This window comes from Lactuca sativa, chromosome 5, assembly GCF_002870075.4.
Source record: "Lactuca sativa cultivar Salinas chromosome 5, Lsat_Salinas_v11, whole genome shotgun sequence".
Taxonomy (NCBI): Eukaryota; Viridiplantae; Streptophyta; class Magnoliopsida; order Asterales; family Asteraceae; genus Lactuca; species Lactuca sativa.
Window position 1 is genome coordinate 348,258,973 of NC_056627.2, and position 72,089 is coordinate 348,331,061.

At 39.5% G+C, this 72,089-nt stretch overlaps 3 protein-coding genes across 3 annotated transcripts; 1 reads left to right on the forward strand and 2 right to left on the reverse strand.

The window, feature by feature from the left end:
* Positions 1-25,107: 25,107 nt before the first annotated feature.
* Positions 25,108-25,731, reverse strand: LOC128126149 (uncharacterized). The gene has a single exon (XM_052763906.1). The coding sequence runs from the start codon at positions 25,729-25,731 to the stop codon at positions 25,108-25,110; it is 624 nt and encodes a 207-aa protein (XP_052619866.1).
* A 23,383-nt stretch (positions 25,732-49,114) lies between these two features.
* LOC111898355 (exocyst complex component EXO70B1) lies at positions 49,115-51,336 on the forward strand. Its single transcript, XM_023894280.3, has one exon. It carries the CDS (start codon positions 49,290-49,292, stop codon positions 51,150-51,152), a length of 1,863 nt encoding a protein of 620 aa, XP_023750048.1. The 5' UTR covers positions 49,115-49,289; the 3' UTR covers positions 51,153-51,336.
* A 2,405-nt stretch (positions 51,337-53,741) lies between these two features.
* On the reverse strand, positions 53,742-56,677 carry LOC111898354 (GDSL esterase/lipase At1g58430). The gene is made up of 3 exons (XM_023894279.3): positions 56,005-56,677; positions 55,659-55,908; positions 53,742-54,137 (listed from the first exon to the last, which is right to left on the reverse strand). Exons 1-3 carry the CDS (start codon positions 56,608-56,610, stop codon positions 53,929-53,931), a joined length of 1,065 nt encoding a protein of 354 aa, XP_023750047.1. The 5' UTR covers positions 56,611-56,677; the 3' UTR covers positions 53,742-53,928.
* Positions 56,678-72,089: the final 15,412 nt, after the last annotated feature.

Sequence of the window (72,089 nt, forward strand, 5' to 3'; positions counted from 1 at the left end):
ATGGTGCATGGTCCTTTTGGGTTACCTTCACCAAAGCAACTTGATAGGATGAATTATGGAGAGAAAGGATTAAATATGATTTATTAATATATTATGAGAATAATATATTAAAGGAGAAATCATATTGGTTAATTAATATTAGTCAAGAATTAATTTGTAATTAGTTTTGTGACTAAAAGAGATTAATTAAACTTAAGGGATTGGAATTGTAATTATAAGATAATTGCAATTTGGGCTTTGGATTGCCTTATATTAAGGAGTGGACGAATTCTATGGGGAAACCCATGAGGAAATCGTCCAAGGCCTTAAAGAAAGGAGTCCACGGGTTGCTTAGGGCTTAAGCATCCAAATTAGGGTTTCCTTGTTAAGATAACCCTAATAGCCTCTTATATATATAGATCCCTTATGACCCAAAAACGTGGCTAAGCATCCTTCTAGGGTTTCACACGTTTTAGGGCAGCCTCCATCCTCTCTCCTCTTCATCCTCTTGCTCTTGGTGTTTGTGAACCATTAGAGGAGTGAAATTTGTGACTCTAAGCTTTCTAAAGTCAATACAAGGAGGAATTGGGATTGTTATTGCTATATAACAATCAAGGTATGATCTAAAGCCTAATTATATGTTATACTGGTTATCATATTCTAGATCAAGGGTTTATAGTCTTGGATAACTTGCATGTATAATAGAGAAACCTAGATCCAAGCATTAGCGTTTGTATGAGCACATAGGATGTTCTTATAGCCAAAACCCATCAAAAAGGACCATGCACAACCAGGTCAAGTATTTACCAAATATAGTTACGGGCTTAGACACTAATCCAACAGTACAAACATATATGCTACGCGTACAAGCCTCCCAAGTAGTACGTTGAGTGTACAGGCTGAGTACGCCCCGCGTACTTAGCAAACTTGGTCCTTTGGGTGTTTTTGACTTCAGTTTGGGTTGGGCTGTATTGGGGCATTTGGAATTCATTGTTGGGCTATTGTATTTTGTTGTGCCTTTTTGAGCAAAGACCCATGAAAGGGATTAGGCCCAATTTGGAAAATTGGGCCATATTTGGGCCTTATATGTTTATTTCGAATTTATGGGTCGTTTGGACTAAGGGGTCTATTTATACTTGTGCTGTTAGGGTTAGCCGATTTCTGAAGCCTAAGGGGTCTATTTATACTTGTGCTGCTAGGGTTTCAGTCAAAACCCTGATTGGATAGCTTAGGCCTTAAGCAGTCCAAAGAACCTTCTAGAATAAAGGCATTGGACGAAATTCAGATGGGCTCCCACTCTAATTTCGTCCACCCCTTAAAACCAAAAGGATTCTCAGCCCAAATCAACTATCACACAATTGACAGTTCCAATTCCCTTTATTTAATTAATCTCTTTTAGCCACATAATTAATTCTTAATTAATTATTGTCTAATATCAATTAAACTATATGATTTATCCTTTAATATATTATTCATATAACATATTAATAAATCATAATAACCTCTTTAATTCATAAATCATCCTATCTTGTTGCCTTGGTGAAGTCAACCCAAAATGACCATGCACAACCGGGTCAAGTATTTACCAGATATAGTTACAGGCTTATACGCTAATCTAACAGTCTCCCACTTGGATAATTTTAGTAACTACAAATGTAATTACAATCTGATTAGTAATCGTAGTTCTCAAAGACGTTGTCGAACTCTGATCTTATCAGTAACCTGTCCTTTAGATAAGGGATCGTATAGTTCTCTGTTCTAGATATCCTGCGGACAATTACATGGAACATAGTCATACTTATTGTCCAACAGTTTGTTTCTCGATCTCAGATTCATTTGACATAGAACTTAATTGAACACATAAATTTGGTCCTGAACGGGCCCGACACATAAGTCAAACTAAATCATCGAGGGGCCCTGATATCGCTTTTACCCTCTTAGGATAAAAGGAACAGATAAACTTCGACTTATATGCATTTACTATCCACTAATCAAATCATACACAACAATGCGTTTTATAACATCAAGTTACTGATGCGTTTACGCATTATCAAAGCACAACCAATTAGCAAACAATAAACCATATATCTAGGTTTTAAGACCATATGATATTATCGTCTTGCGATCACTCGTGATAAATTCCATGAAGTGATTCCAGAAAGCGTGGGTTTATTCCAATGCTCAAATCAAGTTCATAAGCACTCATGAACATTGAAACAAACTTTTGCCATGTCTAATACATTTTAGACAATCTGCACACCAATTCATGACAGTCTTTATTCATACCTATTTCCAACATATGAACGATTGTTCGAATAATCCTACTATTCAGGAAGTCAAAACATGCAAAGTGAAACAATAGGTAAACAAATAACATAAGACAGTAACTTTACTCATAAATAATACCCATTTAATTAACCATCGAATGTTAATTACAATTTATCTATTACACGTTTCTAAACTATCTAATCTAAACTAATATCGTCCTTCAGCCCGATGCTCCTAGCGTGCTGCAAGTGCTTAACCCTGCTCTGTCCCTTTGTAAGTGGATCTGCTGGGTTATCCTCCGATGATACCCTCTTCGCTACAAAGAGTCCTTCCTCCTCTCGATGTCCAATAAAGTAATATTTTTTGTCGATATGTCGAGATCTGCCATGATCCCTCGGTTCATTTCTCAAGGCAACCGCTCCTTCATTATCACAAAAATTTTCCATAGGCTCCTATATGGCCGACACAACTCCAAGGTCTCCAATGAAGTTCTTCAACCATATTGCCTCCTTTGACACTTCTCTCGTTGCAATGTACTCTGATTCGCATGTTGAATCAACTACGGTCTCCTGCTTGGAACTTTTCCAAGTCACTGTTCCTCCATTAAGGGTGAAGACCCAACCCGACTATGAACGGTAGTTGTCCTTGTCAGTTTGAAAACTGGCGTCACTGTACCCTCGCACCCTTAAGTCATCACTACCACCGAGGACTAGAAACCATTCCTTGGTCCTCCGAAGGTACTTAAGAATATTCTTGACTGCGGTCCAATGCGCTTTGACAAGGTTCCCTTGATATATGCTGACCATGCTCAAAGTGAATGCCACATTAGGGCGAGTACAAGTCATAGCATACATAATCGATCCAACTGCAGAAGCGTATGGTACTCGGCTCATTTCTGCTATCTCTACTTCGGTACTCGGACTTTGAGCCTTACTCAATTTGGCATTACTTTGGATTGGTAACTCTCCCTTCTTTGAATTCTCCATAATAAAACATTTTAGTACTTTGTCCAAGTAAGTATTTTGACTAAGTCCTATTAGTCTCTTACTTCTATTTCTCACTATCCTTATTCCCAGAATATAGGCAACCTCTCCGAGGTCCTTCATAGTGAAGCACTTCTCGAGCCAGGACTTGACTTCCTGTAACGTCAGGATGTCGTTTCCTATGAGTAGTATGTCATCGACATACAATACGAGGAAGCTTACTATACTTCCACTGGCTTTGACATATACACATGATTCATCCTCGCTTCGTAGAAAACCAAACTCTTTGACTTTGTCTTCAAAACAAAGATTCCATCTGCGAGACGCTTGTTTCAGTCCATAAATGGACTTCTCAAGCTTTCACACTCTATCGGGATGCTTCGCATTGACAGAACCCTCAGGCTGAGCCATGTAAACATCCTCAGCCAACTTACCATTAAGGAAAGCGGTTTTGACATCCATCTGCCATATTTCATAGTCATGAAATGCAACAATGGCCAACATTACCCTAATAGACTTTATCTTCGCAATTGGTTAGAAGGTTTCATCATAATCAACTCCAGGAGTTTGAGTGAAACCCATCGTGACCAATCGTGCCTTATAGGTGTGCACATTCCCATCTATGTCGGTCTTCTTCTTGAAGATCCATTTTCACCCAATCGTCTTATGACCCGGGACATTGTCAACCAAATTCCAAACTTGGTTGTCATACATAGATTGAATCTCGCTGTCCGTCGCCTCTTTCCACTTTGTAGACTCCAGGACTGCCATGGCTTCCTTATAGCTGTTAGGTTCGTCCAAATTCACTAGTGTACTATCACTAATGAACGCATCCCCTTATGTAGTAATATGAAAACCATAAAATTGGGTTTGGACCCTAACTCTTTTGGATCGTCTTAGAGGTAAGGACTCGTCAATTGGTTCAACCGGAGTTTCCTCCTCAGGTTGAGTGCCAGCGCTGGAGGTTCCTTCATCACTCGACTCATGAATCTCTTCAATATTGATTTGCCTCCCACTGTCCCCTTGGCTTATGAGTTCTCGCTCATGGAAAACCCCTCTCCTCGCGACGAATACAACATTGTCACCTGGTTTATAGAAGAGATATCCAAAGGACTTCTGTGGGTAGCCGATGAAAATACACCGCTCACTACGAGGTTTGAGCTTGTCGTGAGTCTCTTCTCTTATGAAAGCCTCGCAACCCCAAACCTTGATATGTGCTAACGAGGGAGCTTTCCCTGTCCACATATCATGAGGTGTTTTGGCAACCTTCTTTGTAGGGACTAAGTTAAGGATATGGGCGGCAGTCTCTAAGACATACCCCCATAATGAGATAGGTAGTGAAGCACGACTCATCATGGAACGAACCATGTCTAGCAAGGTTTGATTACGCCTCTCAGCCACACCATTCAACTGCGGTGTCCTAGGTGGCGTTAATTGCGAAACGATTCAGCATTCCTTGAGGTAGTCGTGGAATTCAAGACTTAGGTACTCTCCTCCTCGATCAGATTGAAGCCTCTTGATTTTCCTGCCCAACTTATTCTCTACTTCTTGTTTAAACTCTTTGAACTTTTCAAAGGTTTCTAACTTGTGCCTGATTAAGTATATATACCCATATCTGTTATAATCATCGGTAAAAGTCACATAGAAGCGACTCGCATCCCTTGTGGTGGATCTAAAGGGCCCACACACATCGGTGTGTATGAGATCCAATAAACCCTCACCCTCGCACACGTTCCAGTGAAGGGTGACTTGGTCATCTTTCCAAGTAAACAAGACTTGCACACGTCATCGTCCCTGAGGTCGAATGACTCCAACACTCCATCCTTTTGGAGTTGGGCTATGCGTTTATTGTTGACATGTCCAAGACGACAATGCCACAAGCATGCTTTATCCAAACCATTGGGTGAATCAATACATAACACATCATTTCCTGAGTTATCTATAACCATCAGAGTTTCATATATTCCATTACCAGGCAATGCTTCAAAATAAAATACACCATTAAGATAAGCATTAATAGAACCCTTTTCATTATCAAATGAATATCTAAAACCTTGTCTATATAAAGCATGAAATGAAATGATGTTTCTTGTCATACCTGGCAAATAGCAACAATTATTTAAATCTAATCCTAATCCACTACTGAGCATTAAAGAGTAAACTCCGATCTTGGTGATAGGTGATGATCTTCTGTTCTCCATGATCAAATTTATCTCCCCATGCTCCACATCCCTATCTCTTCTTAGGCCTTGCAAATAAGAACAAATGTGAAAACCACATCCTGTACCAAGTACCCAAGAAATGGCATGTGATGAATCATTAGATTTAATGGTGTAAATACCTACGTAGGATGGCTTGATCTTTCCATCCTTGATAGCTTACAGATATTTTGGGCAACTTCGTTTCCAATGTCGTATCTTGTGGCAGTGGTGGCACTCTGCCTCCTTAGGGTTTGAGTTGGGTTTAGCATAACCAACTTTGGTTCCACTAGAAGAGGTACCATCTTGGGACTTTCCCTTGTGGTGGCTCCTTGAATGAGCCTTCCTCTTATCTTTGAGATTGCTCTCAGCAGTCCTTAACAAACCTTGAAGCTTTCTCAAAGTGACCTCTTCCTTATTTATGTGGTAGGTAATGCAAAACTGGTTGTAGTAGGGAGGCAAGGAGTGAAGGATGATGTCAATTGCCAGCTCTTTATCAAAGTTAGCATTCAACTTTAGCAGGTGATCAGCATATCTCTGCATCTTTTACAGATGAGTGGTAAGGGACTCTCCATTACCCATTCTGGTAGTGATCATCGAAGTGATGATCTCGTACCTTTCTTGCCTAGCGCTCTGGTGGTACCAGTCCAACAATTCCTGATGTATTTCTTAGGGATACATGTCCTCATATGACTTTTGGAGTTCTGCAGTCATAGTCACCACCATGATGCAATGGACCTTCATAACATCATGCTCATGGGCCTCAAAGGCCGTGATCTCTTCAGTAGAGGCAGTGTTGACATTGATTTCCTTTAGTTTCTCATCGAGGACATACTCTTTGTCCTTGTAACGAGTGACCATTCGGATGTTGCGGATCCAATCATTGAAACTGGACCCGTCAAAGATCACTCTCCCATACAAGTTCATGAGTGAGAACGAGCCGGAGGAATTCGAGACGGAAACATTGTTGTTGACGTTCGACATCTGAAAGGAACAAGAACAAAGTTTGATTAGAAATGAATCCCCAATTAAATACCCAAATGAGAAATTAGGGATAGGATCCAAAAACATTATTTACAAATTAGAAGAGGGACGCCGTAATCTAACAAGAAAATAATTTGAAGTTAAGTGAATGACGATTCACTAATTTTCCACCATGAAAAACAAATTAAAGCTAAGTTTTAGATGTATTGAAAACTCCTAGATCTTTTGAGATTCATTGAACTTTTCAATGGCATGTTTAAATCTCGATATACCCCTCTAGTTTGTGACTGGGATGCCGAGGATCACAAAGCATGTGTGAATAACCATGCAAATATACATGGTGCCCTCATTGTTACAGTTACCTATTCGATGTGTCGGTTAACCACACACGCTCCATCAAACTATGACAAACAACGAGTCACCATTTGCCACCTTTGCTTAGAACCCAATTAGTGTAATGGTTAACCACACACGCTCCAATAACGTCTTAGCAAGGGTACAAAGTGTAATTTCATGGAATTGCATCAATTCACTTTTGCCTAAAGTAACTAAGATTGGGAATTTTGTAAAAACATTTAGTTACTTTATATTGATTCATTATACTTTTAATGAGGAAAGTTTGCCCTATCCTACCCGTTCGGCTAACGACCCTCCACCAATCAAGGAAGCGGTGTGTGAGAGTGGACACCCATTAAACGGCCATTTTATAGGCCATAACATTATACCCCCCTTATAGACCGGCTTCGTGAATGAGGCCTATTAACGGTAAGACTAGCATTTAAGTTATATATATATATATATATATATATATATATATATATATATATATATATACATAATAATCCTATAATATTATAAAGTATAAGGTTGAATATTAAACTTGTAGAATTCTAGGGTTTGAAATTTAAATAGTTTAAATTAAACTTTTAATCAAAAATTTAAATTTCAAAACTTGAGGGCAGGTTTTGAACTTTTCAAAATACATAGGATCAAATAGCAAATAATTTAAATTAAACATTTAATTTAATGATTATCTAAATTTGACCTAATCTATTTTATTTACAAGATAATTCAACAATTAATTTAAATAATCAAATATTGTCATATAAGGAATTTATTATTCAAACAATTGGCAATTATCTTTTGATTTGGTAAGGATAATCATAAAACAGTAATAAAATTCAGATTTTATTAATCAAAAATGATTTAGGTAATTATCCTTAAGCAAAACAGCAAGAAATCCCGAAAATCCCTTTGTCTAACGCTCTGAATCGCCGAGTTCCCTTATGGACTCGTCAAGTTCATCCTACTCGTCGAGCCCACATTGGGACTCGTCGAGTTCGTTAGGCAGAGGACACAAAAACTTGATTTTCAAGAGAGGATGAACATGCAAGGCATCAATACAAAAGAAACCAAACAAAGTTGTGATACCACTGATGGGTTTGAGCCAAAAGAACATCATATGTGCTCATGCAAACCCTAATGCTTGGATCTAGGTTTCTCTATTGTACATGCAATTCATACAAGACTTGCAAACCCTAGATCTAGTGTATATAATTCAAAATTGACACAACAAAATAGATCTACATGATTACCTCTTCTTCAAAGCTTGAATCTTCTTGTCCGTGGAGCATAGAATCACAAATGTCACTCCTCTAATGGCTTACAAGCACCACAAGCGAGAGGATGATCTTGGAGAGATGTTGGAGGCTCTAGAATTTGGCTCTGGTACTCTTAGGAATAGGTTTAGCCGATTTCTGGAGCCTAAGGGGTCTATTTATACTTGTGTTGCTAGGGTTTCAGTCAAAACCCCAATTAGATAACTTAGGCCTTAAGCAGTCCAAAGAACCTTCCAGAATAAAGGCCTTGGACAAAATTTATATGGGCTCCCACTCTAATTTCGTCCACCCCTTAAAACAAAACGGATTCTCAGCCCAAATCAACTATCACACAATTGACAGTTCCAGTTCCCTTTATTTAATTAATCTCTTTTAGCCACATCATTAATTCTTAATAAATTCTTGTCTAATATCAATTAAACTATATGATTTCTCCTTTAATATATTATTCATATAACATATTAATAAATCATAATAACCTTTTTAATTCATAAATCATCCAATCATGTTGCTTTGGTGAAGGCAACCCAAAAGGATCATGCACAACTGGGTCAAGTATTTACCAAATATAGTTACGGGCTTAGACACTAATCCAACAGTACAAACATATATGCTACACGTACAAGCCTCCCAATTAGTACGTTGAGTGTACAGGCTGAGTACGCCCCGCGTACTTAGCAAACTAGGGCCTTTGTGCGTTTGGGCTTCGGTTTGGGTTGGGATGTGTTAGGGCATCTGTAATTCATTGTTGGGCTATTGTATTTTGTTGGGCTTTTTGAGCAAAGACCCATGAAAGGAATTAGGCCCAATTTGGAAATTTGGGCCATATATGGGTCTTAGATGTTTATTTCGGATTTATGGGTCATTTGGACTAAGGGGTCTATTTATACTTGTGCTGCTAGGGATAGCTGATTTCTGAAGCCTAAGGGGTCTATTTATACTTGTGCTGCTAGGGTTTCAGTCAAAACCCTAATTGGATAGCTTAGGACTTAAGCAGTCCAAAGAACCTTCCAGAATAAAGGCATTGGACGAAATTCAGATGGGCTCCCACTCTAATTTCGTCCACCCCTTAAAACCAAAAGGATTCTCAGCCCAAATCAACTATCACACAATGACAGTTCCAATTCCCTTTATTTAATTAATCTCTTTTAGCCACATAATTAATTCTTAATTAATTATTGTCTAATATCAATTAAACTATATGATTTATCCTTTAATATATTATTCATATAACATATTAATAAATCATAATAACCTCTTTAATTCATAAATCATCCTATCTTGTTGCTTTGGTGAAGTCAACCCAAAATGACCATGCACAACCGGGTCAAGTATTTACCAAATATAGTTACGGGCTTAGACACTAATCCAACAGTACAAACATATATGATACGCGTACAAGCCTCCCAAGTAGTACGTTGAGTGTACAGGCTGAGTACGCCCCGCGTACTTAGCAAACTTTGGCCTTTGTGCGTTTTAGGCTTCGGTTTGGGTTGGGCTGTGTTGGGGCATTTGGAATTCATTGTTGGGCCTTTTTGAGAAAAGACCCATGAAAGGAATTAGGCCCAATTTGGAAAATAGGGCCATATTTGGGCCTTAGATGTTTGTTTCGGATTTATGGGTCGTTTGGATCAAATATTTGGACTTTGGCCTTGGCCCAGTTAGCAAAAGGGTAAAATGGATATTTACCCTAGGTATGGATCATTAGTCAAGCAAGGTAATCCAATTGTTAATTGGACGTTTGTTTTGTTGTGTTAGTTTGGGATTTTCGTGAACCAGCAGTCAGAGGTTTTCAGTGTGGTTCAACATTGTAAGGTGAGTTTTCCTGACTGTACTTGTGGGTCGAAGGCACCAATGCCGACCCTTTGGATTTTTATCCTGGTTTATCTTACGATTGAGTACTATTATGACTTGTTAGATCGGTATCCTGGTAGATAGGATGTTGTTATGTTGTTATGATCTGTTAAATCGGTATCCTGGTAGATAGGATGTTGCTATGCTTCGTGATATGTAGATCTATTTGACTGATAGTAGACTGTTGTATGATCATCTCTTATATGTTTAAATGTTTGGTCGGTGGCTGAGGCTTCACTGCTTTGTGTGTAAGCCAACAGGCCGGGGCATTTCAACCCGATGGTTGAGGGCCGAGGGTATTCCAACTCGATGGTTAATTGGACCCATAGTATGTTGGCATTCCAACCCGATGGTTGAGGGCATGGGGTATTCCTACCTGATGGTTGATTGGACCCATAGTATGTTGGCATTCGTACCCGATGGTTTAGAGCTTGGGGTATTCCAAACCTATGGTTGATTCGACCCATAGTATGTTGGCATTCCAACCCGACAGTTGAGGGCCTGGGGTATTCCAACGTGATGGTTGATTTGACCCATAGTATGTTGTTTTGTATATGTGCTATTGTTTGTGTGTTGGTATTTTTGGGGAACTCACTAAGCTTCGTGCTTATAGTTTTGGTTTATGGTTTCAGGTGCTTCAGTGGATCGTGTCAAGGTGAAGGTGCGACCATACACATCCTCACGTTTTTTTGACTTATGATTTATGGGAAACTCTAATAACGTAAATGTTTTGAAAACTATGTCGAAAGCGATTCTGTTTTTAAATAATGTTTTGGGAATAATGGTTTTTGTTAGCACTTCTTTAGAAAAAGGGTTGTTTGAAAAGTTTAAATTTTATGAATTTTTATGGATGTTACAGTAAAGTACTGGGAATTGATCATGTAGCGGGATCAGGCCAAGCTAATTATCTTTCCATAACAAAGTGTATCTCCTAGAATTAGTGTGTAACTGAAATATATCATTAGGTGAAAAACCTATATTTTCGATGCTGCAATAGATCATGGAAATGACCTGCCATACCCCTATCAGTTTTTTCTTGGCCACACATTTCAACGTCTTTCTCTCGAGATTGTACAGCCTTGTAATAACCTTGCACCACAACAATCTTGTTTATTTGCGAAGATGCTGCAACCACTTCAATACCAATGCAATATTTTGAGTTTTTAGTGACCCAACCCCATGGCCACCATCTTTTTTTGAAGCAAGCACCTTTTCCCATGAAATCCAGGGGATCTTTTTTCTTCTCACCGGCCGATTCACCCCAAAGGAAACTTCTTCTGAGTTTCTCGAGTTCTTCAATTATACAAGAGGTAGCCCTGAATAAAGAAAAATAGTAACTGGGTAAGCTTCCAAGTACATATTTTTAATACAATCACTCAACCTCCGAACGAAAGGGATCTAGCTTTCTAGCTCGATAACTTAGGGTCAAATCGATCAATGACGGACATCAAATGCTTCTTCTGTGTCATATTTGCTTCGACTGGTACCCCAAGGTATATAAATGGTAATGAATCAACCATAAATCTGTTGGAGAGTGCTCTTTTTTTTTATTTCATTCCCATCCACCTTGATTCCCAGGACTCTAGACTTGTGAAAATTGACTTTTAATCCCGAGGAAACATGGAAACATCTTAAGGTATGAGCTATATTCTTGATGTTGGATTGAGACCACTCACCCACAAAAATAGCATCGTTGGCGTGTAACAGATGAAAATAATGGGACCATTATTGTGCATTTTAACACCTTGGAAGATAGACTTACAACATGTCATTTTCATAGCTATATTTAATCCCTCCATTGCTATGATGAATAAGAAAAGTGAGAGTGGGTCGCCTTGCTGAACGCCCTTGGTAATCAGGAATTCAAGAGAAGGGAGCCGTTAACAAGAACTGATGCCCTGGTGTAATTTAGGCAAACCTAAATCCATGATATCTATCTATTTCCAAAACCCATATGCTCCATGACAAAAGTCAAGGTATCCCCAGTTAATTAACTCGAACGCTTTTTTCAAAATCTACTTTGAAAAGAAACACCTTATTTTTAACATTTTTTTCCCAATAATAGATTTCATTTATGATAAGAGGACCATCCAGTATGTTCCGACCATCAACGTATGTTGTTTTTACTTCATATATTACAAAACCAATCACCTTTTTCATCCTAGCTGCAAGTACATTGGCAATTATTTTATACATACATCCAATGATGATAATAGGTCTATAGCCGCCAATTTTAATTGGGTTAATGATCTCTGGGTTGAGCATGATGAAGGACGAGTGGCATCCTATAAAGATCCTCCCAAATTCCTCAAAGTACTTAACATAGCTCATTGCATCATACTTGATAAAGTCCCATTGAGATTTAAGCAGTTTAAAAGTAAACCCGTCTGGTCTAGGTGCTTTTTTGCTGCCACATTCAAAAACTGCGTTTTTGATTTCTTCACTGTTGAAGTTCATCTCCAGCAGTCTGTTTTCATTAGATGATAATCTCTTGAAAGATTCATTTATGAATTTGGGACGAATCAACCCGTTTTCATGGAATTTGGAACCAAAAAACGATGAACTTCTTTCTTGATAACAGGTGTATCAGTGGTCCAAACTCCATTAATTTGTAATCCGTGTAATCTATTTTCCTGATATTTGTTTTTCAACATCCCGTGGAAGAATCAAGTATTTTCATCCCCGTCTACAATCCATTTGACCCATGATTTTTTCCTGAGATCCATTTTTTTAATCTCCAACATTTTATGTTTTTTGTTTTTAAGAATCATTCTCTCATGCTCCAATAGTGTGTGAAATTCAGCCTCAAGATCCAACCTATTAATTTCATTTTTCAAGCTGTTTAGCTCCAAAATCTCCATAGTAACACATGAATTCCTCCTAGATTCTAAAGAATTTTTTAAATGTTTCAGCTTGGTAGCGAGGTACATGTTTGGAAGGCCAAATCTAGAAAAGTTGGACCATGCATTCTTGATAATTGATTCAAAACCATCTGTGAATATCCATGAGTTGAAGAATATAAAAGGCAAGGGGCCAAAGTCACTGAGGTTACAAGCTAGAATAATCGGAGAGTGGTCAGAATACTCTCGCGGTAAGGCAGTAACAGAGGTTTGGGGTTGAATCTCCAGAAAGTTTGAACATAACAAAATTTTGTCTAACTTGCTTAGCTTCAATCCGTTGTCTCTCATGTACGTGAACCATCTGATGGGTTTTGAGCCTCATTAGATCCAACAAAATGGTAGCGAAAATGATAAAAAAATCTAATATAACACTCGAAACAAACATATATAAACTCAATTAATCTATGCAAGTTATTTAGAAATCAATAGTAACAAAAAACATGCCTTTGACTTCATCGTATAGTTCTTCTTTTAACAAGGAAGTTGATTGGACTAGAGATCCCAATAGAGAGTTCCTCTCTTGTAATCGCACCAAGACGCAAAACTCTAGCAGATATGAACAAACTACTAAGAACTAACACGAAACAAGCTAAAAATGATGACATTGTTCATCGCCACATCGTGGCAGAAGAGGTGCCACGTCGTGGTATCGAGCCTTTAGATTTTTCAAGGTTTTCTCATGGGTTCCGACTTTTGGAGTAAGAAGGCTGTGTTTTCATCCATCCAATACCGGATTTGACCCCATTATTTCTAGGGAGGATTTTTGAAACCCTAAAGATGATTATCAAATCTATTAGTAACTATCTAGGCTTTTGGTAATTATCCAAGAATCAAACCATTCTAGAATATTCCATATTCTCCATGTTATGAATTAATTAATCAATTAACAAAACAAGTCCCTAAAATAAATATCTTTTCGGTTATGCTTTATTTTGTTCTTGCATGTAACCCCAAAGGACACTGCTATCTATGACAATATTAACGGGCTTGTTATGGCTATGGAAATTATTCTCCATCACAGTCTCCCTCCCATGTTAAATTATATCAAACCTGTATCATGTATGAAATGATTGAAGCATGCAACACTATAGTGACAAAATTAGGAGTTTATCATTTAGAAGGCCTCCTAACAACATTAAAATCCCCAAAAAAAACCCTTGACCCCAGTTTGGAGCTTTTGAGTTCGAGAAGCTGATTCCACAATTTCTTATTTTCAAAGGGTGCTTATGGAGCGTAAACAATGACGATTATTGATGGGTTTTTAGTATAACATCATTCCTATGGTGTACATGCAACCCTAATGCTTTGGATCTAGTTTTTTCTCAAGTTATACATGCAAACAATCTTCCAAAGCACAAACCTTAAACTAACATGTCTAAGAACGAAATTTATATGTAAATAAGGGTTTGGAATCTTACCTTACTTGTTATGTATCAATAACAAGAACAATCCATAAAGTCCTTGACTCTTGAAAGCTTAGTGCCCCAAGTGTTGCACCTCTAATGGAGTCACAAACACCACTAGCAACAAGGAAGAAAGAGAGAGAGAGAGAGAGAGAGAGAGAGAGAGAGAGAGAGAGAGAGAAGGAAGAGGCTTCAAAAGCGTCTAGGGTTCTCTTAGAACTCTTGGTCATGTTTTTGGGAGCTAATGGGGTCCTTTTATAGTTGAGGCTTTTAGGGTTTTGAACATGGAAACCCTAATTCCCTTTGCTTAGGACCTAAGCAACATATGAGCTTCCATTGAACAAGCCTTGGACGAAATCTTTATGGACTCTCATAGAGATTTCGTCCACCCTATACCAATGGGGTCCATGAACCCCAAATACAACTATTACTCATTTACATAATCAGTCCCTATTAATTTAATCAGTCTCTTTTGATCACTAAATTAATTCTTGATCAATACTAATTAAATAATATGATTTCTCAATTAATATATTATTCTTATAATACATTAATAAATCATAATAAATCCTCTTTCTCCATAATACATCCTATTAGTTGCTATGTTGAAGGCAACCCAAAAGGATCATGCTTATAATCGGGTCAAGTACATACCAAAATATTTATGGGCTTAGACACATAATCCAAAAATTATTACATCACCAACAATGCCTTTCCAAGTACCTCCAATGGCTAAAAAGAATTTGGATTTAGTAGAAAAAGATTTGGAGAATAGTTGTTGGTCCCAAATACACAACAGACCACTAAATCTTCCTATTGAGTCTACCAGTTCAAATTCAAAAATGGGGCCACCCCAACAACCTTCAATTTCTATTGAATCTCGACTATTGACTTGAGTTTCTTGCACCCCAATATAACTAATATTGTGTTGAATTTTGAGTTTTCTAATCCATTCTACCTTATACTCTTCACCGACCCCCTTATATTTGGTGAAAGAATATTCATTGAGTTGACACTTCATCACCCACACCTGCCATGGATTCTTCAAGGATCTCATTTCCATCGTCAATTAGGAACCCTAATTGATTCCCCAATTTTCCTATTTTGACTATCTTTGGAGTTACAGAGGAGAGAGAGCAAGAATCCGCACATCCAACGTTATTCACATCATCCACTAGAGGAATCGAGTTGTTTAAGTTGATAGAGGGTTCCAAATATTCACCGATCCTGTTATTCATCGTTTGATTCAATTACGTGGGGGCACTATACGGAAAAAACCTCGATGACCTCCTATCAATCCTTCTTCTCTTAACTAGAGATTCTATAGTTTTATATTCCTTTGTTTCATTCATTTTAGATTGGCAATGGCGTGGAGTTGTAAATGGGTATTCAGACTGGCTGATTAAAGGTCCAAGTCCAGAAAATTGGGCTATTAATAGGTTCAATAAGCCCACAAGTCGATGGATTGCAATTTACCCGTTGGGATACATTACTGGGAGGTTCCACAATACACACATTCTTATGTGATTAATTAATGATGTTGTTAGAATACCCAAGAAAGTCAACCATACATTTAGTGGATGACAATTTGAATGCCATAGTTTCTTTGACCGAATCACCGGTAACCGTCGACAACGATTTCACGAAGTTCTCCGATTTCTACTGTTCTTCCACTTCCACTTGTTCGATTCTACCTTGGTGTTCAGGGATATACTCACCATCCTCGATATCATCTGTGTCGTAATCCTCAGTTTGCCAGGTATCTGATATACCATCTTCCTCCACATCGGATCCCTCAAATTCTGAATTGCATTCATCACTACTGATCTTGAATGGATGCCAATCTTCTTCGTACTCTATTACACCCACATTGTAGGAATGACCATTGGTTTCCATAACGACTTCATCATTGGATTTCCTTATGGAGGCAGTTCGAATACAAATCTTCACGTTGGACCTATCTGCACTTTCCAAAATCTGTTTTGGTGTTACCATAGTTTTACCAAAGTGGTTACCAATGGTAGAGAAGTTTTATGTGTTCCAAAAGTGTAGGGGGTCCAATAATCTTGATCCAGACCAATCTCTCAAATTTGAATTCGTCAATCCCATATGTATTGATCCACTTGAACCACTTCTCCCATAACACTTTATCTCATAGGAATTCCTTTACTCTCTTGGATGATGCACAGTTTAGCATAACGACTAATCCTCCAAGATAGTAGATTTTCATTCGCGACACACCATCCGCTTTGAATGTAGATGGAAAGTTATGTAGGTGTTCAAAACTTTGAACTTCACCCACCAGAGCTTTCTTTGCAAATAACTCATCCTTATCAACAAGCTGTTTGAGATGAATAATAGTTTGACTAGCTTGTTGTCGCTAATAACCATCTCCGCCTTTGACAACTTCCACAAAGGATTTCTGTTTTTGACATAACCCAAACCCTCCATGAAGGTGGGTCTATTTGCATCTGTAACTAATATCCGACGAGGGAGAGAAGGATTTCCTCTCGACAAAGGCTTATGAACAGATATGGCTTCATTCATATTATGAATACAATTACGACACTTTACCTTATCGATTCTAACTTCAAACTCCTTAGTGTTCTCAACCCCTTTGAACCTAACGAATTCAAAGTGCGATCCACTTACATATTTTTTCTTTTCTAGATAGACGTCCACTACCTTTCCATACACCATCAAGATTTCCCATAGCTCATTATAAGTTACACCCTCTGGAATATGCGTGACATAGAATGATGAAACACCCCCTTTTGCTGGAAACGCCTTCTCCTCAGTTCCTACCACCTTCCTCGTTGTCAGGTCTTTTCAATTTCTCCATTAGAATCGTTCTTTTAAAAAGGTGTTACTAATGTACCAATATAAATAACTAGGGTCGGTCCATACATTTCCAATGCCTTGGTCGAAGAGACATAAATATGCCAGTATACGTAGGGAACTCAAATCACAAGATAAATTTATATAATTAAAATTGATCACTTTTATAATTTATAAAATATATAACCATATAACTAAACACACAATCATCACCTAAAACAATTTTTCTATGCATTTTTTGAAACATAATTATAAACTATCCTATCATACTTAACATTTACTCTAAATTGAACTTCAATACTCATTTTTTAAACTTATTCAATATTTCTTGATTCATTGTAGTCCACATAGATGACTTTGATTTCTCCATTATATGTTTCTCACAACAACATGCCCTATCAAATCTGTATCTTATTAAACAATATTCCAATTTCATTTCAAGTTGCTAATAAAATTATTTGAACTTTAGAAGCAAAATGATTTGAAAAATGAACAAACAAAATAGAAACTAGAATATAGTTGAAACTATAGTCAAAATTAATCACAAAGTTGCAAATTCACAAAATAAAAATGTAAAACAAAAGAAAACAAGAAAATCATAATTTGGAAAATGCTCATCAGTTTATCACCTTACATTAAGTCATTTTTATCTTCTTATATTAATATATATGAATATCTTTGAATTAATGTAAATCTAGTCCTCTTTTCTAGTTATGTACCACATGACAAAGACTCTGCATCAGCACTCTACAATTTTTCATTTTTCCTTTATATTTTCTAATTGAAATCTTGTCCCAATATATAAAGCTATCATTCCTTTAACAAATATTAGTTTCAAACAATAATCAATTTAGTATAGACATTACATAACTAAAAATATTTCCTTAATGTTATTATACTATAACTTACTAACCGAGCAAAACAAGAACTAGTTCACTAAGTGATTCATAAAATAAAAAATTAGTCAATATTCACTTAACATTTGATAAACAAGAATTACATAATGAATTGAAAAGAAATAATTTCAAAACACAAACCATACAAATTTAACAAAATAAAAATAAAAAATTACCTAAAATTTATGGAGAAAAAGCATAAATAGTAAGGTGGATTTGATTTTTCTACAAATCCAAATGACAAACCGACAAAGAATGATAATTTCCTAACCGTGAGAATTGAGGAGTGAGACGCATAGAGCTTAGATGCAAAATAACAAATTATAGAGATGAAGAGATGAGATTGACATTTTGATTTTGATTTATACTAAAAGCTAAAGAGACAAAGACGAAAAAGCAGATGTAGGCAAAGGCATATAGAAAGTTACCATTGCAATGACATCTTAGATTGGCAATCGATTCACTAAAGGTAAGAAGAAGGGCGTCGGTTTGGATCTTGATTATCGATGCAACGGATGAGAATTTTTGTCTCTTTGTCTTCTATTCTACCCGCCTATATTCCCTCTATTTTTTTTGCCGCCTTCATGTAACGCCGTAAATTTTCAAATAAATTTTTCATTTAAAATCGCATAATTCTCATAACACATTTCAAAAAATCTCCTTTATTCAAATTACAAATCGCAACTCCATAATTTTTTAATTTAAAATCCAGGATCTTCGATACATAACTCTTTCACTGGTGTGTACAATCAAGCCGGTGCCTTTCCGCGATCCTGAGAAAACCTGAAACACATAACACATAACACAATAAGCACGAAGCTTAGTGAGTTCCCCAAAATACCACATATAGCACATTAGCCACTTGAGGCTATAACTCTGTAATACCCTCCGATTTATGTGTCTTAGTGGGACCCTCCAGTCCCACGGCTCATTGGACCCTCTGGTCCGGTCTCATTGAGGACCCTCCGGTCTCACAGCTCGTTGGACCCTCCGGTCCGGTGTAAGTATCACATAATATATCATATAACACATATCACACAGAAATGCATAACTCAAATAAGCACATAAGACCCTATGGTCACACATAATTATCACTCTAGGTAAAGTATATTGAGAAGACTCGTCTCGCAAACAGGTGAGCAAATAACCTCGCGCTCGGATCTCAAACTAGCCTCCGCCTAACACAAAGGATGAATAGCTCTAATTAATACTCTTTTCGCGACTCAAATAACCGAAGGCTATTCTTTTTCCCTCTAACTCTTTTGAAGTGGATAAAAGACCATTTTACCCCTCCATGGTCTCTATTACTCATGTTGACCAAAACCCCAAAGTCAACAGAAGTCAAACTCGAATCAACAGTCCATGTTTGACCCGAATCGTCGAGTTCACTCTTGCGACTCGTCGAGTCCCCTCGTATCCTCAGAAGTCTCAAAAAGGACATCTCAAATCGTCGAGTTGACCCCCAACTTGCCGAGTTATCGTACAATCAACCCATTGTGACAAACCCTCACCAACTCGTCGAGTCAGGCCATGGACTCGACGAGTCCCTGCGATCAGATTCCTCATTCAGACGATTTAAGGCAGCTCCATCACTCTAAACACCAGATCTACCATCCTAAGGGTCGATTGATATGTAAAGCTGCAAGCTTTACATTTAATCATGACATATAAGACTTATAATGCCAAAACATGCTCCCACAAAGGGCTAGATGCAGAAAAGCTAGATTCTAACTCAATAAAGCTTGGATCTTTTGTCTCTCAAGTCCTTCTACAGTCTAGATCTGAGGTTTCAACCTCATGATATGCTCAAATAACTCATTCCCAAGAAATGATGGGAGAAAACCCTCAAAATCTCCCTAAACCAAGATCTCACAAAAGAAAGGTCAAGATAGGAGCTTTTTACCTTTGCACTGAAGCTAACCACTAGAGAACTTTGGATCTATAGCCCCTCCTTAATCAAACACACCAAGCTCTCCAAATATTCTTCAAAGGATACACAAAACCACTCAAATTAGCTCCTCACTCACTCTCTAGCTCAAATGGCGACCTTACTCATTAATGCACGTCACCCATCACGACCTTACTCGGCGATTTGAGGCACCAACTCATCAAGTCACCCATGCAAATTCATTATTATATATAGAAATGTTATACCTCAGAACCAGGATGTTACAATTCTCCCCCACTTAATTTTATTTCGCCCTCGAAATCGCTCCTTAGCATCACATAGATCTAAACCCAATAGCCCGAGAAACACCACCAAAAAGGATTTTGATAGCTCTGGTTTCTTACGTGAACTTCTCTCGATCGTCTGACTAACACTGCAAGATCACAAGAACAAAGGTCGTCAGCCGCTTTCCGGGAGGAGCTCCCGGAAGAACGCTCCGACGGTCAAGTTAGAGGGTATTTTAGGGTTTGTGTGTGTATTCTCCCTAGAAAGCTTGGAGAACTTACCTCGCAGGTCTGAGAGCACATCCTTTTATACCTAGCGCTCCTGCCTGAGCCGTACTAGACAGGATCGCTTTTGGGGAGACAGGATCAGAGGCGCTGATTGGAGGGTCATGCGCCTTCAACCGTTAGAGCGCTCTCATTGGCTCAGACGATAATGCTCTGATCCTACTACTTATCCCCTAACTGTATCTTTTGTCGTGGAGTCAAGAGCGCCTCTTGGCGGGCGCGAGCCTTTCGCCTGTGCGCTTCGCTCCCGGGGATGCCAGCGGGCGCTGAGCCTGCCGGGCTGAGCTTAGTTGGCGTGCCCAACTCTTGGGCTAGATGCGGTTCTGCTGTGCTGCCCTAGGCATGCCATCAAGTCCCCCAGTTCAGTAGCCGTAGCGTTGTAACGCTAGTTACGGCGTTCTGGGGATAACTAACTGACGCGTGTCGGTTTTTCTTAATCCGCTACTCTGCCTTTAATGGCGACGTGACTGCGAGATATGACCGGCAGTTACATCGTTGTGCCAGACATTTAAATGTCCCGCCTCTTCCACTTCCTTATTAAGGGTTTTTGCACAATTTCTCTTGCCTTATCTGTTCTTCTTTTCCATTTTTGCGTTCATCTTCCATTCTCGTTCATGGCGAACCTTCCCGGAATCGTTCCGTCCGCCGCCGAGTATCGTCAGTTGGCAATCACTTATGGTATGTATTCTTTGGAGGGTGTGGAGTTTCCCTCTCCTAGTTCTAGCATCTCTTCTCCTCCCCCTGGTAAGATTGGGGTTTATCTGAAAACCCTAGACACTGGTATACGCTTTCCACTAACGAATTTCCAGGAGGAGGTCCTCCAGAAAGATGGTTGCAGCCTTCAGATGTTGACTCCCAACGCAGTTAACAAAGTGGTTGCATTTGAAATGATCTGTCGGGCCAACGGGTACCTTCCGGATTACTTTGTCTTCAAGTTTTTCTTCCGGTTCTGTGTTGCCGGAAATAAATGCACTTTCTCGGTCTGGCGAGGGGGACACGTTTTAGTCCCCGACGGGCGTACCCCCAAAAATTGGCAGGATAAATGGTTGTGGGTGAATCAGGAGCTGGTTGGGAGTGGCCGCTATCATGCCAATGTTTACGCCGATACCGTCCCTAAACTCTTTCCCCACAACCAAGGTGTCGCCGACTACTTGAAGGGTGTGCAGGTATCCACTGAAGATTAATCCGAGGCGCTTCTTTCTGGGGTGGGGATGAGTCCCTCTTGGAGGCGACGTGGAAAAATGGCGGTGTTCTTCTCTGTCATTGACGGTGAGTGCTGTATCCCTTGGTTCCTTTTTGTTTCCCTATTACTCCTCTATTATTTATTTATGTTCTATTTTCCTTAGGTGCTGAGTCTTCTCTATCTATGGATGAGGTGCTGCGAAAACGTTACCAGGGCAAACTAGAGTTTCGCAAGGTGGATTTGCTCGATCGGCTTCCCCCGCCTCGCCGGATGGATCAGCTTGCCCTGACCATTGCCCCTCCCATTCCTTCGGCAAGTTCATCGACGTCTGAGGAGAATCTGCTGCATGCTCGCCCCATATCTATTGTCATGCCCCTAGGTGGCATTCCCTCTTCCTCCATGGATGATAGTGAAGACAGCAAAGAAGGGATCACCGCTGATGTACAACGGATGCGGGCAAAACGAAAAGCTGTACAGGCCATGGGTGAGCCAGTTGCTGGTGTGCCCACTGTTGCCAAACGGATTCATACCAGGCGCAAATTTTCTTGCCTGTTGAGTTCTATGAGTTCCACACCAACCGGTGTGGTGGTGATCCCTGATGACGATGCGCAACAGTCCGAAGGGGTCGACAGGGTGACTGAACAGCCCGTGATTTCAGACTTCTCTTATATTCCCTCTCCAAATGTTTCGTTTGCTCCTTCAAAGCTTTTCCCTGCACAAGGCTCTGGTGTCCCTGGACAAGCTGTAGTCTCCAAGGGTGGTGGTCCTGGAGATGGTGTCTCCGAATCTACCATTTTCATTCCGCCCTGGGATCTTCGTAATGACTTTCGACTTTTTGTGCGAGCCAATGCTCTGGAATTTTCACAACACGCCTTTCCTCCGGCTGCAGTTGGAGAGATGGAGGCGATGGGTAATCCCGCCCTTGCTCATAATATGGCCTATGTTGCCGCGCATGCCATGTTTTATCTTGTTGCAGGTTCTAGGCGCATCCATTCCCTTGGCGAGATGGAGACTGTACACGCCGCCTGTGGATCGAGTGTAGCGGGTCTGGAGCGCCGTCTGGTCGAGCTTGGTGATGATCTCCGTGTTTCTGAGAAGAAGTGCGAGTTGTTAGCTTCTAAGAAAAACGTCCTTGATGAAGCCAGAGCCGCGTTGGAGGCCAAGGTTGATTCCCTCACGCAGATGAATGAGGGTTTGTTGATTTAGGTGGAGAGTCTCGAGCGTGATGTCACTGATCGTGACAAGCTTGTATCGTCGCTTCAGTCGGATGTGGATGCTTTTCGTCGGGACCTGGATTGGCTAGTGCGTGTTGGTGTTGTGCGTATTGTAGATAAGCTGATTGAGCATCCCGATTTTACCAATGCCATAAGCCTTATCCGTCACGCTGCATTTGTGGCTGGAGCTGAATCTCTTTAGAAGGCTTCTGTTGGTGGTGAGGGTGTGCCTGCTGGTGCTTCCTTGGTTGGTCCTGTGGTTAGTGTAAATGATTCTCTCTTGTCTTTTGCCAGTATGGATTATGCATCTTTGTTGGGTTTGGGGGAGTTAGGTATCGAGGGTCTTCGAGAGTTTTGTTCTTTTGGCAGTTCTGAGAGTACCCCAGAAAGTGTGCTGGGTCAGGAGATTGTGCCGGTAGTTGGGGTTGGTGCGGGGGAACATGCTAAAGATAACGATGCTGGTGGTGAAGGTGATCGCGGGATTGGCGCAGGCATTGGTGGTGACAGTGTTGGTGAAGTGGATGTGGTCGATGGGAAGGATGTTGGTGAAGGTGCTCAAGCATCGTGTGTTACCCCTCCTGGGGTGTGAAAAAATTTCTTTGCTTTGTCAGTTTTAATGTTTTGGCTTTCGCAATGTTTACACAAAAAATGTTTTATTTCTTGGGTATGTATTTTGTATGCTCTAAGCATTATCTCAACGTTGTTTTTTTGCTTTGTTTATTGTTTGGCCTGCCTGTTTATTATTCATTGTCTGTAAGACGTGGTACTCTGATGTGCTAGGCGTTTCGTTTTGCCCATGTTTTCGTTGACACACTGAGTGTCAGTATTGGGCACTCTTGACACCCAACAATTTGAGCTTTGCATGTGAAAACTCGGTCGTTATATATTAATACACTAAGTATCAAAGATCAGCAATTGCATTATCATTCTACATTGACCGCGGAAAAAATACACTAAGTATTAAACTCATGTCACTAAGCATGAATACATGTACTCTAAGTACTTTGGGATGTGCTACACTAAGCAACACATTGGCCGGCTGGGGCCGCGACCCTTCCTTCTTTGTTTAAAAGAAATACTTCTTTAAGTTCCTAGCATTCCACGTTCTTGGAATCTGCTTTCTTTCCATTGTTTCTAACACGTATGCGCCATTCCTGCTTGCCTCTGTGACTCTATAAGGGCCCTCCCAAGTTGGGCCTAACTTGCCTTGGGGTTGGGCTCGACTTGCCTTGTTTTTTCTTAGAACATATTCACCAACTCTAAGCGCTTTTTCCTTTACTCTTTGGTCGTAATACCTTTATGTCGCGTGCTTGTATGCGGCTTGGCGCATTCCAGATTTTTCACGCTTTTCCTCTAGGACGTCCAAACTTATCCTTAGGTTTTGAGCGTTGCTTTCCTCATCCTTGTTGGTCACCCTTAGTGTGCTCACTGCCACCTCCATGGGAAGCATAGCCTCTGTCCCGTACGTCAGACTGAAGGATGTTTCCTTCGTACTTGTTCGTGGTGTAGTTCTGTACGACCATAGTACCGGTTGTATCTCCTCCGCCCAATTCCCTTTTGCCTTGCCCAGCCTCTTCTTGATTCCATTCACAATGGTTCGATTGGACACCTCTGTTTGTCCGTTCGCTTGCGGGTGTGCTACCGATGTGAAACGTTGGTTTATTCCTTTTGTGGCGCACCACTCTCTGAATGGGTTCTCAGCGAACTGTAGGCCGTTATCACTGACAAGGACTTTAAGGGTGTTGAATCTTGTCATGATGTTCTTCCATACAAATTTTATCATGTGCCTCCCCGATATGCACGCCAGTGGCTCTGCTTCGATCCATTTTGTGAAGTAGTCTACGGCCACTACCATATACTTTAGCTTTCCTGGTGCTTTTGGGAATGGGCCCACTATATCTATGCCCCACTGGTAGAATGGCCATGGGCTGGATATGCTATGCAACGGTTCCGGGGGGCTCGCTTGGACTGGGGCGTAAGACTGGCACTCCCCACATTTCCTGGTCATTTCTATCGCATCTTGCTGTATCGTTGGCCAATACACCCCATGCGCAACACCTTGCCCGTTAAAGCTCGCGCCCCTTTGTGTGCGCTTACCTAGCCTGAGTGTGCTTCTTGTAACATCTCTTTTCCTTTGGCTAGATCCACACACTTTAGCCATGGGGCCGTAAACCCTTTATTGTACAGCTCCCCATTAACCATTGCATACGAAGGCGCTTTTATACGTATCTTCCTAGCCTCCCCATGGTCGTCTGGTAGCTCCCTTCTCTGTAAGTACTCCCGGAACGGTGTCATCCATGTGGGTCCAGCTGGGGCTAAGGCGTTCACCTGCTACTCATTTATACTTCTTTCGCGAAGTACCTCTACTAGGACCTTCTTCGACAGACGGTCGAAGCATGTGGATGCCAACTTACTTAAGGCGTCGGCCCTTTTGTTTTCACTCCTAGGTATCTGCTTGATTGTGAACCGCTCGAATAGTCCTACCAATTGCTTTACCATCTTTACATACTTTCCCATCCTTTGATCTCTCACCTCGAAGCTCCCATTGACTTGGTTTGCTGCTAGCCTCGAGTCAGTTAGGGCTGTTACAGCTTTCGCGCCCATCTGCTTGGCTAGACGCAATCCTGCGAGTAGCGCTTCGTACTCCGCTTCATTGTTTGACGTATGAAAATCGAAACGAAGGGCGTAGGTTACCTTTTCTCCTTCCGATCTGGTCAAAATCAGCCCCGCCCCTGAGCCTTCCCTGCTGGATGCCCCATCCATATACAAAGTCCATGAGTTGTTGTCAGCCGGGGCCTCCTCAACCACCCACACTTTCTCTTTGGTTGGGTCCCCTTCGTCCGGAATTTCTAGTAAGAAGTCACCTAGCGATTTCCCCTTGATACTAGTCCTTGGGCAGTAATTTATGTCGTGTTCTCCTAGTTCGATTGCCCACTTCGCCAGTCGGCCCGACATCTCCGGCTTGAATAGTATCTATTTAATGGGGTAACTCGTGAGCACCTCGATCTGGTGTGCCTGGAAGTATCATCTTAGTCGTCGTGTCGCGTAGATGAGCGTCAGTACTGAAGATATTGTTTTGCCTGATGTCGAGAGATACACCTGTAACGTCTCTCCAGGGATGGGGCTGGCCAGCGTGGGTAATTCATGTAGTGCTTCCTTGATTCTTTGGAGCCCCTTTTCTGCTTGATCCGTCCACTGGAAATTGCTTTTCTCAATACACCCCTTCAATGTGTGGAATAACGGCATGGCCTTGTCAGCGGATTTTGAAATGAACCTGCTTAGGGCTGTGAGTTTTCCATTCAGGCCCTGAGCATCTCTGAGGGAGCTCGGTGTCGGTGTCTCAATGAATTCATCGACCTTGGTCGGGCTGGGCAGGATTCCTTGTCTGGTGACGTAGTACCCCAAAAACTGCCCTTCTTCTACCCCAAACGTAGACTTCGCTGGGTTCAGCTTCATTTTTACCGCCTCTAGGGTTCGGAAGGTTTCCTCAATATCCTGTAACATTTTGTCTTCATGCGGACTCTTAATCACCATGTCGTCCACATATACTTCGATGTTTCTCCCGATTTGCTTGGAAAATATTGAGTCGACCAGGCGTTGATATGTGGCCCCTGCGTTCTTCAACCTGAAAGGCATCTTAGTGTAGCAAAAGGTTCTGTGGTCCGTCTAGAAGGCTGTCTTCTCCTCATCTTCTTTGTTCATCAGAATCTGGTGGTACCCCTTATATGCGTCCAAAAAGCACTTTAGCTTGAATCCTTGTAACGATTCCACTTTCTGATCAATCTCCGGGAGAGGGTAGCAATCTTTAGGGTACGCCTTATTTAAATCTGAAAAGTCTATGCACATACGCCACGACCCGTCTTGCTTGCGGACCATGACCGGGTTCGCAATCCATGTTGGAAATATTGCTTCTCGCACTATCCCGGCTCCCGCCAGTTTGGCTACTTCTGCATTGATTGCCCTGTTACGGTCTCCTCCCTGAACTCTCTTTTTTTGCTTAACCTCTTTTGCGCCTGGTTTAATTACGAGTTTATGCTCGATGACCATCCTTTCTACTCCCACCATATCCATAGGAGTCCATGCGAACACATGCTTGTACTGTTTAAGAAAGTTGACTAGCACTCTTCTTGTGTGGCTTGGGAGATCGCATCCAATGCTGACTAGCTGGTCAGGGTATCTTTCGTTGATCACTTCCTTCCCTTTTACGAGATCGTTTTTGGGCCTCTTGGTCTCCTTGGTTATTTCTGCCGGCTTCATAACTGTATAGCATTGCAATTCTTTAGGTGGAGTGGCCAACACCGTAGCCGTGCCCGTTGGGGTATCGAACTTCATGATCCCATACGTGGTTGATGGTACTGCCCCCAGCTTTAAAAGAGCTATTCTTCCCAGAAAGATGTTGTGTTCCGCTAAATGTCGAATAACCACGAAATCTATCAAGGCGGTTTTCTTCCGCTGCTTGTCGTGACTAGTAATGGTTAGGGGGAGGTGGATTGTGCCCAATGGCCATAGACTATGACCGGTGAACCCTACTAGCCTCCCGGATGTGGGTCGCAAGTTATCCTTCCAGCGGTCTGGGAGGAGCCGGAAGCAGTGCTCATATATGATATCCGCCGAACTCCTAGTGTCGACATAGACCCTATGTATAGTTACATCACTAATGGAGGCTTGTATCACCAGTGGATTGTCACCCCTCCATCCCTCCGGTCAAGGGTCTTGTATGGAGAAAGTGAGTGCACGTGCTAAGGGTTTGGAGGTCTCCTGCTCCCCCTATTGCTCTTCCCTGCTTCTCTTGCTTCGTATCATGAATATCTCCTTGGGCTGGGTTCCTTCACGAGGTGTGCCCTTGGCGTTTTCAGCGTCAAACTTGGCGCGTAGGCTTCGCGCTATCTCCACCAGATGTCCTTTGAGTTGCTTCTCCTCCATTTCTTTTTTTTAACACCGAGCAGTTGACCGTATCGCGAGTCTTACTTTTGTGATACTCGCAATATCAGTTCTTGGGTGATTTGGCCGGCTGCTGTTTTTCGGACACCGTGTATACTTCTGGGCGGCGACCCCGTCAGTCGTCCCTGACAAACGGCCGAAAGCGTGCCGACGGTCTTCTTCTTTGGCCATAGTGCCTATTTCCTCCTCGGAAATCCGTGTGACCCGGGTTGTGGTGTCTGGTCGCCATGGCATTCAGGTAGGCTTGCTTAGCTACCTTGTCGTCCTCCTGCGCAGATACCGCTCTACCCTTTCCTTTAATTCACCTCGTGTTAAGGGATTCTTTCCCATGAGTTTTTGTGACAAAGGGCCTAGCAAGAGCCCCCATGTAAAGGCGCCGGCTATGAGCCCTTCATCGTGCCCTGGCACGTCCAGTGTAGCATTTGTGAACCGTGTGAAATATTCTCGCACCGTTTCTCTCTCTTTCGGTTTACAACCTATGATTGAATGAGAATCTCCCTTGTACTTACGCAGCTGCATGAAGTTTGTAAGGAAAAGGTACTTGAGTTTAGCAAAGTTCGAGATGCTGCCCGGTTGTAACGTCTTGAACCACGTGCCAGCGTTGCCGTCGAGGGTCGTCGGGAAGTACGTGCACCAGAACTTCTCGTTAAGCTTCAACGACGTCATCGTTCACTCATACGTATCGATGTGGCTATCCGGTTTGGTGGTTCCGTTGTATGTTTTAAGCATCGGGAGCTTTGCCGTGTTTGGTATTTCATAATCCAACAACTCTTTGACAAACGGAGACGTCACACTACGGGGAAAACTTTCTTGGCCTGGAACTGTCGGCACTCCCTGTTGATACTGAGGGTTCATGCCATGTGATGGCGGTGTAAGACAGCCAGGACTTGGTCCGTAAAAGGGGTATGGATGGAATGGCAGCTGGAGAGGATACCTGGCGGAGAAAGTGTGTGTAGGGGTTATAGGGTTGACCATCACCGGCTGTTGTAGACCGCCGCTGACGGGGATCGTCGGTCCAGTCCATGCACCGGCCATCGGGTAGATTGGTGGCGAGTGATTTATCACGGTTTGTGCCAGTGGCGGTAATGAGGTTGTTGAACATTGTCCACTTGTCATCTGGAAGGACGACGATGTTGCAAACGATGGTGACATATTGAAAGTGTGGCTCAATGGAAACCTTGTTGGGTGGGCCTGTTGTGCCTGCTACAGTGGTGGTGCAAAGAATGGTGGCATCTGAAATGGTGTAGACGGGGGCAGCCCTACCGGAGTCGTTCCTTCCTGAGAGAGCGGTGGTTGTGGAACGTTTCCAGCGAATACTGTAGAACTTCCTTCGCCTAAAATGGTCTTGTTGACCGTGGTAGACGGTGGTGTTTCGTCCAACGTCGTCATGGGACGTATGGGACTGATCGGTCGTCCCTCGCTGCCGTTGGACGCCATTGATGTTTGCTCTCGTGCTTTTCGTTTGTGTTCTTTGTCTCACAAACGGATGGCGCCAAATGATGCGACCTTGCTCTGGTTTCTTCCATGAACTTCTCTCGATCGTCTGACTAACACAGCAAGATCACAAGAACAAAGGCCGTCAGCCGCTTTCCGGGAGGAGCTCCCGAAAGAACGCTCCGACGGTCAAGTTAGAGGGTATTTTAGGGTTTGTGTGTGTATTCTCCCTAGAAAGCTTGGAGAACTTACCTCGCAGGTCTGAGAGCACATCCTTTTATACCTAGCGCTCCTGCCTGAGCCGTACTAGACAGGATCGCTTTTGGGGAGACAGGATCAGAGGCACTGATTGGAGGGTCATGCGCCTTCAACCGTTAGAGCGCTCTCATTGGCTCAGACGATAATGCTCTGATCCTACTACTTATCCCCTGACCGTATCTTTTGTCGTGGAGTCAAGAGCGCCTCTTGGCGGGCGCGAGCCTTTCGCCTGTGCGCTTCGCTCCCGGGGATGCCAGCGGGCGCTGAGCCTGCCGGGCTAAGCTTAGTTGGCGTGCCCGACTCTTAGGCTAGACGCGGTTCTACTATGTTGCCCTAGGCACGCCATCAGATTTCATACCACACAACTATCTTCCTCCATTGACACCTAAATCCAAACTCCCAAACCCATAAAACGACAAACCCCTCTACCGCTACGATACCCCTTCTGGCTCTCTAGAATATGGAAACTCTAATGGCCTGTCTCACTGCCAGACCGCCCTTTTAAGATATCACCATGTTATTCGCTCCTCAAATAACAGACCCCAATAACTTACTACCCCTCTGATTCTCTCATTGCGACTGATAGAAACAAGTCAAAGCCCCAAAAATAGGCTTCCGATCACTTAAACCAGATATATTAAACAATCCAGGTCATGCTCCAAAATGAAAGGGTCACATCACACCAGGGACCCATCCACTAAACTACAATCAAAACCCATCTGAACAATGAATTCTCAGCACCCTGTCCTTGGACACAAGAAAATATCATGCTTGCTCAACAATATCCTCTGACATCTACAATCATGAACCTCCGCTCCCTCCCACGTATCCCTGTCATCACTGAGCACCCGATAAACTCCGACCCCACAGTTGAACCTCCAAAGGTTACCCATAACATGCCCCAAAATGTCTCACTTACTTCCTTCCCTCAACAACTATCTCGACCCATTGTGACAAACAAGTCATGAAGTTCTCTTTACCACAAGCGAATACTATAATCCCAACTGAAGTCGTGTCACCCTCGACCCCTGTTGTCAACTACTCATTAGTTCCAAGTGTTTCTCGGTCCTTCTCATACCAACGAACTGACCCAATCAAGTCTAAGACATCAGATGACACACAATACCCCTCAATATGAAACCCATCTCTGGATCTGGAATCTTATTCGCCTACTCAATACCCCACCAAAGGCAAACTCAAACTTGAGAGTATGGTCCGACAGAGAATTGGATCCACTCATCCCAATGAAGTACTCAAATCATGACCCATGACCTGCAACCCAAGCATACACCACTACTCCAATTCCTTTCAGTTGCGATAACCACAACTTAACTCAGAATATAACGATTCCCGAAAAATATGGAGACCCCAGTCTCGCCCCTGGTCCAACCACCAGGATCCTACAGAATCAAATGATGAGGCTACACAAGCCTAGGAACTCCCCTGAGTTACGCTCTGACTAACGAATAACACGGCTCCCCGCAGAACCACGATACTCTCTCACTGGTTAGTGAGTACTATGGCTCCCCGCAGTATCACAGCAACCTCTCGCTTACTAGTGAGTACTATGGCTCCCCATAGTATCACAACACCCTCACGCTGACTAGTGAGTACTACGGCTCCCTGTGGTATCACAACACCCTCTCACTGACTAGTGAGTACTACGGCTCCCCGCAATATCACAACACTCTCTCGCTGACTAGTGAGTACTACGGCTCCCCGCAGTATCACAACACCCTCTCGTTGACTAGTGAGTACTACGGCTCCCCGCAGTATCACAACACCCTCTCGCTTATCACACCACAATCTCATCCTCATGTCATTACCTCACTGCGTTCACTAAATCCCGCTTCGCGGCCCCAAATAGATAGGTACACACACCCACCCAGACTAAGCATCACTACTCCCGACGACCACCGTCGGGACAAAACACTTTTTCTAGCTGCAATTCACATTCTCATATAATCCCGTTTGATGTTAATTAGTTGAAAGGGCTCCTTCTGGAACCGTATACACCTGATACGCCACTCGCCATCTCATAACTCAAGTCTCAAAATAATTAGTAATTTAGAACATCATACTCGGATACCTCGGTACACCATCACAGAACCTCACGATGTCCTGCCTCAACCACTGATCTCCTACATACGATATCATACACAGTTACATCAATGCATTCCTTCAGAATCTCATAACTAATTTTCATTTCACACAACACAAAACTTCGGAATATTCCAACTCTCCATTAAAACATGGAAGAATCGTCAACGACTCAGAACAGGTTGACGAACATCCGAAACTCCCTCCTTTATTGCTCAACATCCCATGTAAGAATACCCATACCGAACCTGAAATTGGATGCCCAATCAACTTCTACCCTTCCCAAAGTGCATACAACAACCCATACATTGAACCAGAAACTTTCAACCTTCAAAATATCCTTACGAGCCACCACACGGTCTTCGACCGACGACCACCTGCCGTGGAGACACTCATCCTTTCCTTAACACATACAACATGCAGTATCTCGCTCTGCCCTCGCCTCGAACACAAATAACCCTGGCCTCATGTGCCCGTACCGTAGATCTATATAACCATTTCTCTAACCACACTTAAACGGATCGCTGATCCCCTCAATAGAATACCCAATTCTCCCCCACTCAGGGTTCGAACTGTAACGCCCGCAAATCTGGGCTAGTCAAATTAGAGGCAATAGGGGTCGAAAACGACTTTTCGACAAAAGATTATTTAGAATAAATAATCTTAACCAAGTTGTAGAGTATTTTAAAAGGTTTTCGTACATATAAAGAACGCCGAAAACCGAGTTATAACGAAGAAGTTATGACCCGTTGAAGTTTCGCGACGGAACTGGCACGATACCGGGAAGCGTAAATAGTGAATTTACGATAGAGCGAGATTTAGCCTTAGCGATCTAAACGAAAGTCGTAGAATATGTTAAACTAAGAACATCGATAAAAAGAACGCCCAAATCTGACTTCGTATGAGGAAGTTATGATTTTTCTAAGATTTAGCATAGCAGTGCACAGCCCGAAATCTGAATTTTAGATCGGTCGATTTTTAGCCGACGGGATCTAAATGAAAGTTGTAGTACTCATAAATACCAACGCGTGGATATAAAGAACGTCGATAATAGAGCTCGTATGCAAAAGTTATGGACGAAGCTTAGTCCCTACTTTTCGAGCGCGGCGAATTCGATACAGTTTTGTAAATCCGAGATAGAATGAGAATTAGCCAACGAGGTCTAAATGAGAGTTGAAGATCTCATTAATAGGAACTCAACGGTAAAAAGACAGACAAAAATGGAGCTCGTATGCGAAAGTTATGGACGAAGCTTAGTCCCTACTTTTCGAGCGCGGCGAATTTGATACAGTTTTGTAAATCCGAGATAGAATGAGAATTAGCCAACGAGGTCTAAATGAAAGTTGAAGATCTCATTAATAGGAACTCAACAGTAAAAAGACAGACAAAAACGGAGCTCGTATGCAAAAGTTACGGACGAAGCTTGGAGACTACTTTACTATACACTTCCTATAAATACAAGGGTGAACTCCTCATATTTTCTTCACACCATAAGCCTTTCTTTCTCTCTCTAACTTCTCTCTAACCTCCCTAAACCCCTCCCAAGTCTACGGAACCTCCCTAGCACGAGAAGAGAGCCCCGGAGCGCCCGACGGCTCCGAGAAGAAAAGCTTTCGGCTCGGAAACGCTGCTCCAGCGAAGCCCGGTTTTTAATAAAAACCCGCTGTAAGTAAGCTACGCCTATAGTATATTTAATATAGATTTTATTTAATTATAGTAACATTGTTAGGACCTTAAAATAATTATTTAGGCTATTATTATGAGTTATATTGAGTGTTATTTAACGCTTATATAATAGTAATAATAGCTAGACTATTAAATTAGTCTCGTCAAGCGTTAGACTAAACTCTAGTGGTAATGATACTAGGTTTCGTCAAGGGATAATTGTTTTAAGAGTAACGAAGTGCTGTCCGAGTGCCGACTCACCACCTTTCAAGTGAGTGCATGGTCCCTTTCATCTTACACATAGATATGAAGTATTTTACGTGTTATGTGTGCATATTATCTGAATACTTGTTGTCTATGTTGGATGAACGTTTTATACATGTTTTAAAGGATTTAAACTGTATACGTATTTTATATATACGAATATGTTGGGTATGAGATGGGTAGATGAATGATGAGAGATAGAAGATGACGTGAGTATATATTGGCAGCTATAGACTTAGTGCCTATGAGACGAACACCGGTAGCTATGGACTTAGTACCTTTTAGACGTTGGTAGCTATGGATTTAGTGCCTGTTGGGAATTGGTAGCTATGGACTTAGTACCTATTAGTTAGACGCTGGTAGCTAAGGATTTAGTACCTGTTGAACATTGGTAGCTATGGACTTAGTACCTATTAAATAAAGACTGGTAGCTATGGATTTAGTACCCGATGAATAGACTATAGCAGCTATGGAATTAGTGCTTTATGAACGAACATTGGCAGCTATGGATTTAGTGCCAGTCCTATAACCCTAGAAGTAAGGGACTTCGGAATAAACGAATGCAGGATAGACGACTCTTAGGTTAAATCCTTAAGAGTAAAGAAGATAACGGGGATGGGTAATGGGGTTAATTGTTTGATGATTAAACATAACAATTATATTATTGTGGGTTGAAAACCCTATGTACTCACCAGGTTTCCCAACCTGACCCACTCAGCTTATGTATATCACAGGTGACGAAGTGAAGTGACATTACACTGAGAGATTTAAAGAGATGTAGATCACTAGTGTAAATCATTGTAAGTTCTGTTTATGCTTATGTTTCGGTATTAACGATGACATCCCAAACGTTTTAAAATGAAATAAATACGTTTCCTCGAAAATGTTTTAATAACGTATTTACCATGTTTTTCTGGGAACACATTCCGCAACCTTTTTATAAAACGGAGTACTCTGATTTTCATAAAGCATAAACACAATCGGTCTTTTCTGGCCGTGATTTTGGGGATGTCACAGTTGGTATCAGAGCATTAGTTTAAGCGAACTAGGAATATGGATTTATTTCTAGACTTAAACTTAGAATGCTAAGCGATGATTGTGAGGTGTGAGCACTAGCTTATTTTAGGAATTGTGCCTAAAATGCTTTTATGTGCTAAATGCTTTGTGCATGATATGTTGTTAATTGTTCGGATCTATGGTCTGTTGCCGACCGGATCTGGAAACCTTATGTGTTTAGGATTCTAAACGTACGACTACGGTATTAGAACTAGCATGTAAACGTTTCGGAGTGATAAGGATGATTTAAACGTCAAGTAAAGGTCTAAATTCACCTTATTCGGTGTATAGATCGAGATGGTAAGGACCCGTAGCGGAAATGTAAACGCAAATGGGAACAGGAACCAACCCCCAGTGGTTCAGCAAATACCTGTTGTAGAAGAAGTTGTGCCTGAGCCAGTCACCATGGCTGGAGTTCAAGCTATGATTCGGGCTATGTTGGCTGAACAAAGGGAAGAAATGAGACGGATGTTGAATAGGGACGAACCTACTATGCTCATTGAGCAACCCGAACTGATTCCCGAGCAAACTGAGGAAGGGAACTACAGCCGCCAAGTGAGTCAAGTTGGGACTCAAGGTGAGCAACGGGATGGCCCAGAAGGGAGAAACAACAAGGATGGGCGGATGTACAAGAATTTCTTGGGTGCGAAACCACCAAGCCTCTCAGGAAGCCCAAAGCCGGCTGAGATTATGGATTGGATCTCTGAGATGGAGATGGTGTTTGAGAGCTGCAGCTGTAATGAGAAACAGAAGACTGTCTTTGCAGTAAGACAGCTGAAAACTGGAGTCTTGAGCTGGTGGAAGCTATTGGCAGATACGAAGCCACGAGGAGAAGCCTTAAGGATGTCGTGGGAAGAGTTTTTGGAACAGTTGAAAATGCAGTACTGCTCAGAGGTAGATCTGATAGACCTAAACAACGAGTTTCAGAACCTGAAGAAAGGGAAGATGAGTGTTGATGAGTATGCCACCGCATTCACCGAGAGGATGAAGCTATTCCCCTACTTGGTGCCTACTGAACTCTCCAAGATTGATAGGTTTGCTAACGGACTGCCCACTGACTTTGGCCCAATGGTCAAAATGGCAACTACCTTGAAAGCAGCTGTTAGGGCAGCTAAGAACGTAGAGGCCCAGATAAGAGAAAAGGGTCTAGAAAAAGATAAGGCAGGAGAGAAGCGAAAGTTTGAGGGATCTTCGAGGTCGAACAAGGAAAGAAAATTCTCAAAACTTGGAGGAGCAGATGGAGGTGAAGCAAGATGGTGTGATAGATGCAAGAAGAAGCATGGTGGGAAGTGCAATGAAGAAGTGACTTGTTACAAGTGTGGGAGGACTGGCCACTATTCCAAAGACTGCACACATGATGATAAAGTATGCTACGGATGTGGAGGCAAGGGGCATATGTCCAGAGACTGCCCAAAGAAAAATAAAGCAGTAAGACCAGAAACGCCACCAAGGCCAAGGGCATTTCACATGATCCTCGACGAAGCAGAAAACCGTGCGAGGAATCACGGATGAGGACTTCATATCAGAAGAGCAAGTTATGTAGTAGCCATAGTATTTTATGATGTAGCCTAGTAGAGGCATAGTCTAGGGTGAACTTGAACACCTATGTAATCGTTTCAAGAATTAATATAAAACCTTCGTTTTGTTATCTGATGTGTTGAATGATTGTGTGATTTGCTGCATGGTGACTTGGGAAACTGCGAGACAATACTTGGGACGAGTATGAGTAGGTGTGAATGGTAGTAGAGGCCTATACTACCGGAAGCACAGGACTCACACTTGGATCAGGGAAAGTCACAAGGTTACCAAGAAGCTAGTAATTGATTTCGTTTTATTCAAGTGTGTTGTTACCATCATTTCGGTAATGACTAAGAAGATTGTTGATATTCCGACCCTAGTGGTCATATCGAATCGAGTCTGACTACGATGAGTATGTTGAGTGGTTCAGAGAACCAAGTTTGATGTAGCGTCCGACTTAAACCAAATAATTGAAATCAAAGCGATCAATAGAAGTATCGCACTCGTTGTTAAAGAAGTTGGTAGCTGGAAATGCCAAATGTTAAAATGTGATTATATCACATTAAAACATAAAGGAAGGCATAGCTTGTTTTAGAATTTAACTCTAAGAGACCTAAGTCTAAGAGTTGCAACATACGATGATAGGTCATTAGAATATGACACATCGATCCATAGTAGTAATAAAAGAAGTCATCTCAAATTCGTATCCAGTAAGGATCGAGGTTTTGACTTGAAGATCATAATTTGGAGTCTAGCCTGAGGAAGAGAGCAGGTGCACGATCGAGTACTCTTACAGTCAATGAGTTTAAGAGATAGAATCGAAGGAATGTAGAAGTTATAATTATTACCTAGGATGAAGAGATGACGTATGGAGTCATTATACGACCCTGTTTCGTTGATGATTCCGGGACGTAATCATCCTAAGGGGGAGATAATTGTAACGCCCGCAAATCTGGGCTAGTCAAATTAGAGGCAATAGGGGTCGAAAACGACTTTTCGACAAAAGATTATTTAGAATAAATAATCTTAACCAAGTTGTAGAGTATTTTACAAGGTTTTCGTACATATAAAGAACGCCGAAAACCGAGTTATAACGAAGAAGTTATGACCCGTTGAAGTTTCGCGACGGAACTGGCACGATACCGGGAAGCGTAAATAGTGAATTTACGATAGAGCGAGATTTAGCCTTAGCGATCTAAACGAAAGTCGTAGAATATGTTAAACTAAGAACATCGATAAAAAGAACGCCCAAATCTGACTTCGTATGAGGAAGTTATGATTTTTCTAAGATTTAGCATAGCAGTGCACAGCCCGAAATCTGAATTTTAGATCGGTCGATTTTTAGCCGACGGGATCTAAATGAAAGTTGTAGTACTCATAAATACCAACGCGTGGATATAAAGAACGTCGATAATAGAGCTCGTATGCAAAAGTTATGGACGAAGCTTAGTCCCTACTTTTCGAGCGCGGCGAATTCGATACAGTTTTGTAAATCCGAGATAGAATGAGAATTAGCCAACGAGGTCTAAATGAGAGTTGAAGATCTCATTAATAGGAACTCAACGGTAAAAAGACAGACAAAAATGGAGCTCGTATGCGAAAGTTATGGACGAAGCTTAGTCCCTACTTTTCGAGCGCGGCGAATTTGATACAGTTTTGTAAATCCGAGATAGAATGAGAATTAGCCAACGAGGTCTAAATGAAAGTTGAAGATCTAATTAATAGGAACTCAACAGTAAAAAGACAGACAAAAACGGAGCTCGTATGCAAAAGTTACGGACGAAGCTTGGAGACTACTTTACTATACACTTCCTATAAATACAAGGGTGAACTCCTCATATTTTCTTCACACCATAAGCCTTTCTTTCTCTCTCTAACTTCTCTCTAACCTCCCTAAACCCCTCCCAAGTCTACGGAACCTCCCTAGCACGAGAAGAGAGCCCCGGAGCGCCCGACGGCTCCGAGAAGAAAAGCTTTCGGCTCGGAAACGCTGCTCCAGCGAAGCCCGGTTTTTAATAAAAACCCGCTGTAAGTAAGCTACGCCTATAGTATATTTAATATAGATTTTATTTAATTATAGTAACATTGTTAGGACCTTAAAATAATTATTTAGGCTATTATTATGAGTTATATTGAGTGTTATTTAACGCTTATATAATAGTAATAATAGCTAGACTATTAAATTAGTCTCGTCAAGCGTTAGACTAAACTCTAGTGGTAATGATACTAGGTTTCGTCAAGGGATAATTGTTTTAAGAGTAACGAAGTGCTGTCCGAGTGCCGACTCACCACCTTTCAAGTGAGTGCATGGTCCCTTTCATCTTACACATAGATATGAAGTATTTTACGTGCTATGTGTGCATATTATCTGAATACTTGTTGTCTATGTTGGATGAACGTTTTATACATGTTTTAAAGGATTTAAACTGTATACGTATTTTATATATACGAATATGTTGGGTATGAGATGGGTAGATGAATGATGAGAGATAGAAGATGACGTGAGTATATATTGGCAGCTATAGACTTAGTGCCTATGAGACGAACACCGGTAGCTATGGACTTAGTACCTTTTAGACGTTGGTAGCTATGGATTTAGTGCCTGTTGGGAATTGGTAGCTATGGACTTAGTACCTATTAGTTAGACGCTGGTAGCTAAGGATTTAGTACCTGTTGAACATTGGTAGCTATGGACTTAGTACCTATTAAATAAAGACTGGTAGCTATGGATTTAGTACCCGATGAATAGACTATAGCAGCTATGGAATTAGTGCTTTATGAACGAACATTGGCAGCTATGGATTTAGTGCCAGTCCTATAACCCTGGAAGTAAGGGACTTCGGAATAAACGAATGCAGGATAGACGACTCTTAGGTTAAATCCTTAAGAGTAAAGAAGATAACGGGGATGGGTAATGGGGTTAATTGTTTGATGATTAAACATAACAATTATATTATTGTGGGTTGAAAACCCTATGTACTCACCAGGTTTCCCAACCTGACCCACTCAGCTTATGTATATCACAGGTGACGAAGTGAAGTGACATTACACTGAGAGATTTAAAGAGATGTAGATCACTAGTGTAAATCATTGTAAGTTCTGTTTATGCTTATGTTTCGGTATTAACGATGACATCCCAAACGTTTTAAAATGAAATAAATACGTTTCCTCGAAAATGTTTTAATAACGTATTTACCATGTTTTTCTGGGAACACATTCCGCAACCTTTTTATAAAACGGAGTACTCTGATTTTCATAAAGCATAAACAAAATCGGTCTTTTCTGGCCGTGATTTTGGGGATGTCACACGAACTATCCCCGATTGGCATGCCAACAATCTATTCCATAGACTGTATCACTAGGTATGTCACACTTGACTCTTGAAATGTACTATGCAATCACCCAAGAACCTTCCCAATGGAACCAAGCAGTCTCCAATTATACTGTCTCTGACTAAAAATCTTGAAACCCTCCTAACGTGGGAATAATCATAAAAGCAAGAGACCACAATCTCATACCCGATACTCAACTTAGACAACGAAAGCCACCACCCCAAAAATGCTCCTCTTGATAACTGACACCGCTGCTAACACATGCCCTATTATACCCAAATAGGATATATCCTTGTCCTTGATCATCTCAGACACCACTGATGATCCTCTATTACTATAATACTATATTGCGGTAGATATACTGCCCATATACTCTGGTGAAAGATTGCAACCAATACTACCCCACAGGGTTTACCCCAAGCTCAGAAACCGAAAGTCTCAATATCTCTTTTGCTCCTTATGAGAAACGGAAATAGCACAACTTTGGCCATAGAAAGTGACATCTCCTCTATCGGTCGATTGCTCAATTCAGGCTATAATCCTCCATATATCACCATCTTCTACTCATCCCTGAGTCTTGCGACTCCAACTGGCATCTCACCAAAAATCCCTTGGAAACTAACTCGATTTCCCTCTCAAGGTATGATCCATTGAAACAAGTTTAACATGGCCCTCTGGCCCCATGATCTTTCACATCTGATCTCAGTCGAACTAATCACAACGAAATAACTGGTAAAACCAGAAGCACTAACCGCCACGAGTCATAGTACTCGAACCATGTCGCCACATCTCGATCTGCTATGAATCATGGTACCCGAGCCATGTTATCTCTTCTCAATCCGCTACAAATCATGATACTTGAACCATGTTTTCTCTTCTCAATCCGCTACTTAGAACTTCTGGAATTCTCCCTGTTTCGAGTATGGGTCCTCTGCTTTCAGTAGTACGGGCCCATACTACCCGCCACATCTACCCATACTGTCCACACAAATCATCTCAGATTTCCTAAGTAGCTGATCAACCTTCTCGATCACCATTCACCAAGCCCGTTATGCAAGTTCGCCCTCCATCGAATACTCTCCTCTGTCAGCGTACTCGTCTGAATAAGTTCACTCCTTAGGCTCTTCCTAGGTTCTCACATTCCTCTGCCATCAGTTGCTGAAGAACTCCTCATGATGCCAACCATCTACCTCCTGAATATTGTCATATTCACTTAGTAGTTGTCTCCCATCATCAAGAGTTCCACAAAGCATGAAGCAAGCAACATTCGGGCATCGAATGACCCCCACTAACACATAAAGCCACTCTGGCATATACTTCATCTTGCTCTATTCCCAACTCAAAAGACATTGACGACTCAGGCAATCCTACCTCTCGAGGTATCTAACTACTCTACTCAGCACATACTCAAAAGCACATCACAGATAGCAGCAACTCCTAGGCTAAGGCATCACAAATCAGGCAACTCTAGTCCAAAAATATGTAATACCTAGCCTATCTCTAGCATGCATAATACCTCAGAAAATATCTCATAAATATCTCATAACACAAAAGTAATGGTATTTTGGGAAATCACCGTTCGGGCTATGGCTGATTGTACACACTGCTCCAACTCATTTTCTCTTAAACTCTTTCTCATTTTTAGAAAAAAATATCTCTTTTGAAAATCTTTCCCAATTCCTCAGTTTGAGTTCAAACACACCCAAAGGTGCATCTGAATCCCTCAAACCAAGGCTCTGTTACCAACTTCTAATGCCGTAAATTTTCAAATAAAATTTTCATTTAAAATCGCATAATTCTCATAACACATTTCACAAAATCTTCTTTATTCAAATTACAAATCGCAACTCCATAATTGTTTGATTTAAAATACAGGATCTTCGATACATAACTCTTTCACTGGTGTATACAATCAAGCCGGTACCTTCCTGTGATCCAGAGAAAACCTGAAACATATAACACATAACACGCTAAGCACGAAGCTAAGTGAGTTCCCCAAAATACTACATATATCACATTAGCCACTCGAGGCTACAGCTCTGTAAGACCCTCCGGTCTATGTGCCTCAGTGGGACCCTCCAGTCCCACGGCTCGTTGGACCCTCTGGTCTGGTCTCAGTGAGGACCCTCCGGTCTCACAACTCGTTGGACCCTCCGGTCCGTTCTAAGTATCACATAATATATCATATAGCACATACCACACATAAATGCATAACTCAAATAAGCACATAAGACCCTTTGGTCACACATAATTACCACTCTAGGTAAAGTATAGTGAGAAGACTCACCTCGCAAGTAGGTGAGCAAATAACCTTGCGCTCGGATCTCGAATTAGCCTCCACCTAACACAAAGGATGAATATCTCTAATTAATACTCTTTTCGCGACTCAAATAACCGAAATCTATTCTTTCTCCCTCTAACTCTTTTGAAATGGATAAAAGACCATTCTACCCCTCCATCGTCTCTATTATTCATGTTGACCAAAACCCCAATGTCAAGATAATTCAAACTCGAGTCAACAGTCCATGTTTGACACGACTCGTCGAGTGCACTCTTGCGATTCGTCGAGTCCCCTCGTATCCTCAGAAGTCTCAAAAAGTAAGTTCAACTCGTCGAGTTGACCCCCAACTCATTGATTTATCGCACAATCAACCCATCGGGACAAACCCTCACCGACTTGTCGAGTCAGGCTATGGACTCGGCGAGTCCCTGCGATCAGATTCCTCATTCAGACGATTTAAGGCAGATCCATCACTCCAAACACTAGATCTACCATCCTAAGAGTCTATTGACATGTAAATCTGCAAGCTTTACGTTTAATCATGGCATATAAGACTCATAATGCCAAAACATGCTCCCACAAGGGCTAGATGCACAAAAGCTAGATTCTAACTTAATAAAGCTTGGATCTTGGTATCTCAAGTCCTTCTACAGTCCAGATCTAAGGTTTCAACCTTATGATATGCTCAAATAACTCATTGCCAAGAAATGATGGGAGAAAACCCTCAAAATCTCCCTAAACTAAGATGTCACAAAAGAAAGGTCAAGATAAGAGCTTTTTACCTTTGCACTGAAGCAAACCACTGGAGAACTCTGGATCTACAACCCCTCCTTGATCAAACACACCAAGCTCTCCAATTCCTCTTCAAAGGACGCACAAAACCACTAAAATTAGCTCCTCACTCACTCTCTAGCTCAAATGGCGATTAGGGTTTGCTCTCAGGGGTGCGAGGTTACTGGTGAGCGGAAATGGAGGCTATAAGTGTCCTTGAATAGGCCACAAGCCCGAACGTTTAGGGTTTCCTTTAGCAGCGCTGACTCGGCGAGTCGGCTCATTAATCCACGTCACCCATCACGACCCTACTTGGCGAGTTGAGGTACCAACTCGTCGAGTCACCCATGCAAATTCAGTATTACATATAAAAATGTCGGAACCAGGATGTTACACTTCAACTCCTCCTTGCTAGTCGCCTCCACCATGGATACGAGAATTGACAAGATTAGGCCACAACTTTTTTCTATACTAGTAGCAACTTGCCGTAAAATTATGGTCCCATAGAATGTGTTGCCCTGGGCAGAGGCTCAGGTCGCCCTGTCCTTGGGCCGACCCTAAAAAATAACTATTGAGACAACTAAACTTCATGAGACAACAATTGAGACAACTAAACTTCTTTCTTATGCATCAATTATATCTAACTTGATGTATGTTACGATATACATGAGGCCATATATTACTAACGCATCGAGACTTGCCACAAGGCCTATGCATGACATGGGAAAATCATTGTGAACCAATTAAGTGGTTGTCACGCTACTTGAAAGACATTTATCATGTTGCCTTGTGTTTTTAGAAGAAATGGTTATCTTGGAAGGACTTATAAATACAGACTTGGGTGGATGTTATAATTTAGGGAATATTACTACAGGTTATGAGTTCACTATTAAGGATACAATAATTAGTTGGAGTACAAACTTCATAATAATATTGTTCTTTCAACTATAAAAGTAGAACACAGTCATTGCAATAGTTTGCAAGGAGTTCGTCTGGTTAAACTAGTTTCCTATCAGAGTTGGACACGAAACATGGAGACATCATTCTTTATAGTGACAATCATATTGCAGTTAATCTTGATAAAACCCATACTTTCTTGATAAAACCCATACATTCTCGGTAGAACTAAACACATCCATATGACATACCACTTTATTAGAGAGTTTATAAATGATGATATATTGTCTTTGTCTCATTGAAGAAAAATTTTGGTACTAAGAATCCAGTAAATATGTTTACTAAGCTGGTGAGTAGTGACTGTAGAGAAGTTGAAGTTATGCTCAACTTCAACTAGACTTGACAATCGATGTCTGCGTGTCGTGTATTCATGTCAGACACGAATTGACACAACATGAATTTGCTAAACACGAATACGACACGAATTATGGATCTATCAAATTGACAAATACCAAAACAATTTGTTTTTATATTCAAATCAATTATGAAAATAACTAATTGCTTTTTTTTTTTTTGGAACCGGCAAATAATTTTAAAAAAGAAAGCAAACAACACTCCAGCAAGGTGCTAGGAGGGAGAGTACAGGTACATGAAAGGAGAGAAAAAATTACATAATGGTAAAAGGACTAACACACCAATCTATCCAACTAATGTTGCATCGGTCTCTCCTATGCTTAATCCATGTAAATACAATGGATTTCACCGAATCTGCTAGTCTGGGTGGCGATGTTCTTTGTTTTTTAAAGATCCAATCACACCTAGCTTTCCAGATACTCCATGCAGTCCCATAGCATATGCTAGTTAGAGTTTTTCTTTGCTTTGAACAAGTACCCCATTGTGTTACATATTTCACCATTTCCTCGGCGTTCTGAAATTGGAGATGAGGAATGTTGCACCAATGACCTACATATTCCCATACCTTTGATGCCAGTGGACACCGGAATAGTGCATGTGCCGTATCCTCCTCTTCCAACTCACAATAGGGACATAAGGCGGACATGAGTTGGATTCCCCTTCTAGTTAATGCACGTGCTGTTGGGAGTCGATCAAGCTTTGCCCTCCATATGAAACAGTTGACCTTCAAAGGGACTTCATGAGTCCACTTTAACGATACTTCCCCTGGCATCATGTTTCTCCAGTCGATCTGTGTTCTGAGAGTATTAACGTGGAATACTCCGTCACTCGACAAATTACATACCCATCTGTCGCTTTGAGCCACTAGCTGAAACATATTGACTCCATTAATGAGCATATGAAACTCACGAACTTGCTCCAAAGTTGTTGGTATTTCTTTCCAGTTCCAATTACATCGCCCGTCATATAACCGATCACTAATCTTGCAATGTTTATGACGTTCCAGTTTATACATCTCAGGGAATGATGTTTTTAAGGTATTGCCTCCAGTCCACCGATCGAGCCAGAACATCGTATCATCACCGGATCCAATCTTCTTCGATATTACGTCATTTAGATCAATTCCAATTTTCTCCAGCTCTCCCCTTACTCCAGCGATATTGTTCCATACTCCAGGTAGGGTTTTTTTGGAAATATGGTCTGCAGGTTTATTATACAGATTATGTATTCCTTTTATGACCTTGCTCCATAGACTTGATCCATCCGTTTTCAATCTCCATAGCCATTTTACAATTAGTGATAAATTGAGTGCCTTTAGAGAACCCAACCCAAGGCCGTCTGCTTCTCTAGGTGCCGTCACCTTTTCCCACGATACCCAATTGATTTTTTTTCTATCGATCGATCCCCCCCCCATATAAATCTCCTTCTTGTTCTTTCCAGCTTCTTAATGACACCTGCAGGGGCAACAAATAATGAAAAGTAAAAGGTGGGAAGGCTGCCAAGGACAGCCTTTGCTAGCGTTAATCTTCCCCCAAAGGAAAGAGTTTTCGACTTCCAAACATTTAGTCTTGATTGGAATTTTTCAATCACAGGAGTTCAGTGGCATTTTAGCTTCATATTTGCCCCCACCGGGACACCAAGATAAGAAAACGGCAGTCGGGAGGGTTCACAGCCAAGCGGCTCAGCCAAAGATGTTACTTCTTGATGTTCAACACCAATTCCAAGTACTCTCGACTTTTTGAAATTCACTCTTAGGCCTGATGCTACATGAAAACATCGAAGAATTCTTGCGAGATTTTTTATGTTTTCCTCACCCCATTCCCCCACAAAGAGTGCGTCATCTGCATAAAACAGATGGGAAACATACGAATCATTGTTTGGGATTTTTTTCCTTTAAAGATGCCTTTATCGCAAGCCACCTTCATCGCAAAGTTCAGCCCCTCCATCGCGATTATGAACAAAAGTGGCGATAAGGGATCACCTTATCTTAATCCCCGCCTCATTTCAAACTCACTTGTTGGAGACCCATTCACAAGGACTGACAACGTCGAGGATCTCAAGCAAGTTTTTATCCAGCCCCTCCATCGTTCCCCAAAGCCTAGCTGCATTTGAATATGATCTAGATATTCCCAATTCACCGTGTCGAAAGCTTTGTTGAAATCTACTTTAAAGAGTAACATCTTGTCCTTTGTCTTCTTGACCCAGGAGCACATTTCATTGATTATTAGAGGCCCCTCCAATATGTTTCTCCCCTCGATGAAGGCTGCTTGAACTTCACCTATGCATTCCCCAATGACCTTTTTTAATCTGATGGACATCACCTTTGCAATTACCTTGTACATACAACCAATAAGACTTATTGGTCGGTAGTCACTGATAGTAAGCGGGTCTTTTATCTTGGGAATAAGAGTGATAAAGGATGCATTACAACCTCTACCAATGTTCCCATGATTTTCAAAGTGTTTTACAGCATTCATGATGTCATTTTTTAAGGTATCCCAGTATCTTTTAATAAATTTGAATGAAAAACCATTAGGTCCAGGGCTTTTTTCGTTTCCACAGGACCATATAGCATTTTTAACCTCTTCCAATGTGAACGGGGCTTCAAGACTTGCGCTTGTTTCGATGTCAAGGGGTGAGAATTGCGTGCTGGAAAATTTTGGTCTAGATGGCCACTTTTCTTGGAATTTCTGCCTATAGAAGTTGAATATCTCTTCTTTTATGGGTTCTGGTTCGATGATCCAATTATTATCAATTAACAAACCCGCAATCTTATTCTTTCTCTTTTTATTGTTGACAAGTCCATGGAAGAACGCCGAGTTTTCATCTCCATCGATCAACCATTTGATCTTTGCCCGTTGTTTGATATCCAAAACCGCAGCCTTCTCCATTTCTGCTATCTTTTGGAAATTCGTCCGCATTTCACATATCTCTTGTTCTGTGAGTGTGCGCTCCTCTGCTAGTAAATCAATCTCCTGAACTCTCCTTTTAATTTCCTGCAGTTCCGCCATCTCCTTAGGGTACTCTGTAGCTCTCCATTTCTTTATTTCATTTTTCAAAAATTTGAGCTTCGCCTTGAGAAACATGTCTGGTGTTCCAAATCCTCTGAACTCCTCCCATGCCTTTTTGACAATGTCATCAAATCCTTCTTTACCGAGCCAAGAGTTAAATAATCTGAACGGGGGTTTCCCAAAATCTGGAAGCGTTGTTTGAAGAATTATCGGGCAATGATCCGATAATTCTCGTGGGAGCGCAGTAGCAGATGAAGAGGGGAATAAATTAATGAAATTATTGCATACCAGAAATCTATCTAGTTTACTAAGCTTCATCTGAGATTGGCACATGAGAGTAAACCTGTTCCCACCCATTTGAATGTCATGTAAGCCTGCTTCATTGATGAATCGGTTAAAGTGGAAAGCAGAGGAGGGGCAAAATTGGGAATTATGTCGCTCCTCCCGTCTTCTTACTGTATTGAAGTCCCCAAAGACTATCCAAGTACCATCTTTTGCTCTTTTAATTTGCAGAAGTTCCTCCCATACTCGTCTTTTTTCTGTTAACTCGTGAGGGCCGTACACGTTTGCGATTATTGTATCACCTGGTATTCCTTCCCAATCCCCGATCGTAATAAGGAAGTGTTTCGACTTAATAGTGTTGGTCACGTTGTACACATTTGCATCCCACAAACTTAGTATTCCACCAGATCTCCCGGAGGCTTGAGTTGCAGAGAAACCAAATTCGTCAGAATCCCAGCACCCATGTACATCTATTGCCTCAATATTCCTTAATTGTGTTTCTTGTATTCCTACGAATGAAGACCTGTTGCGTACTTTGAGCCTTTTTACCCAATTTACCTTGTGGGTTTCTCCGATTCCTCTCACATTCAGGCTGAGACAGTTCATTGAGGTGGGATATTTTCTCCTTCTTCTCCCATGACCTCGCTGAGGATAGGGTTGTTTAGCCCTATGTCGAACCCAAGCTCCCTACCAAGTGCGGTTGTTTCTTCCATTTCGAATGTCCTGGGGTTTCCTATACTTTCTTCCCTGTTTCCGTTTTGGTGTGGGGGGGGGGGGGGGGTATTGAGGTCAATATCGACATTCTGGTTTGATACCGGTGGGGAATCCGGTAGAGGTACAGTTTGTGGGATGGGGGCAGGGTCGGACTCTGTTGGACTCTCCATGAGACGAATAACGGGTGTGTTGTAGTCCTTGTTCAGCTTCATTAGTCTTCTTCTTTTTCCATTGGATCCTCCGGTTCTGAAAGTTTGGGCTACTTTATCTGTTTTTAATTGATATGGGAAAGGCCCAAAGCAGTTAGTTGGGTGAAGCCCATTATGTGCTCCATCAGTGAGTGTCAAAGGGATGCCAACATTTGTCACGTGTTCCTGATTGTTACCGTTTGGTAATAGTGCCTCGAGAATTTGAGGAGTCGGTTCCGATGTCACCTTTGATGTTCCCAATATTTTTGTTTGTTCCCCATGCATCTCTTCGTCTACCATCTCCGTCTCTCCCTGGTCATCCACCGGAACCCTATTTTCCTCCGACGAGTTTTGCAATTCCGGCCAAATTTCTCCTTCTTCTCTTTCGTTTTCTCCCACTGCCATCTCAACGTCATCTTCTTCCGGATCGTCATCATTTTTTTTTGTGTCTGTTTTTTCAAGGTAGTCTTCTGATGGGTCGAATCTGAACGGGAACCAATCTTCATCAAATTCGATTATACCTAGCCGATACTCCTTCCCTTCGAACTTAGCAGTAACCTCTTCATTTATACGTGTCTTCCTTTTCGTAAGAATACCTATCTTTACATGTGATAGGTCGATTCTATGTGGGATGTCTTTGAAGGGAGCAATGGTTTTCCCATATGCACTCGTTATTAATTCAAAATTACTTTGTCCCCAAAGGTGTAGTGGAAGTCCTGTAATTCTGATCCATGCTACTCGTTCTGCATGTGTTTCTGCCTTTTCACCACTTCTTAGCCATTTCATATGGTCCTTCCACCTGCATCTGTTTTCCATGAACTCCTTTGCTGCTACAGAGTGATCGAATAGTATTAGGACCCTCAGTCCTCCAATGTATTTTATCTCCATATTGCTAACATAATTAAGCATGTTGTATATGTGAATTATTTAGCCATAAATACATGACCTCCATAATAAATATTAATATTTTATATCAAAGTCAACATAATTTAGCATTTTCATGTGTATTATTTAGTCATATACGATATTAATTTGACTTATTCCGATTCAGGAAACGAAATGTATTCGTTTTGTTTTATTTATTTATTTATGAAAATTCGTTTTCATTTTGCCAGTAATCTGGAAACAAAAAGGGTAATAATGTAATATTGTTTCCTGAGACTAGTCTTCTTCCTTCCTCCTTCCCCACCCCTCCCTTGGCCCCCACCATATCCTTCACTGTTTTCATCCGCGTTTTCCTTGATATTTCTTCATTTCAGCAACTACTAAAGAAATATCAATCCCAACACAAATCACGCACAAATCCCAGATTGATGTTTCCCAGTTTATGACCTACAGGTTTTTGATTCATATTTCCTACTTCCATAAACCAATTGTATTGTAAATCATGGCTGAAACCGGCGAAGAGAAACTCATTGCCGTGGCTCGTCACATAGCTAAAACTCTAGGCAACACCGATAATGCCATGGCCGATGATATACTCCAAATCTTCTCTAACTTTGATGGCAGATTAAGGGAAAAGCTACATGAAAGTCTTTCCGGCAACGACGGCGGAGCCGCACTTGATCAGACTCTCAGAACGATTGACCGACGGATCTCTAGATACCTCACGGTTGACCAACCGATATGGGCTGACCCTGCCGACGCTTCGTCGTTTCTCGACGACGTTGACGAACTAGTTGCTGTGATTCGTGAGTGGAGTGCGATGGCTGACGACAAGGCGGTTACGTCGTGTCTCGACCGAGCGGAGGATTTGCTCCAGCAGTGTATGTTTCGGCTTGAGGAAGAGTTTAAGCTGTTAATCGGACGTGGCGGCGCTGAATCTTCCGATAACGCTGTGGGAGGTGGTGTTGGTGGTTACTTAGATTCTGATGATGATGAAGATGACGGATTCGATGATGTGGAAATTCCGGTGGCTCATCCGGTGTCGGACTATAACATCACGATCGAGGCGCTTCCGTCTAGTACAATCAACGATCTGCACGAAATCGCGAAAAGGATGGTCGCTGCCGGCTACGGAAAAGAATGCTCGCTTGCTTACAGCACCTGCCGGAGGGAGTTTTTGGAAGAAAGCCTTTCGAGATTAGGTTTTTTAGGGTTACAGAATTCGAGCAAACCTCTAGAAGACGCCGACAACGATGTTGAAATCGAGAAATGGGTCAAAGCAATTAACATGGCTGTTCGAGTTTTTTACCCTAGCGAGCGACGCCTTTGCGATCGCGTCTTCGGTTACTCCTCCGCTACCGCCGCCGCTGCCGATCTCTCTTTCATGGATGTATGTAGGGTTTCCACCATGGAGCTGCTTAATTTCGCTAATGGAATCGCCATGGGGAGCAGAGCACCAGAGAGACTGTTCAAAATTCTCGACGTATACGAAGCCGTGAAGGATCTATTACCGGAATTCGAGGTATTATTTTCCGATCAATACTGTTTATTCTTAAGAAACGAAGCCACAGGCGTTTGGAAGAGATTAGGCGAATCAATCAGAGGCATCTTCCTGGAATTAGAGAATTTAATCCGCCGTGATCCAGCCAAAGCCGCCGTCCCCGGCGGTGGTCTTCATCCAATCACCCGTTACGTCATGAATTACCTCCGTGCTGCTTGTTCCCGACCAACCCTAGAACAAGTTTTTGACGACAATCTGGACGGATCTTCTCCATCACCTTCATCTTCATTACCTGTTCAAATCTCTTGGATCATGGAAGTTCTAGAGAACAATTTAGAATCAAAATCCAAGACCTACAGAGACCCTGCGTTATCCTCCGTGTTCATGATGAACAACGGTAGATACATCGTGAAGAAAGTTAAAGGTGATGAATTAGGTTCTCTTCTAGGAGACGATTGGATCCGAAAACAAACATCAAAAGTGAGACAACATCATGTAAATTACCAACGAAGCTCATGGCACAAGATTCTCAACACTTTGAAACTCGACAACAGTAACTTATCTTCAAATGTTGCTTCCAAAGCTTTGAAGGACAAACTTAAACTCTTCAATTCACAATTCGACGACATTTTCAGAACTCAATCAACATGGGCGATATTCGATGAGCAATTGAGAGAGGAACTGAAGATCTCAGTAGCTGGAACTTTGCTCCCTGCTTACAGAAATTTTCTTGGGAGGTTTTATAATCTTCAAGATATTGGGAAATATGCAGATAAACATGTTAAATTCAGCATTGAAGATGTTGAGGCTCGGATTGATGATTTGTTTCAGGCAACCGCTGTGGCTGGGGGTGGCCGGAAGTGAAGTGAAGTAAGTAATTATTGATTTGTATTGTAACATATTTGTGGTGGTATGTAATTGTACACTGTTTTGCTGTTAGTGTATGGATTTTTTTGTTAACTGCCATTTGTATTTGTATTTGTATCATACAAATTGTATGCGGTTAGTGTTTATCCATCTACTATGACATGGTTGGTTATTGAGTAAAGTCATACACACGCAAAAAAAAAAAAAAAAAATTGTCATCTTAAATAGAAATTTTGGAAAATCTAATCTTTTTTCTGATATATTGTGCAAGATAAGGGGTGTTTGGGATTGTGTTTTTAAACAAAAAATCACTTTTTGGTATAAGTGTTTATCAACTTATAAGTTAGCAAAACGAAGTTTTGACTGCAAATGACAAATGTCATACCCTTGCAAACACATTTTTTTTTTCAGAAAACTCGATACCACAATGCGACGGGTATCATTTACATCAAAATTCTATTATCAAATAAAGGACTTTTGACATGAGTTTTCTTAAGTTTGAAAGACTTATCGGTTTTGTCTTGTGATGATTTTTTGTAGACAAATTAAATATATTCGAACATTTTATTCCTACCAATCCTCCTACCCATTTAAATGATGATATTTATCATATTAGTATCCAAAATATTATTAAATTTAATTAAATGAACATTAAATTTACACGTATCACCATTTAATTGGGTACGATGGTACGTAGGAACAAAAAGTTGGAGGATATTTAATTTTGGGTTAATTACCCAGGAGGGTAATAATGTTTTAACTTTGTCCACATTAGGTCCTTAAGGTTTTTTTTGTACATATTACACCAATATGGTTGTGTATAACCATTTAAAAAAGGTAATAATGTTTTAATTTTGTCTACATTAGGTCTTTAAGGTCTTTTTTTTTGTACATATTACACAAATATGGTTGTTATAACCGTTTAAAGAGTGGTAATAGTATTTTAATTTTGTTCACATTAGGTCCATATTTTTAATATTTTTATAATTTCATCTAACTCTTTTACAATTTATATTAGTATCTAGTTAGACGACTCCATCATTTCATCTTCTCATTTTAATCGCTCATTCGCTACAACCGTGGTTTCAATTGAAATGTTACATAACAACATTTTCTCATTTTTACAAAAAAAAAAAACACTAATAATAATTAAAGTCTTAATGATTAAGGCTATGGTTGGTGCGTCACAACAAGCTGATAAACTAGTTTCTTTTTCAATCTTTTTTAAATTATCATGTTTGGCAAGCTAAAAAGTAGTTTATAAGCTAGTGTTTTAAAAAGCTACTTAAACTAATTTTTTAAAAGTTCTTTTTTTTTTTTAATTTTTGAATATACCCCTTACTTAATTAAGAAAACATATTTTTTAAATGATCTTTTATGTCATTATATAGATTTCAGATAGCTTATAAACCGGTGGCGAAGTCATGATCAATGTAAAGAGTATTTTCGATAAGTAATGACTCCGCCAATAGGGTATCCCCAATGCGCCATTACTTATCAGGGATACCACATTACTTTTCGAGGATACTCTTTACTTTAATCATGGCTCTGCCACTGACTTATAAGCTATGTGGAATTTATATAATGACATAAATGACATTTAAAAAATATGTTTTCTTAATTAATTAAGGGGTACATTTGGAAATTAAAAAAACCTTTTAAAAAACTAGTTCAAGTAGCTTTTTAAAACGCTAGCCTATAACCTACTTTTTGGCTTGTCAAAAATGACAACTTAAAAAAGATCGAAAAATAAACTAACTTATCAGCTATTTGTGTCGTGCCAAACATAATCTTAATCATTAAGACTTTGATTATTATTAGTGTTTTTTTTTTTTTTGTTAAAAATGACAAAAAAATTGTTATGTAACATTTCAATTGAAACTGTGGTTGTGGTGAATAGACGACTAAAATGAGAAGATGAAATGATGAAACCATCTAAGTAGATACTAATATAAATTATAAGAGTTAAATAAAATGATAAAAATATTAAAAATGGGGCTCTAATTTGGATAAAATTAAAACCTTATTACCTCTTTTTAAACGGTTATAACAACCATGTTGGTGCAATATGTACAAAAAAAGACTTTAGAGACCTAATGTGGACAAAATTAAAACATTATTACCCTTTTTAAACGGTTATATATAATCGTATTGATGTAATATGTACAAAAAAACCTTAAGGACAAAATTAAAACCTTATTACTCTTCTAGGTCATTAACCCATTTAATTTCACTTTTTTGTATATTAACACCCAATATTTTTAGATGTTCGTATTTCAAACTTAAGGTCTTTCAAGTCCAGAAAAGTCATTTATTGAACAAAAGTTTGCAAATATTAGACATTAATGAACAAGAAGTTGTAAATTGTTAGTTGGTTACAACAAAACCATCAAAACTTGCTAAATTTTAAGACTTTTACATTCATGATCCAGCATACCATCAATTGGTCCTTCTTCTACCCATGTTACTTTTTAATTTGTCAACATTCTCATCCATACAATAGAGTTCTTTTATTTGCCTTGTGTCATCTTCTATAGATTAATGGATAGCAAAACCAACATAACGGTTTAAAAGTAATTCGAATCGTAAAGTTAATTTGTAATCTATATATTCATGATACGATCATTTTCCAAATAAGAAATGACTATTTCCAAAGCAATACATTTGAAGTAAGTTATCGTGCATTAAACATTACAGATATTGTTCTGGATCTAACCATTTCTGTTTAGGAAAACCTAAAAGGAAAGTCTATTTCTAGATTTTAGTATTTTACTTAGAAAACATGGCCGGAGGTATTCAGATGACGGAGGATTTTATTGAGAAGGGTTTTGGTAACGTAACGATAGGCAGCTTCAGTTGGATGGATGCTATCGAAAAACAAGTAGTTTGAAGGGTTTGTACATAGTGGAGTAAGATATGTACATATTGGTCCTGCTTCCAGTAACCCAGTTCCACAGCACCCCACTTTCGTATGAGTAAATCCTACAAAACACATTTAAAAAAAAAAAAAAAAAAAAAAAAAAAACTTATTTAGAAATACAGAAAATCACTAAATATATCAAAATATGAATAAGTAGAAACGAAACTAAAGTTAAACTCTCTTTTACTTTTTATATAAAAATGATTACCAATTTTGTGTTAGTCTACCTGTCAAACTATATTCACCATTAATAAAAAAATCATTTGATGCAAAATGATTCTTCATTTAATGTGGATTTGCTCTTATTAATTCGTACTTTTTTAATCAATTTTTGTTGGTGAGAATCTCGAAAAACATTTTATCAGCAAAAAAATAAAATAAAAAATCTTATAGTGTTTGTATGATGTTAGGTTGAAAGAAATTTTGATTTTTTTTTAAATACCGAAACAATAACTTAAATAAAAGAAAACAATTTTGCATTATGAATATTTGTTTAGGAGATGGGTCCAATGCAAAATTGACTTTTTGTGTAACACTCGAAGAAATAATATTTTTATTGAAGTCTGGAAGTCTTACCTTGTTTTCATTGTTTTTTGTGATTTTCTCTTAGAAGTTTATGATTTTATTCACATTTTAAAAGATTAAAAAGGAAATGCCTAATAATATATTTGAATCTTCTTTTTCTTATAGTATTATGAGAATTTGTTATAATATTGTTTTCTTTGAAAAAAAAATCTTAATTAACCATCATAATTTATTATTGTGATTTTCTAATATGTGCCCTAAGGGCACATATAAAAAACATTAAATATTACAAATATTATCATAACTAAATATGAAATTCATTTATTATGGAGATTATTAATATATTTCATATTTAGTTATGGTAATATTCCTTATAATAAATGAATTTCACATTTAATTTCTCTTATGGTAATATTTATGATATTTAATGCTTCTTATATATCGGACATGTTATAAAATCCCTTTATTATTTCACATATTATAAGAATCAATGAAAGAGTCAACGTTATAATGTGGCATGAGAAAAAAATAGATAATAGAATCAAAAAGGTAAAAATCTCGGTAAAATGGAATCCTTTTAAACAAGTTACCTATTATTATGGTTGAATGTTGAATAGACAGTTACAGTATGATATCTTAATATAAAAGTCAAAAAAAGCAAAATAAGTATACTATAACAAACAAATTAATGAAAATATACTATAAGTCTATAACGAACTTGATAATTTTTGTAACTGTGTAGATAAAATAAAGTTGTTTGTTGGAGTAACAAACTTTGTTCATATCACAATATATATAACCCTTTCTGTAAAACTTCTTTTTTCGATTATTCTCAAACTTTAGATAATAATAATTCAAGACAAACTTACTTGTCACACTCTTGGTAATCGTATTCTCAAACTTTTATTATTTCATGTTCTTTAAAATATTTACTATAAAATATAAATAAAATTACAATTTACTATAAAATATAAATAAAATTACTCGTTTTGTTGCGATAATAAATGAATTGAAATTGGTTTTATTAATGTGAATAAAAATTAATGTCACAAATTTACCATGTTTTCGTGGATTTCGGATCATCTCCGTCATCGGATTGTAGATATCTGCGTACATAATTCGGCTTCCTTTCAGAGAAGATTGAATCTGCGGCAGCAGATTCATGAGCTTCTGATTGTACACTCGAGCATCGGTGTTCTGATCCGTCAAACATGTTCTCGAGAATCTGGACAACATTTGAATCGGTAAACACCCCATCGGAGGTAGCCCTGAAACCACCATTGTTCGACATCCGAGCTTGTACAGCCCCTATCAACCACCACCACAAAATCAAACAAATGTTTAAATAAAAGACAGAGAGAGAGAGAGAGAGAGAGAGAGAGAGAGAGAGAGAGAGAGAGTTACATTGACGAAATTCTGAAGCTTCTTCAATATATAATCCTGGTAATCGTCCATGGAGAAATCATCTCTTCTAGAAGGCAGATCGTAGTAGCTAATCGTGAAATCATTTGTTCCAGCACTAATTGACACCAACGCCCCCTCAATTATCCTATTGGCTTCTTTGATCCCCACAACTTTCTTCAATCTCTTTATATACTCCTTAAAGTAATACAACTGCTTCGTAACAGGAATCACCTGTGAAATCTGAGCCGTCATGTCATCGTACCCCGATCCGGCGGAAGCGAAGTTCACTCCGGTGCGGATATCAAAATCGGAGATATTAGGCTGCAGGAACGGAGGAACGGTTTGTTTTATTCCCAGCAGAGACGCCCAAAAGTCCGACACCAGTTTTCCGTTTGAAAACCGGCCGGTGGGGATTTTTCCAGGAAAATCTTCCCCGTATGGGGGATGGTCGGCTTTGAATGGGGTATTTATGTAATTGTTGTTGCCGGAATCTGCAGTGGAGTCGCCAAAAATGAGGACGGCAGGGAATAGATGGGCCATGTTCTGACTAGAAAGGGCGGTGGAGACTTTGAGAAGTAAGGCGAAGATGAACACGGCGAAAGCCATAGAATTAGTGATGAACTAGCTAGTCCTACGGAGGCCTCTTTGACATGCAAAATGTATGTGATATATATATATATATATATATATATATATATATATATATATATATATATATATATATATATATATATATATATATATATATATATATATATATATAAATAAAGATTAGACTAAATTTATTTATAGTATTGAATTAAATTTTTACTATATAATTATCACTAATAATTTTGATCTTATCCAGTCTAGTGGTGTTGAGATTAGAATTCTAAAATTTTCATTAATATAGCAGTTTATATATATATATATATATATATATATATATATATATATATATATATATATATATATATATATATATATATATATATATATATATATATATATATATATATATATATCATTTAAAAAAGTACTTTTGCATTAACTGAATATAGAATATTTAATATGCTATTTTATAACATAATAAATACCAATATTGACTCATACATTGAAATGTGACAAAATGATAAGGAAATTGTTTTAACATAGAAGCGTTACAAATAACTTGCAAGAAATGTAGTAACAGAATAGGAATATAGGACTATAGGACTGACATACAGTTTTCTTGTTGATAGAATATTGTGTTCATTTTGGATTAGAACAAAGACGATTTAATAGCTCTCATCTCATACTCAGAAGATAGAATAATTGATAGAATATTGTTTTCATTGTGCAAAGAAATTTAGTTGTTTTGTCTTTTTATTATTTTTATGTTTTGTTATTATTTATATAAATTACAAGGACCACCCAACCTCCCCTCCCTCCTCACCAACCATTAGCTCAATAGCTCTCATCCCAAACTCACAAGAAACCAAAAACAATAGCATGTTGAATTATAGAAATTACGATAAGAATTTTCTTCTTCAGATTCACTCATAATGCTCTCCTATAACGGAAATACGCACAAGTGGTTTGATTGTTATTTTCAATTATAACCTTACTAGGTGAGAGATTCGTATACTACACAAATTAATTAAAAAAAAAAGTTAAATATAGAACTAATAGAAGGAATAAAAGTATTCATTGCAAGTTATCATTATGTTCATTGCATTTAATACACTACATATATTATATATAAATCCAAGTATTATATGCCTTTCAAATTTTTAAAAAATGAACAAAAGGAATCAGAAATTGACATGTCGATTATTTCAAAAATACCATAAAATAACAAGTATCAAAACTAATGAGAGATCAACATGTGGTAGAAATGATCTTAATTTGTTAGAGTATGTGTCAAAACTAATGAGAGGTGGACATGTGGTAGAAATGATCTTAATTTGTTAAATAAGGTAGGAAACAATTTTACAAAATACTCTTGCCTTATTTACTTTAATACGCCTTTCCAAATGGTTCACAATTAAGAGCCCTGAATGCAAGTTCTTGTTGTTTTTTCTCAAACTATACTTTTTTTTTTGGTTAATAACCTAAGAGGGTAACATATTTTGTGTTTTGTCTATATTTGGGTAATCATGTTTTTTGTACACGTTTGACCACTAAACTTGTTTGAACTATTCAAAATAGGTAATATTGTTGGTAATTACTGGTGATATTACCGTATTATGAACACGTCAAACAAGTTTATTGGTCAAACGTATATGAAAAAAAAAACATTGTTACCTAAATGTGGACACAAATCAAAGTTTGTTACCTAAAGAGCTATTGTGATGTGTGCGTTTTGACCTGGATCGTAAATGTAACGTCCCAAATTTCAAACCAAAATTTTATCTTTAAAAAGCATAAGTAAAACAACCATTTTCCATAAAGATGCAATGCCAATTTGTTTCAACCACAAAATACCATGATAATATGAAAAACAAAGTATCATAATGTCAACAGTAACGAAAGTCTAAAATCATAATCATAGGAGATACTAATGCATCACAGTTAAGATGGAGCCTTGTCACTGCCAGAAGCACAACCTAGAAACACTTAATCCACAATTATAAGCACAAAGCTTAATTAATTGCCAAAATTATTACAAACATCACAATAATAACTATATATAAATATATATTGCATCTTTAGCTGACGACCTCCTCCGGTCTTGCTATCATTCTAACTGGGCCTATTTGACTCATAGCCTATTCAACATGCCTATTTGAATCATGACCTGTTCAGATCTTATTAACATCTCAACAAAACATAAAAATATACAAGCAAAAAGCAAGACCTTACAAGTCTAGCTAAGCATACAACCATATCATAGTATTACACAGGCATCCAACACTAAGAAGGATCTAATCATGATAAAACTTTTTGTTTTTAAGTTCATTCAAAACATACGATACTCATATCAAATCAGTCAAAAGTGTATCATGGTAACATATTATCATAGTACAAAATCCCAAAATCTCAGAATACGAAAATCACAGGGTGATATGGTGCGGTAAGACCGGACCCTTCCTCTTCGAACTGGAAGTACCTGAAACATAAACTTAAAATTGTAATCACAAAGCATAATGAGTTCCTCAAAATACCTCATACCATATAAACATACAACCAAACATCTCTGGGTGCTTGCACTCTCCTTCGGTCTATTTCAACCGAATACTATAAAGCATATTTCCCCCCTACCACTACCATAAATCTACCATAACAAATAATCACAAAGTCATCAAGCAAACACATGCATAACTAACAGTTGTCACGAAGTCAACCATCATACTACAACATAAACTAGTGGACTGACATTGGTGCCTTCGACCCACGGATCCAGTAAATGAAACTCACCTTAGACTGAAGGTTTCAAATCGCACTCATCGCATGACTCGCGAAATCCTCTCCCTAAGGCACAAGTATGAAACCCTAATTAGAAATTAGGCTAATATTCTAACCCGACAGACCAAACCTTTATTCTTGACTTTAAGGCTAAAGATTTTCTTCACCCTTGCCTCATTGGGCCTTCCTCCCACCAAGGCCCAAATCCTTTGTGACATCCCCAATTTCACGGCCAGAAAAGACCGATTTGTTTATGCTTGGTTTTTAAAATCAGAGTAATCTTTTAAAGAAAACAGTTGCGGAATTTGTTCCCAAAATATGATAAAGATTTATCAAAGCATTTCTGTAAAGAAATGTATTTTTATTATATAACAAAATCTCGGGATGTCATGTTCCGATACAGACACATAAGCATAAACAGAACTTACATTATTTACACTAAAGATTTTACATCTCCTTTAATCTCTCCGTGAAATATATCTTCGTATCGATACCTGTGATACAAAGAAAACTGAGTGGGTCAGGCTTGGGAGCCTGGTGAGCATATAGGGTTTTCAACCCATAATAATATAATTATTATATTCAACCATCAAACAATCAACCCAATTACCCATCCCCATTATCTTCTTTATTTCTTAGGATTTTACCCTAAGAATTCAACTACCCGTCATTCATCCATTCCTAGGATTGACCTAAGGAATTAGCACAAAATATATTGCTACATAAGGTGCATCTACCAACATCATCCTTTAAGCGCCTCTGCCAGGATTACGTCATACACTATGAAGCACGACTGCCAGGTTTATGACATTCTCTTTTAGACGCATCTGCCGGCATTATCTTATAAGCGCATCTGCCAAGATTACCCTATAAGCGCATCTACTATTATTATGACAATCTCTATTTGGCGCATCTGCCAAGATCACGACATTCACTACTTGGTGCATCTACTGATATTATTCTCAAGCGCATCTGTTAGTTTTATGACATTCTTTAATTGGTGCATCTACCAATATCATTCTTAATCATCTTTCATACCTCATCATTTTATCACATACCAACTATCTCATCTACCCATGTTCTACCCAACATATTTGTAGATATAAAATACATATACAGTTTAACTCATTTAAAAACTATATAAAACATTCATTCCATACTCATCTCAAATAAACAACAATATATAAACACATAGCACGTATTTTATAACAAATACTTCATATTTATGTGTTAGAAGAAAGTAACCACACACTCTCCCAAACATATACTTAATACATTCAAACAATACTTGTATTATACCCGTGTTTATGAAAGGGACTATACACCCACACATATAAACAACTTTATATTATACACAGCACATATTTTATAGAAAATACTTAATATTTATGCGTTAGAAGAAAGTAACTACACACTCACACGTATAAACCACAATATACTTAATACACTCAAACCATACTTGTATTATTATCGTGTTTATGAAAGGTAGTATACACTCACTTGATCAAAAGATGATCGGACAACACTACGGCTTGTAGAAGTAGTATTCTTCGGCAGATCTGGAAGATCTTCACAAAAACCGGACTCCTCGCGGGCAGAGCTTCGGCTCGGGAATTTCACTTCTCGGGATCTTCGGGGCCTCGGGACTTGCTTCGGGGCTCGGGAATGATATCGGGGCTTCGGGATAATTCTTGCACGAAAAACGATGCAAAAACGCGAGAAAAATGGAAGAAATGAGCAAACTACTCGGCTGCCCTCGACACCCTTTTATAGGGGCTGGAAGGTCGATTTACGCAGGGCGTAAATCCTAGTTATGCAGGGTGTAACGACGATAAGGTCGCTGACTCCCCCCATGGATAATATCGGCCAATATATATTTAAATTAAATATCGAAAATATTTAATAAACTTCAAAAATTCATATCTTCCTCATACGAACTCTGTTTTCGACGTTCTTTATATCCCCGCGTAGGTGAGACTACGCTCTACAACTTTCGTTTAGACTCCGTCGGCTAATTTTGACTTTATTTTTATTATTTATTTTTAGTAGGCCGGGACAGGAAAACTCCGTTATAAAATCATAACTTCTTCATCCGACGTCCGTTTTCGCCTATCTTTTTATCGTTTTACTACAATTAATGAGATCTTCAATTCTCATTTAGATTGTTTCGGCTAAAAACCGCTCGGTCTCAAATCGAGCATTCGGGCTGCATACCGCTAAGTCGAAACTTCGAAAAATCATAACTTCCTCATACGAAGTCAGATTTGGGCGTTCTTTTTATGCACGCTCATGGTTTAACGTATTATACGACTTTCATTTAGATTGCTAAGGCTAAATATCATTCTAACGTAAATTCACTTTTTACGTCGCACTGTGTCATGCTGGTTCTGTCGCGAAACTTCGACAGGTCATAACTTCTTCGTTATAACTCGGATTTTGAAAGACCCTGTAAAATGGTTTGGTCTAGGCATAGTCGTAGATAGCAGTAGATATGTAATTGTTCGTGTTTTGTTTTGTGTTTACGGTGTTTACGGCCAGAATGGGTTTACGGCCGTAAACTCTTTACGACCGTAAACACCTTACGATCTCTAGTCAGGTCTTTAAATAGCGAGTTATGTCAGTCTTTATGGGTTGTTGATGCTCTCGTATACTTCCAAGTTGTATCAGACGTTTTATTGTATTAAAGCGTATGCAAGCTTGGTCTTTTGCTCTTTATTTGTTTATTAATTCGTGTTTGCATCTGTTATTATCTTTGATCATTGGTAGATCTATTTTTCAGGACTTTACAATTGGTATCAGAGCTATACCAGTGTCAAAGGCGTTCAACAGCTGCGTTTTCAACTAAATCGACTTTCACTGCAGTATAGAGAGATTTATTTTAGTCGAAATCAAAGCTTCTAGAAGTTTACGGCCTTAGTTTACGGCCGTAAACTCCTCTTCACGGCCTCAACTGCACTCTTTGAAAATGATAGTTTTTCACATCATTCAAGCCTTCGTAATCACATATTAGTTCTGGGATTTAATTGAGTTGTGTTTTAAAAATAAAAATCGAACTTTTATTTGAATTTCATTGACCGTAAACTAAAGCATTCACGAAAAATTGATTTTCTGTTAATCGAAATTTACACCATTATTTTTTGGAGTTTAAATCAACAAGTATACTTGGACCGTAAACTCGAGTTTACGGCTACGAGTTTACGGCTTAAGAGTTTGCGGCTAAGTCAGTTAATTTTATAAATTGAAATTAATATTTGAGTTAGTTAAAAAAAAAAAAAAAAAAAAAAAACAAAAAAAACAAACAAAATAATTTTTGACCTTAAACTCCAGTTTACGGCCTAGTGTTTACTGCCTAAGCTTACACGAGAAAAAAATAATAATAATAAAAAAATAAATTTACAGCCTTAAAAATTTTCTAGTAATAATTTTAAAAAAATATATATATATATGGATACACAAAATTCAACTCAATACCAAGAGCTTGATGCTGTGATGGGTACAACCACGCGAATTCCAAGACTTATGTCAGTTGATGGTTTCCCCAAGTGGAAATATAGAATTGAGAAGTATATAAAGATGAAAGACTTTAAGATTTGGAAATGTGTTTTAAAGGATCCAGTCAGAATCACCACTACAGTTGGGGGAAAGGTGGTCGACAAGGCAATCGAAAACTACACTGATGAAGACTTTGAGAGTGTGGAAGAACAAGAAAAGGCATTGACCATTTTGACTATGGCTTTATCTCCAGACATTGCTCAAGGATTCAGAGAGTATACTTCTGCCAAAGCTCTGTGGGAAGCTCTCATTGAAGTATATGAGGGAAATGAAGACATGCGGGAAAGTCGCCAAGATATGCTGAGACAACGCTTCAATATGTTTAATTATGTTCCTGGAGAGACTCTCGAAGCTCAACTGCAGAGATTTACAACTCTCAACACTGAGATGACTGTGGCAGGGATTTTCTATACAAAGTTAGAAATTAATAAGAAGCTACTAAATGCACTCCCAAAATCTTGGGACATGAATGTAGCAGTAATCAAGAAAACTAAAGATCTTAATCGCCTTTCCCTAGCTGAAGTGATGGCTGTCATCAAAGCGTGTGATATTGATGACAAGCAGCGAGAGATCAATCATGTGAACTCATACTCATCTGCCAATCTTGGCATTTCAGCTAATAATGCTCTCTCTTCTTTTTCCTATACTTCTGCAGGTTCATCTTCCTCTGTACCGGTCATTCCTTACCCACAAGGCCAGCCTATTACATCTACCCAAAATGTTTCATCCTCTAATGTGGCTTCTTCTCCAAAGGGAAAGGAGGGTGATGAAAACCTTGTCTTTGCAGCAGGGCTTGTGAATTGCTACAATGCTCTTGTAGCTGGGGAACTTCCTCCTCAATTGTCATTTGCAGATCTTGATCAAATCCATCCAGAGGATGTTGAGGAAATGGACATCACATGGCAAATTGCCATGGCTGTATTTAGGGCAAAACAGTTTGCCAAAAAGACAGGGAAGAATAATTGGGGAATGAGTGCTGACAAGAAGGTTGGATTCAACAAAGGAAAGATTCGATGTTTCAATTGCCACGAGCCAGGGCATTTTGCTCGTGATTGCCCACACCCTGATAGGAGGGTTAATAATGACAGAACAATGGTTGCAGTTGGGAATAATCGAAGCAGTGGTCAAGCAAACAATGAAAAGGCTATGGTTGCACAATCATTTGACTGGGATGATCAAATACAAGCTCTAAATTTGTCTGGACCAGAAAATGCTCATCTAGCACAAGTGAGGGATGACGCTCAAGCAAGGACAGCAGCAGCTGAAGACAACATGATGAAACTACAATTTGGCTTGATGGTATCCTCCTCCCATGAACCTAATTCATCCAAGGTAAGTCTTCCATCATGCTCTAAGGCTTGTATAGATTATGTGAAAACTTTACAGGATAAAATTGAGACATTAGGTGATGAAGTAGAAAATCTTAGGATTCTTCGTGAACTCAATGACAAATTAATAAGAGACGTAGAAGACCTTAGATATGAAGGGTACCGACTTCGAAAAGGACAAAAACCACTTAAAGCTCAACTAGAATAAAAAATTAAAGACTTTAGGAGACTCCAGGAAGACTACAGCAACAAATGTGAAAATTACAATTATGTAGTCAAACAAAATGCTGAGCTTGTAGCTGAAGTTGAATCCTTGAAAGGAAACTTTGAGACCGCCAAACTTGATGTCAGAAAATATGATTTCTCAAGTGAGGTGGTTGCAAATATGATAGACCAAAGTATGCAGTTTAAAAGAAATCAATCAAAAGGTCTAGGGTATAAACTTGTACCTCCTCCTTTCAATCATTCATACGTGTCCAAGCCTTTGTCCAAAGAAGAGATTGCCAATGAATCATTTATGATTTATGGCAAGCCCTCCGGTTTTGTTTCGGGAGGATTTATTAATGTTGAAAGTACTAACATTTCTACTTCTCCTGCAGATCAATCCTTGAATCAGTCAAAGCACAAAGTTGAAGGATGTGTTTTTGAAAATAAAATCGAGTCCAAACCTGAAGTTTTTATTTTAAATAAAGACAATTCTTTGTTAAATGTTTTAAGTGACAATTTTTCTTGTGGTGTTTTAAATTATTCTGATACAGTAGCTGCTACCTCTGATACAGTTTTGAATGTTTCTAATATGTCTGATAAATCTTTGAACAGTTTGGTTGACAATTTAAACGTCTGTGATAAAAATGTTGAGATACCATTAGTCTCACAACCCTCAATAAATATAGCACCCTCACTTGCCTCACAACTTGATAATACTGCATGTTTTTGTGAGACAAGCAAGGGTGTTTGTGGGGAAAACAAATCTGACAAATGCAGCACAAGTTCTAACAATAACTATCAGATTTGTTTCAATTGTGGCACTAAGGGTCATATTGCTAGAAATTGTCTTAATCGAATGTTTGTGAGTTATAATCTTCCAAGAGGAGAGAACGAATTCAGAGGAAGATCCTTAAATAGAAATTCCTCTAGAAGTCGCTCTCGAAATGATTATTGGGTAGATAAAAGAAATAGAAAAAGGGATATATTTCACAGTCATAAAAGGTTTTTTAATCACCTTGTCCTGAACAGTCTGCCAAAAAGGAGCATAGCCATGCAAAGGTCAAGCTCATCCCAAAGCAATAATGGATCTTCAACCAATTCTGGTAGAAGTAACACATGCTTTAAGCAGATCGTCAGACATAAAATGACAAAGTTGACTGAATTTTTCAAAAAACCTAATTATATATGGAAACCCAAATCTACTCCCAATACATCATCTGTATCCTCAGAGAAGTTCATGTGCAATAAATCTGAAGAAGCATCGGGATCACCCAGGAAGATCATGACCTGGGTGCCCGAATCTAATTAAACCCGCCCATTTTGCAGGGGCAGTTGCGGGGAAATGTCGTCAGACCATGGTTCGTCGACAGCGGCTGTTCCCGGCACATGACAGGAGACATCACCCAATTGAACGACATTCAATCATTTAATGGGGGATACGTCTCTTTTGCGGGTGGATATGGAGGAAAAATTACACAAAAGGGCACGATATCAAATGGAGTTTTGAGTTTTGAAAATGTGAATTTCGCTCCAGAGCTAAAACACAGCCTGCTAAGTGTTTCGCAGATCTGTGACAAAGGCTATTCTATGCATTTCACTGACAAGGAATGCATGATCTTAAAGCCAGGTTTTGTCATCCCTGAAGAATGGATTCTCGTAAAGTCAAAAAGGGATGGAAATGCTTATATTATCGATATGAATAGCAATCTCCCAAAGCAAGTTACTTGTTTGTTCTCCAAGATCTCTGAGCAAACCGCAATGTTATGGCACCGAAGATTAGGTCACGCCAACGCCAAAAATCTCAATCGTCTTGCAAAGAATGAGATGGTCCGTGGATTACCTGTCAAAGACTTTATCACGTTTGAGAAATGTGTGTCCTGTGCTCAAGGAAAGCATCATCGAAAGCCACATTTACCGAAGCAAGTTAACTCAATAAGTCAGGTTCTACAACTTCTTCACATGGACCTATTTGGTCCAGTGAATGTGCTAAGCATCAATAAGAGTTCCTACTGTCTAGTTGTGATTGATGATTTTTCTCGTTTTACGTGGGTTTTCTTTCTATCCAACAAAGCTGGCGTCGCTGAATTGATCAAGAGGTTCATCATACTTATTGAGAATCAGACCAATCATAGGGTGAAGGCTCTTTGCACTGATAATGGAACAAAATTCAAGAATTCTGTTCTCAATCACTTATGTTCTGAGAAGGGGATCCTACATCAATTTAGTTCCGCTCACACACCTCAACAAAATGGTGTTGCTGAGAGGCGAAACAGAACACTTAAGGATGCAGCAAGGACGATGTTGTGTGACTTCAAGCTTCCTGTTTTCTTTTGGGCAGAGGCAATAAACACTGCCTGTTATGTTCAAAATCGAGTACTCATCAACAAAGCTCAAATGAAAACTCCATATGAAATTTACTATGGTCACAAACCGTCAGTTAGTCATTTTCGAGTATTTGGCTGTCCTTGCACCCTTCTCCACCTAGATGCCAATCCGAAGTTTAATGCCAAAGCTGATGACTGCTACTTTGTTGGGTATGCTGCACGTACCGCTTATAGAGTCTACAACAAGAAAACCAAACAGATTGTGGAATCCTATGACGTGCGTTGGTTGGAAGAGAATGAGACAGACGCAAGAGTGGGTCCGGACTGGTCATTTGATTACACGTCACTTTTCAAATCCTTAAACGTGTATTCAAATGATGTCTCAAGAACTGATTCGCATTTGAAGAGTATCTCTGAAGATGAAGTCGAAGAAGTTGTATACAAACCTGTATCTAAAACTTCCAATTCACTGAAAGGAAAGTCTAAAGCTTCAACCGAATGGGGGTCCTCCGACTCGCATAAAGGAGAATCTTCTGCTCCATTTGAGGGGGAGTCTTCTGCTTCATCTGAGGGGGAGCCGTCTGCTGAAATTGAAGGGGAGTCTTCTGCAACATCTTTCAATAAGTCTTCTGCTACTTCTCAAGGGAGGCCGTTATTGGAACATGTCAATCCTCAATCAGACCACATTGATTCTTCGGATGCTGAATCAAGACCTCCCACATTATTAGAGAAAGAGTTCATTCCAAATGATGCTTCCGCTGTCTCTTCAACCCTGATGGAATTACTCTTTCATGACCTTATTGCAGATGAGTATGTTGCAGAACCATCTAGTTCTACTCAACAAGCAAATGAAGGAGGTCTTAACATTCACACTCTACCTATCTCCATCAATGACATCAGCCAAGAAATACCCTCTAGGATTCAACGAGATCATCCGCTCGAGAACGTTATCGGCCAGCTAGATAGTGGTGTTAAAACCAGAAGTCAAAGTGGAGACGTGAATACATGTCTGTATTCTTGTTTTATCTCTCAAATTGAGCCCAAGAATGTAGAAATTGCTCTAAATGAACCTAGCTGGGTGGATGCGATGCATGAAGAATTGCATCAATTTGAAAAACTAGGTGTTTGGAAGTTAGTTGAGTTACCAAAGGGCAAAAAGTCTCTTGACACACGGTGGGTTTATCGTAACAAGCAGGACGATTCAGGAGTCATTGTGCGAAACAAGGCCGGACTGGTAGTTCGCGGGTTTCGACAAGTCGAGGGTCTTGACTACACTGAGGTTTATGCTCCTGTAGCTCGCTTGGAGGCCATTCGTATCTTCTTGGCGTACGCTTCGTATATGAACTTCACTGTTTTTCAAATGGATGTCAAGACTGCCTTCTTGTATGGCAAGGTGAAGGAAGAAATCTACGTTGATCAACCTCCAGGGTTTGTCGACCCGAAGTTTCCTAATCATGTCTACAAGTTGGATAAAGCGTTGTATGGGCTGCATCAGGCTCCTAGAGCATGGTATGCAACTCTAACAAAGCATTTGCTCGAACATGGCTATACACGTGGTACTATCGATCAAACATTGTTTATAAAGCATGTCGACAAGGACTAGATACTTGTTCAAATATACGTCGACGACATAATCTTTGGATCAACAAGCCAACAACTTTGCAAGGAGTTCGAAAGTGTAATGAAGAAAAGATTTGAAATGAGTTCTTTGGGAGAAATGACCATGTTTTTGGGGCTTCAGGTTAAACAGAATTCAACCGACATCCTTCTTCATCAGGCCAAGTACGTGGATGATATTCTTGAGAAGTTCGCACTTCATGATGCTAAATCTGCCTCAACACCGATGGCTGAACGACCCCTCCTGACTCCAGATCCAGAAGGCGAACCCGTAGATCAAACTCTTTATCGATCGATGATCGGATCCCTAATGTATCTTACCGCAAGTCGTCCAGACATTATGTTTGCAGTTTATCAATGCGCACGCTATCAGGCTAATCCTAAACTCTCTCATCTTATTGCTGTTAAAAGAATTTTTCGATATATCAAAGGAAGCCCTAAATTGGGTCTTTGGTATCCGAAGAATTCTGAATTTAATCTTTATGCCTTTACTGACAGTAATTATGGAGGTTGTGAGCTTGACAGGAAATCAACTTCAAGAGGATGTCAATACCTAGGTGACAGACTAGTTTCATGGCAATGCAAGAAGCAGCACACTGTCTCGACTTCGACAGCAGAGGCAGAATATGTGGCAGCATCAGCTTGTTGTTCTCAAGTTATTTGGATCCAACATCAGCTGTTGGACTACGGTTTGAATTACTCAGAAACCCCTATCTATTGTGATAATGAGGCTGCCATACAAATTGCTAAGAACCCAATCCAACACTCTAAAACCAAGCACATCGATATTAAAATTCACTTTATCAGAGACTGTTATGAACGATCTTTAATTCGAATCGAACAAGTCCACACTGATAACAATGTGGCTGACTTGTTCACAAAACCTTTTAACAAAGCTCGTTTTGATGTGCTTGTGGGATTTCTGAAAATGATACGTTTTGAGGATTAAGTTTTTTTTTTCTTTTCTTTTCTTTTTCTTTGTTTGTTTTTAGTTTTTTTTTATTTTATTTTTTTTAATTTTATTTTTAATTTTATTTTATTCTTGGTCTTCTTAGTCTATTTTCAAATTTTACTAAGTTTGTCTTCAATTTTTGTTAGGTATGTTTAAATTTGCGCACTTTTCTTTTGTTTAAAATTCTCAACCATGCACAAATTTAGGGGGAGAAAGAAAATCCAAAAACAACAAAAATTACAAAAATCCAAAAATAGTGTCATTTCAGTAAAGAATCCAAAATAGGGTTATTTCAAATCAGAAATTTAAAAATTTCTTTTGTTAGCAGCCTTCGTTGTAAGTTCTGTGATGGGAGATGATATTAATAAGTGATAAAGGACGACCTGAATCGGCGTAACGTACCTAAGTTGAATCGTCTACGCTCTGTGCTCGATGTGCTGGTAGGCGCGAAAGATTTTAAAAAGGGGACTTGACTAGGAAAGTTGAACCTAATGAATTTAAGGACTCGACAAATTTTGACCTAGTTAGATCCGTTCAATCTGACATCATGACGCTCGGATAGGTTGAGCAGGGAGATAAACACGAGAATCTACTCGTCACATTAATTGAACCCGTACTTGGAACCGTGGCTTAACTTTTCCTCGATGTGCGGATTCTGTCCTTAATTCCGGTTGGATGGGGCGACTGGTAAATTCCGATAAATTAGGTCTGTAGAAAATCGTTTTCTTTCTTTCTTTCTGTTAGTCATATGTTGTCTCCTTTGCGCGACTTCTAATCCGACCTGGTACACAACATATGCAACTCCATTTCTCTGTAGGAAATATATATGTGCTTGAAATATATGTGTGAAATGTATGTGTGAAAAACTTCTCATCTGTTAGCCACATGCTGTCTCCTTTGCGCGACTTCTAATCCGACCTGGTACACAGCATATGCAACCTTCTTCTTCTCAACCCCTCTGAAGTAGGTAGAAATAGAATTATGTATCTCTTCTCTCTCTGAATGGTTGTCTGCTCACCCGGTGTAAGGAGTACTCTGGAAGTTCTTGATGGCTGGGGCATATCAGGAAACGGGAAACACGTTCCAGTACACCTAAAAATTGAACTCATACAGATTGTCTGTAGATCTCGCTGCTCAATTTAGGTGCACAACAATATCCCTGGTTGTAGTCAATTAAATGGTCATAAGGTAATTTCACGTAAGATTTAGGAGTTATAATAATTACCAGAAATTTACAATTAGGTATATGCCCGAATCATGTCATTGGTAAAAGGTCCAAAATGTCACAAATCCTTCGCGTTTAAGTGGACCACAATACTGGCAATCGGTCAGACGAAGATGTGAAAATAAGGGAACCGACAAGTAGAATAAGGTCGTCCAATAACTTTGATCCAAGCATCACAAAAGAAGTGGTAGTTAAAGTGTTTCTTAATTTATTTGACGTTGATTTTTTATTTTTATTTTTATTTTTTAATTTTAATTTTACTTTTAATTTTATTTTTATTTAATTTTTCAACTTAAAATTTTATATTAATTTTATTTTACTTTTATTTTTCTAGCATTTAAAAATTATGGTGTGTTAGTTTTTATTTTAAAAGTTTTTTTTTAAAATTAAATTAATCCTCAAAAGGTTTTATTTTTATTAATTGGCGAAAAATTAGAAAGACTAGGTAGCTATCAGGCAGGAGGGTAAGAAAGGGGGAACGGTAAAAAGATAAAAAAGGGGAGTTCACGGCCGGAATCTCCCCACTCAACAGTTTCCGGCCGCAAACCACTCCCAAAAGCTCTCAAGGTGTCAAAAAAAAATTTCTTCGATTTTCAGAAAAACGAGTATATCATCATGAAGGTAGCATCGTGTAGATCTCGAATATATATTTTGTTTCACGGAATCACATCGCATTGTGCTTAAAAATTAAATAAACTCAAGTCGAGGAGTTTACGGCCGTAAGCTTAGGCCGTAAACTCTGAAACTTGATGATTTGGATTCGAAACTATTTTATTATGATGCTATTTCTCGTTATGTTCACGACTATGTGTTTTTCGTTCGTCATCTCAAAGAGAAAGACCAATTTTTAGCCTTTTTTCGGTGTAGACATTCATAGGCCGTAAACTCCCAGTTTACGGCCCGTGAATTCGAGTGTAATTTTTCTGGACTGTTTGAAATATCTCTATGATAATTATGCATCGTGTTTTCGAAGTAATTTCTAGGCCGTAAACTGGAGTTTACGGCCCAAGAACAATTGTCGATTCAAGCTGTTATTTTGACTGGGTAACGATTGCATGTTTTTCTCGCTTAAACCGTGAACCAAAATTTTTTAAGGGTTCTTTAGGCCGTAAACTAGAGTTTACGGCCCAAGAACCAAAATTGTCAAAAGGTTTAATTTTTTTTTAAAAAAACATACATCATTAATAAATAATTTTTATTTTGATCAAAATTTTATTGTCATATTTTTTTGTCAAAATAAGTTTTATTATTGGTGTCGGTTTCTTACAACTGTGTTTGAGTGCAGGAAAATGGCAAATCTCAAGTTTGCAGACATGCACAATCTGGCGATAGTTCTTGCTGATCCACCTGTCGTTCATTCTGATATGCTTTCAATGATTCACAGGTTGCGTGAATGCTGTATTGCATCAGCATTGACAGTCAATCCGGTGATCTATCAGAACATCGTTCGTGAGTTTTGGGAGACGGCAAGGACGCAGATGGATGATGATGGAAATTTCACAGTCGCGGCGAAG

Excerpts from the sequence above, each read along its gene's own strand:
- LOC128126149 (XM_052763906.1), bottom strand. The coding sequence starts at position 25,731 with ATGTCGGGCCGACTGGCGAAGTGGGCAATCGAACTAGGAGAACACGAC.
- LOC111898355 (XM_023894280.3), top strand. The coding sequence starts at position 49,290 with ATGGCTGAAACCGGCGAAGAGAAACTCATTGCCGTGGCTCGTCACATA.
- LOC111898354 (XM_023894279.3), bottom strand. The coding sequence starts at position 56,610 with ATGGCTTTCGCCGTGTTCATCTTCGCCTTACTTCTCAAAGTCTCCACC. Across the intron at positions 55,909-56,004 it reads AGCTTCAGAATTTCGTCAAT|GGGCTGTACAAGCTCGGATG; the intron begins GTAACTCTCTCT and ends GGTGGTTGATAG. Across the intron at positions 54,138-55,658 it reads CCGAAATCCACGAAAACATG|GATTTACTCATACGAAAGTG; the intron begins GTAAATTTGTGA and ends TGTGTTTTGTAG.